Consider the following 71,641-nt stretch of genomic DNA (forward strand, 5'->3'; position numbering starts at 1 on the left):
AAATGAACAATGAATCATAGATATTTGTTTATTATTGTCATCGTTAGCCAGGATCGCTAGAGCACTAGCTACTTAAAAAGCTGCCCGTTTATACTTAAAAATGTTTATTGAAAACTTTGCTGTCTGTTGATACTTAGACTTGGCCTAATGCTCCAGTCCCCGCACACCCCTGGAGGTGGAGCCGTGGACTGTGGCTCAGAAGTTATTATGAGAGGGGCTCTAATGCATTAAAGTTTCAAACAATCAAATTATGAAGATCAATTAGATTAATCAATAAGCAGTGTCTGTCTAAAAATAATTGTCAGTGGTTTTATATTCCTAACAATTCGTGGTGGTCTTAGATTTCTTTTTTTTTTGTGATGGGGTCGACCAATATTTGGTTTTTCATGGCTGATGTCCTAGTTAATGAGCCTGATAACCAATATTTGCAACTGATATTCACTTACAATAAAAATGAAAATCTGTCAACATGTAGAATTGGGAATTTAACAAACTCCAACACAAAACTTTATTTAAATGTCTTAAGCAAATGTTTAATCAAAACTAAAAACTTGCATCATGTACTGCAAGATCCCAGCAACTTTTTTTTTATAAAGTCAAGTGAAAATTTAAATGTAAAATGAAGAAATAAAATTAGCTCCCTGAGGTTTTACAAAGTAAAAGTTTCTCCCATGCTGACAGTTTCTTGATTTATTTGATTGGCAATCATGAAAATAAAATGCAGGTACAGATTATCAGCCAAATATCAAGTATTGCTCAATAATCTGTTGATCCCTGATTAAAAGTGTAACAAACTATCCCTCAAGCTTCCCAGTTTCCACAAACAAGCTCTTGAATTCTGGAAGCTTGCTAACAAACATAACTTTTCCCCACATTCATGGATAATGTCGAACAATCAGCATGTATTATCTAGAAAGAAAGTCCAGATACCTACAAGAATGGATTGATAATTGTGTAAACTTTGCCTTAGATGTTCTCACTGACTGAGGCAACCTCTACAGATATGAAAACTTTGATCAAGATAAAGGTATAAAAACTTCGCGTAAATAATATAATGGTTTCATAAAGGGGATATCACTGTTTCTTATCAAAAGTTCATTGTTTTATGGCCCTTTGATTGACGAAATGTCCAAACTCTTTATTGGTGGGAAATAAATATCTTATTGTCTGATTGTGTAATAATTGTCATATCAGGAAAATACTGACTTCAGAACAGTTACTTTCCAAAATCAGCTCTCTTATGGAAATTAACTTCTCTGGAAATCTTCACAGAGAAAGTTTGGTGAGACACTTATAAATTCCTGATTCCAAACAAAATAAAATAAGTTAACTTAAAGATATCACATAGATATGACCCCTGTCATACATTATTACATAAATTTTAAAAAGATATTTCTCTAATTTGTTCTTTCTGTAAAGAAATTGAATCACTCGATCACTTATTCTATAAATGTTCTTATGCTCCACGAATCCAGGTTGACATTTCTCTTGATCTATACAAGTTATAATAGACTGACACCAATAATGGGAGACATGGACATGGTCTAATTTGTCAAATATCTGTTAACTGTTTGGATTTAAGGTACATCTGTGTTTTATTTTAAACTGTCTACAGTTAGTAGCCTTATAAGTTAAAAAAAACATTAACAACAAATATTTTTAAAAGTTCTGCATTGACTACACAAAGCTTATTCAAATGAAGGATATAGCCTTCATCATTGACTGTGTAAATCAGACCTTTATTTGTGACACTGAAGAAAACAGCATATGGTTTCCTATCATGCAGTTAGGGGTTAGAGACTGTACGCCTGGCTTTAAATTCTGTTGCCACTTTGATCTTTCATGATTATCATTGTCCATATCAGCCTGATGCAACCGCCTGTCATGCACTGTACAGTCAGTGATTGATTCTCCGCAGGCCTAGCTCATCTTCTAATGATCTCAGATGATGCAGTTTCCTGTTTACTTTGGCTGGCTTTTGCCTCATCATCCCAGTCATAAGACTTGTGGTGTTGATTCACATCAGGGACAACAACTGTTTCATAGTGGGGAATTCAAATTGCCAGTCTGCTGCCCAGCAGGGTATTTTAAAGCAGGCTAAATATAAGTCGTAAAGATATCAAACTTACCTCATCTGTTAAAATTTAATAACAACTGTACTGTTAATATTACAGGACTGCCAACATTGTGACCCTGGATAATGTTCAGTTGCTACATTACTGAAGTCATGCCAAATTTCAAAGCCTAGAGTATGCAGGCTGCATGTCAAACTTCTTTAAAACCTTTCAAAATGATTTTTTCCATCAACACAAAATGCCCAGATTTCTCTGTCCAAACAGTGCTCTCGGTACTCAGTTTATTGTCTATTGTTGGTTTACTTTTGCAGTTACTGACAGTTTGTATATCCGTGGTAATGTTTCCAACCTTCTGTCTTCCCTCATTAGCTTACCAGTCAGGTTTATGGAGTGGAGGGGCGCAAAGCTGCAGCGTTCCTGTGAACAGGATCTGGCTCCAGTGTCAGTCAGTTATTTAAAACCTTCTGTTTTCTCTCATCTGTAGCTTGGTCGATAGTCAATCCTGTGGTTGTGTTTGCTTGGATATGTAACAAAATCATGTGGTTTCATAACCAACACCTCATTATATTTTTTTGTAAAATTTTTTTTGTGTAAATTAGTTAATTTTCCTCAGTCCAGTATGCATTTAAAAGTTTTATTTCCCTTGTGCCATTAAGATGCTGTCTCTAAAAGAAGACCTAATCTACAATTTACATAATCTAGTCTATCACAAAATGGGCACACATCATAGCAGGCCTTAGCATCCTGCCAAATTAATCTAGACAGCAAGTGAGTATATAATTTTGTTTAGGAATGGAGCTCCATTCTTAAACATATCTGTAAATCTAGGTTTAGAGCAGCCAGACAGGTTTTGGTCACGAGAGATGATGCTTTACACACATTGCTGCTATTCCTCCTGATACAGGCAGTGAGTCCGTCATCCTGCAAGGGCGAAACTCAACCATAGGCTTAATTGTTGTAATGAAGAAGCCACTGCTGACTTGTAAGGACATCATGACCTTATTCTGATAACTACGGTTGGATAACTCTTACGCAAACTCTTCCTTAAAGACTAGGTGTGGTCAGACTAGTCTGTTTTTTAAGGTGCGTTACAGTAACAACAGTTTTCATTTGACAGAACTTGTTCAGATCTTGAGGGAGGCCAAAATGTTGTCTGAATAAATAATAAATGCATTTGGAGAGTGTGCAACACTTGTTTCCCACTTTCAAGAACTTATTCAGGAACATCATTTTTTCCTATGCTACAGCGTTCATGTCACCTCTCGTGTAGTTAATGCTATGTCCTCCCATTTAAGGAGCAGAGGAAAGGGTAAATGAGAGAAGGGGGAAATGAGATGGAAGATAAGTCTAAGATCATGTTTGCTCTCTTTTCTCTTTGAGCTGGAGGTTTGATTCTTATAAGTAATAACCATCTATTATTTAGCAGATGTGGCTGTGACTACTATTCAGTATAAATCCCCACAGAGATATTTATGGACAAACCTCAGGAAGTCAAGGGCTTGTGTGCAGGAGGGCACTTTGCTCTCTGGTGTGATGTTGGTGAACTTTGTTCTTAGTGCCAACACTGGATGTGTTAGAGACATATGACACATGACAAGATCTGCCTCTGCCAATCATCTGCAACTCATAATACCATGGATCATCTGTAAATCTTTTTTTCCTTTCATCCTAGCCATTTTGTTTTGGTATTTAGTTTTTTGAGTGAATACTTTGTCCTCAATGGTATGACTGAAAACTACAGTGCCACACTGTCAGCTTTGACCAGCAGTAAGAAAATCAAAAAGCACTCAGATTGTACCCATGCACCGTAAAAGCTGCACAGTGCCTAAGTTTGGATTTTTTAAAATGTTTTTCCAATATTATGACTTTCATCTGGATTTTTCTATTTATCCAAATAAAGCATGCTTTCTATTTTGTAAAGAAAATGTAAATCTCTAATTCTCACTGAATTGTGCAAAAAAAAAATGAGTTGGATTTATTGTCATTGAGATGTGTTTGTTTAAATATATTATGTTGCAGTAGAGCCACCTGCAGGCACAGTGGCACAAAATTGGTGCATTTAAGAATTATGGCATTTAATGTCAAGAGGGCAACATGAACAAGAATTTAGCAACCAGTTGTAAATGGTACAGAATTTAAAAACAAAATAAATGAAGAACTTTTTACTTCTTTTTCATATGACAGCTCTTCCATTCAATTTTTCCTTGGACTAAAGTTTATCTTTTCAGAAAGTATCCCTGAAATGTAGTTTTTGAGATATCTCTTTAACTGACAGAGAAACAGACAAACGTGGAAAAATACTCTCTTGGTGGAGGTAACAATGATGCCATTGTTTCTCCCTCTGTACAACTTGGGTGTAGCTGATTAGAAACACCAGTGTACTGTTATACTGCACTCCTCACTGCACACCATAGCTCCTCCTTTGTGTCACAAAGCACATCAGTCATAGTCAGAGTACCTTTCACAACACTGACTTCACAAGTGTTGGTGAACTTGAATGGCAGGTCTTACAGGGCAAGTTATCAAGTGTGTGAGTTATCTTTGATTTTACTTTAGTCTGCTGTATAAATGACCACATGGTGGCACTGTATCCACATTATAACCTTACAGGTTCCTCTCTGGCTCATGAGTTTGCCTTTTTAAATTTTACTGAGAAATTCAAAGTAGTTTTTAATGATAATATCAGACAGACGAGCAGTGCCCAAAACATAAACTTCTACTTAACTAGCACCCTTTCTCTCCCAGTGGAGCACAGGTCAATTCTTCTCCTGCACTCTCAATTTTGGGCCACTTCCTCCAGTTTCATTCACATGTACTTAATTTCATTTGCCTCTGTGTCTGTTGGCCTCCTCCAGAGTCTTAGATGGAAATTAAGTAAATGAAGGAAAAAAAGAAAAATATAATCAGAAACAAGTATGAGAACATTTTTTAATAGTGAAAAGTGATTCTTTTTTAGCTGCTAGAGGCATAGAAAGGTGACAAAAGTATGTAATTATATTAATACACTTTAGATGGTGTTAAAAAGGAAGTAACAGGCTTATCACTGCCTCACTTTAGTGCAGGTACTTTCCAACACTTGCTTTTTTCACTATCTGTATAAAGCTTTTCTATTATTAGACCTACTTTCCATTGGTAACTATTGTATTATGTTACTGAGACTATAAAAAGATTTTCTATGATAAAAATAGGCTCCTGTTCTCAGGTGCAAAAAGCACCACAGTACCAAATAGCTGTCTACTGTTTGTTACGGGCCCTATTTTAATATTCATATTGCACAAAAGGCCTGCAAATGCCACAAACATGTTGATGACATTTGATGTCGGCTAATAGGTAGTCAGAAGCTTTACTAACTGGTCTGTAAGAATATCGCCCTCTGAGATTTTTCTACAGTAGCCTATTGACCACTTTTCAGACTTGTCACTTTCAATTACATGCAAACAGCAAAATACAACTTATCAAATGAAAGGTGCTGGAGTAAATTAAGTACACTGGACTTTTTTCTCCAGATTTACACAGAACAAACATTAAAAAGTCATAGCAATTGTGAAGCTAAAGATAAAATACGGATAATGTTCACTATAAATAGCTTTGCATGTTCTCAGATAAAACATGTGGGTGAAAAGTCACAACGTACAGGCTGATCTTTGTTTGACTTCAGTTCTGACTCACAATGTCAATATAGTCCATGAGTTGTCACAAGAGAAGAATGACCAGTATTTGTCAATTCATAACTGCTTCTGTTGTACAAATACTAATAGCCCCTGAAATTGAGCTAAAATTGCGAGCTTCATTAATTGCAAGCTTTAATTATAAGCAGAGTCCCAAATCACTGTTCTAATCTTATTAAATGACATCTGTTTATTTTAATTTTGTTCCGTAACATACAGCATATATATGTGTGTCATGTCAGGACATTGCAGTCTTTCAAATTATACACTGATACTAAAACATAAAACACTGTCATTGACATGATTATCTGAGTTTTGTACCACAGGCAGGTTCAGAGATGTTTGCATAATACAGGAGCTCCATCTAGAGAGTAGAACATGTATTTGCTAGATCCTGTGTGCACAAAGCTGAAAACTCAGTTGGAATTGTATTATATTCAGAACCATTAAACAGAAATACAATTAATTTTGTCATGATGACATTTTTATTAAGACCTACAACTAGAAATACAGAACTATATCTTATGTGACAGGGCCGCAAGAAGGTCTCACATTTATTATAAGAGGACTTAATGTTTTGTTTTGTTTTTTCGCCTGTCAAGATATAATTCCGGTAGCTCGGTATTCATGATAGCGGTCCTTGACTTGTCCCACACATTAATCATTTTTAGATTAATTTATCTGATTAGGAACACATGAAAATAGTCCCAACAATCCAGACAGATGAGGAAGAGGTGTAAAAGTTTCTGTGTTAAACTGGTGCAAAAGATCAAATTTCATATTCAAATCAGAATCTTTTTTGCCAATAAAAAGGAGTCTTCCAGTAGAATTAATAGATGTTTGAGTTTTTAAATGCACTCACTTCTTTAACATTGTTGCCAACAGCAAATGATAATTAACAAAAGGAGCCTTATCAGGTCTCATAACACCCAAGATCATTGTTATTGGCAACTTGGGAGGATGGCTTCAATGACCTAGTTAGAATTGTTTATTAAAGTATGACCTAAATTTACATAAAAAATATGACAATTTGCACCCAGAATATCTGTTACAAAAGCTGTCATTAAAGAATAAGTCCAGCTAGAATATTGACTTCGATTTGTGTGCAATCACAATCAAAAATGCTGTATTGATATTGAAATTGAGTCAAGTTTAATGACATGATGACACATTTAATGAGTTTAATTTAATGACCCTTATTTTTCCACAAGGTGGAGGGGAGAAACTGTGAATTTAAGGGGGAAAGAACTGTGTAGCAAGCTTTGCTAAGTAAAAAAAAAACATTAAAAAAGACTAAGTAAGTAAGCATCCACAACAGGCTTATCGCAGATGTATCAATATTGAATTGTCAGCCAATACGTAAGAAGAATTTCTAGTTTGTCCATCATTAAGCGCAGACAAGTCAATTTTTCAAAATGAATGAATAGAGGAAAATAGAAAAACAAATTAAATAAATAAATGTGACATCACAAAAAAGCTTGTCTGTAAAAGTGAGTTTTTAAGAGGTGATTTAAAAGATGTCACTGATTCCAATAATAGGTATAGGGGGGACAAATGTACATGTCCATACAATGTACATTCCTGAAATCCACACCTGTGTTGTTTCCTTGTCATGCTGTGACATGCCAAAAAGTCTCCTGGGGGAAAAGACCCATAATTAACTCTAAAGCTGTGCCAAATGTCATGGTATGTGCTTAAAGCAAGCATAGGCTACTAGCCCTGTAATACATATTTCACAAAAAACCCAAAAAAAACCTTTTTTATCTACAATAAAACAAATAAATCACGTTTTGTTTTGGTTTTAGGTTCGCTATTATAGACTGCATGGGTACAGTGTGCAGTTCACTGTCAAATATCTGGCAGTGAGGTGAGAGGTTTGTAAACACAGCACATCCTGGACTGTACCAAAGCCCGAGGGCAGTGAGTTCAATTTAAACTCCCCGTCTCCATTTTGAATTTGCAAGATGAGAAACTGGTTTCTTTTTGCTTTCGGCGAGAATTGAGCTTAAAACTTTTGCGCGTATTGACTTTTTGACGACGGTTTAAAGACAAACATCTCTTTAATTATATAAAACACCCCCGCCCCACCCCTCCTCTATGCGGAAGTGAACCTACCCTCTGCGTTCAGCTCTGAATCAGCTGAGTTTGAGGATCCCGCCCCGCTGTGACTATCAGCCCTGCTGCTCTGAGGATGGTTTATGAAAAACTCATCCCCAAAACTGATTACAGGTTCACAACCTCGTTTCCTTTAGCTATGTTAGCGTGAAGGATGCACCACGAGGACCGGACTGTCGCTTCTTTGAGTCGGACCGCTTTGAACGGAGGGCTATTGTTTCGCAGTTGGTGAGTCATTGATGAACCTGACAGCTAGCTAATTTTGTTTACGGCGATGCTCTAACAGCATATGTTGTCTTGTCATAACTAGAGCACTCTTATTATTTCTACTGACTCTTAAAAATGAAACTCAGACGTCTAAACATTACGTTAACGTTTTAAACGGCTAGCTAGCTAACATTATGTATTTAAATTTTAACGAAAATAAGCTAACGTTAGCTGTACATTAACCTATTTAACACAATGTCAGTGCACTTGTTTCCTGCTCTTGAAGGCAGTGATATTATCATCCAGTCTGTGGTCGTGCAGTTACATAATAGCTGCAGCTCTGTTGATGCTTCAGTACATTCAAAGGCCAAAAGCTGCAGCAGCCAGCTGTCATTTGGCCACAGTTTGTGTTGTCTTCTCTCTTTTCCCCCATTCTTTATTAACACAACTGAGTGTAACAAAAAATAAACAGTATACAAGTTAACTTATCCTTAACAAAACAAAGACAAAACAAAACAAGGGGATATTATGGTGTATTTGTTAGGGACATACAGCATGGCAACTCTCACAAGTATCATGACATAAAAAAAACCCAGAGGATAGCTCTTAAAAACATTACTAAAACACTTATTTCCAAAATGTTCAGTATCCTTAAAAAAAACAAAAATTTTAGTTTCTTCATTGCTTACATTGATGTATGAAGTACTTTGTCAAAATCACTACCAAAAATATTACAAAAATTGCTTTGTCTCCTTTTGTTGGGCAAACACCACATTTTCTTAAAATAATGTAAAGTCTTTACAGATATGGTTCATGATAAATCTACAGATGTCCTTCCAAATTTCACAGTGTGAGAATAATGTCAAATTTGTGTTGTGTTCTCATCTGTAATCTCACAGTTTAACAGTCATCACATTAAAGCCTGGTGTGGTGGTGGTGTCAGTCAGGTGACACAGTCCAAAGCGGGGCTTGTTGTGTGCCACAGTGCCTGTGTCTCAGAGCACACACCCCTGTGCCCCTGTGACAACAGCCTGTAGAAATGCATGGTTTTATTGCACTTTTGCTGATACATGTAATGAGGAAGTGAGAGCGTACATTTAGTTCTGCTTGGCCTTCCTAATTTGATAATCTGTCAAGCTGTCACCTGTGGTTAAGCAGGTTCTCAGGTTCCTCATTTGCTTGAAGGTTGCACACAAATAAGTGGAGTCTTTGTAGGAAGAATTATGGTCAGTATATTAAAAAAAAAAAAAAAAAATATTACGTGAAAGGTTATTCCAGGATTACTCAAATTGCTTCTTGAGGGGAATGGCCACTTTTGCAAAATGACAGGAGGTCAGGGGTGAGACGCAGCACACAAGTCAGGTGTCAAAGGAGCATTTATAGGAATTGAAGATATTCAAAGCTTAGACCGGACCTCTGTCAGGGGAGTCTGTATGTCCTCTCCTGGCACTTTCTTTGATAATAAAGCTCTATCTTGATGCTTTTTATGCACTCTGGCACATTATTTATGTTGAAAGTACCCCAGAACTGCAAGTTTAGTATCACTGGGTTATTCTCTACATTTGCTCAACACAGTTATCAAACAGGATATTCAGCTGTTCTTGCCACCTAATGCTAAAACAAGTATGTTACAGGAAACAGTTGTGTACAGAGCCATGATCAGGTGGCCTTCATTCCCAGCACCTATTATTCAAGAGAACGTTGAGGATCATTTTAAAATGTTGTTAAAACAACATCGCCAAACATGTAAGGCACTATCGGTAAACTGTTTTCTTGAAATCAAATGCGTGGAAGCATAGTATGGATTGGATATGGTCAGTCAGACATGGATTTATGTTTATAAAGAATGGCTATTCGTTTGAATGAAGGTCAAAGTCAAGTCTATTGTGATTTAATTATAATTTCATATTTGGCTCAGTTTTGTTAAATGGATGACAGTTTTCTTTCTGCACTCAATGTTAAAATGACAAGAGTATCTGTTTTGTTTGTTGTGTTTATCTGTGGTATTGTTTTAAGTGTATATGAAGAATATATGTGTGGACACCAGGAAGAATAGCCAATGTTTCTGCTTCTGCTACTGGAAATCCCAATAAAGAAAGAAAGAAGTTATCAAGTGCTGAATAGCATCACCTCATCTAGGGGTATTTTGCTATGTAGTGTGACTTTGTTTTTACGTATTGTGTCTTTAACCGCTCCTACTTTTGATATGGAGACTGTCAGTGTGGAAAGGTTAATCCACAGTGAGGGCTGTCACCAGGATTTAGCTGCAGTCACGGGTACAGCATGTGGCTTTTACGGATTAGTGTTTTGATGTTTTTAGGCTGGTCTGGTCAGAAATGACTAACCACGTGGCAAATATGGTATTTACAATTTGATAAATTCAAAACACATGTTTGGAAAAAGTGACTTCTTTTTTTATGCATAATCAGTGAAAGGCAGTAATGAGTGCTTGATAAAAAGGACATGGTAAAAAAAAAGAACAGTGTGCAAAGTCTGGCATATTACTTAAAAGCCAGTGCTGTAGGGAAACATTTTTCATAAGGGTGCCTGATAAATATGATTGACTGAGCCTGAGTTTAGCTTACTGCAATCATAATGTTATTGTGTTTATGTTGGCCAATAAGTAACAGGAAATTGCACTGTATGAATCCCAAAATGAGTACTGCTAAACGAAAAATATAGTAGTAGGAATTGGTAATAGTCTATTTTAATGACCAAAAATCTACTTAATGTGGGCTTGTCCATACCGCAAACTTGTATTGTTTATTACAGTTTAGTACAGTGTACTATGTTTAGAATATTGAGATTTTTATTATGTAATTATTTTAATATATAATTAAGTATTTTTTCAGATTTTTCTCTATCTCTTATTTGTTGTTGTTACTGATTTACTTTTCAGTCAGTTCATTGTATAGAATGTGTTATAATGTTTATTTGCCATGTAATATTTGGCCAAAGTTAATCCATCAGCTGCAAAATGTCCTATCAGAATATGGCATTATATCAGTGGCATGTTGTCGATATATTGTAATCTGATCAGTAAGATTCCTTTTGATATTGGCCTGAAAAAAATCTGTACTGGACTATATGACTGAGAGGGTCTTCAGAAGGACTTTGGGAATCCCTGTTTACCTGCTGACAGTGTTTAAGGCTAAGCAAGGAGAGGAGAAGAGGTATACTCCTGAGTCTTCATCCCTCTGCATCACTTGGATATTTAATTTCTTTATCCAATTATCTCTTCAGTTTTCTCAGTCAAGTGTGCCGAGTCTTCTGCTGCTTTCAGTATGCAGCTAAAATACCGCAAATTGCTTGATGAATTAAATTAAAAAAATGAAAGACAATTATTGCCAACGTCCTTTTACTGAACATATTTAACATTTAACTGAACACAAATGGCACCAATAAAAAGGGGTTTTCAACTGACACTCCTTCAGCTAACTCAAAAATCCCTGATGGCAATTTCACAGTCTTTCACAATGTGTTTATTGTGCAAGTTGACACTGCGATAACAATAAAAAACAACAATGCATTGTGCAGCCCTACAAAGAACCCACATTATGAATGCATTTGTAAACTTAAGCCAACAAACGTTGGGCATTTGTATTTCATAAATGACTCAAAAGATTGATCAGTTATCAAATTTCCAGTGATTATTTTTCTATCAATCAGCTGATCGTTTCACCGCTGATACACAGTCACCCTAAGCAGCGCGTGTTGTCGTGTTTGTCCACGATGGTAAAGCTCCTCTCAGCTCAGGCAGTGAGTCCAGATGTCTGTGCTCCTCTAATCCTGCCTTCCCAATCCCCCACACATCTCTCTGTTTAGCTTTTTTCAAATACACTACATGCACACACGCTCACGCCACCGTCTTTGCCATGTGCTCAAAAGCAAGAAAGCTACTCTTTCTAGATTACACAGCAGCCCCGATCCGAGTTTGATGCCCATTTGATCTTGAATATCTGCCCATACTGAGTCCTGAATACATTTCTTTACCTGGATAATACATCTGCACAGTGCATACTTCAAGTACCTTAAAGTTATTAAAATGAATCCAGTGTATATGCTTGACAATTTGATAGCTCTGCAGTGCAATACAAGAAAAATGTCTGAATCCAAACAGTTTCTTAAGTCTTTTTTTTAATTTTATTTACACAAAATAACAAAGTAAGCAAACTAAGAATATGTTTATAACACCTGTGTGATGGCAGAATACTGTTTCCATCTGATCAGAACCCCCCTATTACACAGTATGTTTAGCTGTTTGGTATTTTGTTTCTAAGTTTAATGTGTTGTTTTCCTAAAATCATACTCTTTTGCTGTTACAATTCATCCTCAAGACCTTTTATAAAGATGCACAAATCAATTTTTTCTATTAGATGCTAAATGACTTGTAGTGACGAGCCCAGGGAGAATTATCACCCAACCTGCAATTTTATGTTCAGTCTCACCGCTATATAATCAACCTCCCAGCCACAGCACACAGCCGTGTTCCCTGAAAAGACTTTACTGGCCTGCACCAAACTGCGGACAAAAGATGCTAGCGAATGTAGTGGCGCATTCAACTCCTAAAGAGCCAGACTTTTCCTTCAGGAGCTGGTGAAGACCAAAACAGAGCTGAACAGAGAGTTAATATTGAATTTCTATTCATCAGGTGGCCAGAGACACAGTTTGAATGTTTATCTGCATCTGCTGGATGTGTGCTATGACAACACTATATGTCATGAGGTTACGTGTCAGAATTGCCCCATGTTTCCCCCAGGAGGCCTAAGAACCCTATTAATGCTGCTTTACCTGTCACTGTGTAGACAAGAGAGAAACAAGCGATTTCCTGTGCCTGTTTGCACGCAGCTTGTTTTTCTCTGGAGGTGCATGCATGGTCTCACAGTTTGTGTCAGCAGGACTCCTCCTTCCTCAGACTAAGAAACAGAATGAACCAGTCATGAATAAGGACATTTGTCTCCACAGCCTCATCATGTATATGATATCAGCGAACAGAGCTTAATTGGCTAATTTAATTTGCTATAATCAAGCCTCAGAAGCAGAAGGGCATCCAGAAGGTTGCAGACAGACAGATGCTATCACAGAGTTGATTGACCTTACCTCTTGATTGTCTCGCCTCTTTCCAGAAATATTGTGCTGAATATGCTGCGATCAGACTGATGCATCATGGATCCCGAGGAGTTAGAACTGCAGAATGACTACCGTTACCGTAACTATGCGTCGGTCATTGAGAAGGCGCTGCGAAACTTTGAGTCCTCAAGTGAGTGGGCAGATCTCATATCCTCCCTGGGCAAGCTCAATAAGGTACGTTATCATGCACAGTGTGGACTCGATGAGTAGAAATAGTGTTAAAGCTAAGATCTTCATCTGGATGTCACAATAGTGTTTGCAGTTTTGCACTGTTGATGTTTTGCAGGTGTCATCTTGATAGCTGCTTTGTGTGTTTCAGCTCTCTGTTCTTAAGAAATAGTTCTCGTTTCTTCTTGAACTCTCCTTGTTATACACCCTAGTTGCTTTAGACTCCCAGCTGTTTGTTTTAGGGAATAAATGTGCCACTTTTCTTTCCCCTTACGGAACATGTGTTTACTTTGGAGTGCCTTTATGTGTTTATTCAAAAACATTAGTCCTTAAAGTACACTGATCTACAGGAAACCCCTATATGGCCAATACTAAACCCAGAAACCCAGAAATGTTGTTTCCTGTAAACATTTATGATGGAAGGCCTAGTGGATGAAATAAATTTTGGTTGCTGTGAGTTGCATGTTGGGCAATTTGCATATTTGGCAAAACAAACTAATTTGTTAATTACCAAAAAGCAAAACAATAATTTTGCTTCTGATTAACTTAGAAAGTTGACCTAAGAGACTAAGTCCATGTTTGTGATGTCCAGAAATTTACCTGTTACCATAGTGTAGTCATGCAGTGTTTCCTTATTAGCACAATCTGCATAAATTGTGTGAAAAATGGGTCAAAATTGGAAAAAAGTCGGACTTTTAGTTGACTTAGAGAGTAGTGTAGCAGTACACAAAGAAGCAGTAATGCAAAAGACAGAACGGCCACATGAGACTGGAAGTTTGTATATGAAGCAAAATTACAGCTATTTCTGTTTTTGGTATTTGTCTTTTTAAGCTCATTACGCAAATTGCCCAACATGCAACTCTTGGCAACAAACTTTTATTTCATCCAACAGGCCTATTGATGATATTTCAATCCTAAAAGTTCATAGGAAACAACATTCTGGGTCCAAGAAATTTCAACTTGACTACACAGAGAAAGCCAGAGAAAGACACTTTTCTTCTCTTCCAGTGTGCATGTGTCTGTTCCTTTGTCTTCCTGGATGGTTGTACCAAAGTCTAACTTAATATGTAAACTTTTAGGTTCATTGCCAACACATTTATTTCTGTGTCTCTTTCTTTCAGGCATTGCAGAGTAACCTTCGCTACTCCCTCCTGCCTAAAAGGCTGATAATAGGGAAGCGTCTCGCCCAGTGCCTGCACCCAGCACTGCCAAGCGGAGTACACCTCAAGGCTCTGGAGACCTATGAGATCATTTTTAAAATCATTGGAACAAAATGGCTGGCCAAGGATCTGTTCATTTACAGGTGAAGAGGCATAAATCCTTTATTACATCAGTGAGAGAGCCGGCCTCATTATGTGTGCAGCTATGTAATGTGTGTGTTTGTGGTTTCAGCTCAGGATTGTTCCCGCTGTTGGGCCATGCAGCCATGGCAGTGAAGCCTATGCTGCTGACACTGTATGAGCGTTACTATCTCCCGCTGCAGAGGGCTTTGCTGCCCAGTCTGCAGGCCTTCATAACAGGATTACTGCCAGGTCTGGAGGAGGGACTGGAAGTGTACGACAGGTACATAGCACATACTGTTTTTGTCAGAAGAAAATATCACAAACTAGTATTCTATATTTAGCTAATATTGTCAACAAATCCCAGGAAAAGACCAAACCCAACAATGAATTTATCCCGCTGATACGTTTTGTCTGTGTGTTCAAAGTTGGATATAGCTAGCTTATTTCTCTGTGGCACAGAGCGACATTGTTGTCCTAAAACAATTAAAACCTGGTCAAATAGCCACACTGATGGACTGGGTGACATGTTCCTTCATTATGTTAAAAATGGGCTCTTAAGTTTATTTTGAGTCAATCCCACAGAAAACACCCTGCTGCCTTAAATACTCGGATGTTGCAGAATGTTTATTTCAGGGTTCCTGTGGATCCTTAAATAGTCTTACAAAGCATTGAATTAATTAATATAAAATTTAGGCCTCAATTGATTAAATTAAAAGTCTTAATAATGCTAAAACATGGGAAGAAGGATTTTATGAATAGGATTTTTTGACATTGCATTGTAAAATGTAAAAATAATTGAAAAAAAAACTATTTAAAAAAACAATAAGTTTCCTAATGCCTCTTGCATTTTCATCACACATATTCTACGTAGTATAGTAGCACCAACAACATTAGTATTTTGTTTCTGGTTGTGATGCTCAGAGCAGAGGATCCACTGTCTCTTATCTAGCTGTCACTGTATCCTGGACAACAGGGGAAGTTTAAATTCAACAAAATTGGCTATTTAACCGAGACTTGTCTGGTGTCTTTTATGCAAAAATGAAATAAGAATAAGAAATAAATCAAGCTCAGCACAATGGGAATTAAGGCAGTGGAATCCCACATGTAGAGTGAGAAACACTTTTGGTATGAAAACTTACCAACAAGTGGCCAATATTTCCCAGTTGTGTTCCACCCTCAACTCTGCCACAGGACAAAAAAGTTGTGATTTATGTTAAACTAAATATTTGGGGAAAATCATACCTTACCCTGAATAATGAAGGTCTGTTCATGTTTTGTTACCCCTCAGTTTTGGTTATTCTAAAATTGATCTTAAAGTCATTATGAATGGCATTTAAAAAAGTCTTAAAAAGTCTTAGATATAATTTGCCTTTAGCTGTAAGAGCCCCGTATTAATCAGCAAGTGAAAACAGTCTTACAATATGCAGTTTACTCCTGTCCCAGTGACCTTTGCTAAAAACTGCAGTGCCCAGTTGTTTTTAAACTACTTTTTGTTATTCTGAAAGTTAGTGATGCATTACAGAAGGAACAGATGGGCTTGGGGCTGAGAGCCGCAGACCGGGCAGGGAAGTGAGAAAGTAAAGAGAGATGGACAGTCTTGGTTTTCTCGTGGGATTTGTTGGCAGCCTTTTTCGTGACAGTATAATACTTTGCCAACAGTACAGCGGCTACAGAGTGATTCAGCTAGTGTGGGTACCCTGGAACATTGGGGTTTATTTTTAGTTGATCTGGCAATCTTTACTGTTAATGTTACACTAAACATACACAGTGGTGGATGTAGACAGGAGGCGAGTTTGTATTTACAACTTTCTACAGAAGTACCCGAGCACCAAATATGCTGACACAGACTTGCTCTAGGTGCTTTTCAGGGTAATTTTGGGTGAGTCAGTCGACCTGTTAGTGTTGTATACTGCCTAAACAGTACTGCAATACAGACACGAGAGGATTTTGATCAGAATTGATTGGTGTGACATCACTAACCACAAGGTCAGCCTGCCTATCAGAAATATAGATTTATTAGTGGGTGTACTGCTGAATGAGTTGTTATCATTTTGTCCTCTCTCTGTGTCCAGGACTGATGCGTTGCTGCTCAAGTTGTCCCTGTTGGTGGGTCAGCAGGTGTTCTATGGTGCGCTGTGGGGTAGTATGCTGGTCACCCCCATGGTGCGACTGCCCGCTTCGGTCTTTATTGTCACTCATTTTGACTGCATGGCTTCTGTGCGCCAGCAATCATACATGCTGGGCTACGACCACAGACAGGTGGTGAGTGTTATTGCACTTATGGATTACCAAGCACATTTAATAATTCTGGGGTTATTTTTGAATTGTGGACATATTTTAGTCATGTTTCACTTCAGTACCACAGTCTGCTTCGTCATCAACTTTTATCATCTAAACGTCTGTTGACTTCTGTCTGTCTTCAGATAAAGTCAGTGTGTCTGTCTCTGCAAGATACAAACGTCCTGGTGCAAAGGAACATGCTGGAAATCCTGCTCTTCTTTTTCCCCTTTGCTATATGCATGGTAAGTGCACACACACTCACACACTACAGGTTTATTTTTTCATTCAGTTCACAAAAGCGCGCACATGCAGATTATCAAAAGACTAGGTGCTGGACAAGAGATGATCCAAGAAAAGAAAAAAACAAAGCCTGCACACTTGATTATGCTGCCATGAATATTAAATATAACCTTGGTGTTAATTATATCAAAAATTCATGGGAGCATAATCTAGTGTGCTAGTGTTTTTTTTTTCATTAAACCCATATTTAACCAGGTAACTCCTGTTGAGATCATCAATCTGTTTTTCAAGGGAGACCTGAAAAGACTAGTAAAGAGTTTTTTTTCCATTTCTACTCCTTAAATCACTCTGCAAACATAATTAGATTCAGTTTATTTAGGGAGAAAACAGGAATGATCCTTTAGTTACAATTATATGCAAACATATGTTGCTGCTGCTTGAAAATACTGTGTATTAGTTTCATAAATTGTTTCCAGTACTACCTCTTTACGCTCTTCCTTTCTTTTCTGTCCTGTCATTATGCTCATTATTCTTTCCTGTTGTTCCTCAGACCAACTGTTACTGTGTTGTGTTGGTTTAGGACCCAGAGCAGGCCGGTATCTCTATGACTGGTAAAGATATGGTGACCGTGGTGTCCGCAGCCTCACTAACTCTACTCCGCAGAGACATGTCCCTCAACAGACGCCTTTACGCCTGGCTCCTAGGTGATAATCATTGTAATATCCTTTAGTAATGAGTCAACACTAACTTTCCCAGTTTATAATGTTTGCTTGTATGTATGTATTTTTTCAGGGACTGATAAAAAAGGATTCATGGTGGCACCACACCCCACCCTCTCCACGACTATGGAGGAACACACGTCGTTCTACTTCAACACCTACTCCAAAGATTTCCTTGTGCAGGTAACTCACTCATGTGTTGGCACACAAAAAATAGACATTTGCATATTTAATGTAATGTTATTTGTCAATGTTTTTAAAGCAAAAGTTGGAGATTTTGGGAAATATGCTTGTTTGCTTCCTTGCTGAAAGTTAGAGGCCGAGATCGATACCACTCTCGTGCTTGTGTATGAAGATACAGTAATTAAAGCTACAGTGATTACAGTGATTAAGGAAAAAAAATCCACCTACGAGTACCTCTAAAGCTCATTAACGAAGACGTGATATACCATTTGTTTAACCCATAAAAAAAGCAGAAATGTAAAAATAACAAGTTGTGGTTTCACAGGGGGTTTAAAATATTTAAAAAATATTTATTTATTGATACATATCCATTCTGAATATTTAAGATTGTTTCAATACTCATTTTCTGCATTATAAATACACTGGTACCAGCCGCGCTTTCTCACTCTGATACTAACCAAAAAAGGAAAAATCATCGTTGTCATGTTATAGCCTTGTTATTTTTATCTTTGAATAAAAATTCTAACTTGTAGTACGCCCTCAATGTCAATTTTCCCCATGGAATGAAAAATTGTGTCTAATATCAGTTTATTATAAACTTTTGTGACAAGTATCGTGACAAGAGGTAGTCCTGCAACTAACTTCTGTCTAACTCTCTTCAAACAAGCATATTTCCCAAAATATCTAGCTAAACTAAACTAACAAAATGTCTTAACAAGCTATTTCTGTAAAAATTTTAAATGAAAGTGTACATTTCAGAGAGGAGAGTAAATTAGAGGAAGTGCAACTCACTTGTCACATGTTGGTCAGGTGTCTGTTTGAACAGTGTACAAATGTATGTTTGTCACTTGTTTGTCTTATTCTTGTCTGTTTGTTTCTGTGACCTCAGGCTCTAATTAACATCCTCAAACAAAAGGATATGGAGAGCGACCCAGAGAATGTGACTGGGCACCTCAGGCCCTTTCGCATCATCATAAGTCTGCTTGATAAACCGGAGATAGGTAGGCAGCACTGAGCAGTACATAACCACACATCAAAAAGATCAGGTCAGGGTTAATTTGGTTGCAGCTGGCTATGCAAACACATTTATCATTTAAAAAAAAACAAAAAAAAACATGATCACAAAATGCAACAATCTGGACAGATAACAGGGAAAATGGTACAAATTTTATGTAGAAGACTGCAGGAAACAGCTGAATGTTAAATACATAGAGTGCATAGGTGAGGAGATCACATGCAATTCAGGCTACTTATTTCTGTGCAAACAAAAAAGTCTTTTTATCTCTTGCCATCTGAGCAGGAAGTCTCAAAAGCAGTGGTTACACTTGTCTTTTCAATGCAACTTTTGTCATCCAATTATGCCAGGATGCATGAATTGTCAAGTCTGTGCATTCCAAGATCAGATCTTACTCTTATTGGAATCTGATCATATGGACATCATGCCAAAGTGGTATAGCTAGAATTGAGTTCAGATTTCAGTGAGGTTTAAACAGGATGTGGGCACGATTTGGGCATGTTAATTAAATGTGACTTTCTCATGCTGTGAGCGAGACCAAAGTGAAGACCAAGGCTGGAGCAGAGGTGCATTAAGAGTCTGTGGTCTGCGACTCTTAATCTAACATTTTACTGCTGCTGTGTCGGTTTGGACTCTTCCTCCCTTCGGTATTAGTATATTTGTTACTAATTTGGTTGTGAACACATTTCACAGAAGTCATTATTCATTTATTTTGTTATTAAAAGCTTTTATTGTGAAGCAGCAAAATAAGGAGATGATAAGTTTTCATTTGCAATAATTTAACATGACTCCTCTACAGCTAAAAGCAAACTTTAAACAGTAAAATAATGCCGCTATCTGAAAGTGCAAACAAGGGCAACCATTTACTTATCAGTTTTGCACTCATGACAACAAACCACAATAACCACAAAAACCACAATCACTGTGCGTTCAGGCTGGTCTCACTGAAGCACCGTGTGCAGACACAGATGAGCTCTGATCTGGCGTATCTGATTACAAAAGTCGCACTGAAAAAAGAAGTGTAACCACAGCTAAAGCCAACATTGTAGCACACACATTAAAAGAGTTAGTTTTTCTCAAAATATAGAAATGGTTTTGGACCGTTTTACATTTGGGTGTAAGCTCAGCTTGTTGTCAAACATGATACTCAACTTCATTCCCTCCCTTTCAGTTTGGCGTTGTGTGCCGACTTCTCATGTTCATTATCACGTCCTAGGGTTTAGATCAATCAATTCAGGACCTCCTCCACCATGGCGAAGTTGCCAACTAGTGGCTTATGACCTAGTTCCTCTCCTTCCAGGAGGCTTAGTACAGAATCATCATCAAATTTAATAATATGTCTGTTCTAGTATTTACTTTTGACTGCTGTTGAGCTCTCATACATTGTGACCGGTCTATGAAAAAGTCTAAAATCCATCCAGTGATATTAATGTCAAGACTGAGATTGAAAAGGAGTGTTTCTGCAAGCAGATGGGGCTGAATACCAAATTTCTTGATCCACCACTCTTGCTTAATGTCTCAGCTTTAATTCTCAGCATGTTTCACTGTGATAATGACAATGTTTCTGTGCAGGTCCAGTGGTCTTGAGCAGTGTGTTGCTCGAGGTGGTTCGAGCCTTCCACCGCTACTGTCATGAGATGGTGGGGAAGGAAACCAGCTCAGGGCTCTCAGGCAACCAGCTGGCCAGGTGACAGCGACAGATGCTCAGATATTCATTTTTGAATACAATTGTGCCTGAAAATGGCTGACAGGGAATAAAAATAACACTTTTCTTATTTTTCTTAAAACAGCAAGATAAAGGAGAATAAGAATGCATCGGAAATCATAAAGACGGTGAATATGCTCGTGAGCTCCATGAACAGTGAATACCTGTGGGAGTATATGACCCGGCGCTTCTGCACTTCTCTCAGGTATTGCAGCCTTATTTATAAATGGGAATTATACATGTAAAATTTTTTAAAAAGAGCAGTATTTTGTGCTAAAAAATGTAAGATTACAGGGGAAATTTACATTAACATAGTTTGCAGTAAAGCTTGCTTACAACAATAACATTAAAGAAAAACAGTGGGTGAATTAAATTATTTGGCTCTGTGCAAATGAACTATGCCACAACTATGTTCAACACGAGTGAACTTTCCCTGTTTAACCTAAATAATCAACTGACAAGGATCACTGTTTTATTTCTTCACAGTAACAAAGATGACCCACCTATGCCTCCTCAGCAGGATCTCAATCACCCACCTCCGTCTGTCACAGAAATGTCCAATCTCATCATTTTCCTGCTCGATGTTCTTCCTCTGGTAAACAACTCACACACTTTCTCACTATTGAGTCTCCCCTTTGAGGAACAAAACTGATGCTAATATTTCTTAAAAATCTAGATTTGCCTTAAATCTTTGGTTAAATGTTGACTTTTTGGCAAAATTCAGCAAATACTACAATTTTAAACAAATTAAAAAACAAATTGGGGTTTGTTTTTTTTGTCAAAAACAGTAAGCTTTATTTTATTGACCTTTTTTTGCATCCCTCCAGTACTCCGTTAAAGTTCAAACAAATATTGACTATTACTCAGCGCTAGTTGAGTCTGAGTCACACACACACCTAAAGAAATTTGTATACACAAATTGTGTTTTGCATATTTATTTTTTTCTCCCTCAGGAGCTTCATGCTGACATCCAGTCCCAGTTCCTTCCTGAGATGCTTGGCACCATGCTGCGGACGCTGCACGGCCAAATGGAGTTTGTAAGCCTGGAGGATGTCACACAGAGTCTACGCGCCTGCTTCAAGGTCCTGAGTAAGATCCAGATGCCTGTGGCTTATATGGACGGAGAGGCGGAGGCACAGACAGACGAGATGGAGTTACTGTCACCTGAGGAAGAGAGCAAAAAGACTCAGGTTAGACATTTTATAGTCTATGCCAATGTGCTTTACTTTTAAGTTTGATGTTTGACTGTTCCTTATCATATAAATTACTCTCCAGGATATAGAGGGGGATAAAGATGGCAGTGTTGGTCAGGTTAATGGTCACCTTGGAGATGAAGAGCCAAACAGAGATGGAGGAGACGAGGCAGAGCCTGCAGATGGTGTTTACCCAACGCTCAGGTCTGAAGACAGCGGATTGGGCATCAGCGCCTCACCATCAGAGCAGCAGCTCCCACCAGGGATGGGGATGGGTGAGGAGGGAGACGGAGTTTGCAATGAAGGTGAAGGTGTGTGGAGGAGGGGTGGCACTGTAGACACCATGACCCAGTGTCTGCAGGACATATTGGCCTTCATAGCTACAAGGTAACTCACTAAATCATTATCAAAGTAGCAAAGCAATAACCTACATGGATCTCCTTCATTATGTGTGATTTCCAAATATTTTAACTCCTACCATGTTTCAGATACCTGCTGGTGCAGGTGGAGGATGTCGGGGGACCAGAGGAAGAACCCCGGCCTGTCCTAACTGCTGTTCCTGTGGATCAGAAGACATTGTTGCCTGGCATAGGTGGACGTGAAATTAAAGACAAACTGTCTGAACTGTTCACTCCACACAAGCTTAAAGCTGAGCCAACACCTGACACCCCGCCCTTAGCAGCCCCAGTGGAGAAGAAAAAGGAGCGTGGGCATGTAGGGGGTCTGGACTGGGCTGCTGGCTATATGCCCCGCAGCAAGGCTGAGATCTCCGAGGCCTGTCGACAGGCCTTCACCGCCACTTGCCACCTGCTGCTAGAATGCACCACCTTCCCTGTCTACCTGAGCGAAGAGGAGACTCTGGTTCTCCACACAGAAATGTTTGACACCACAGGTCAGCACATAGATGCTATTTTTGCAGCTGAGTTAAAACCGTTTGCTCTCTGGCTTGCTGTACATAAAGGGAGGCATGCATCTGTATTAATGGGGAGGTCTAGCAGCAGTCTAACAGCACCATAAATTATACTAATAACAGAAAGAAACAAAACGATCCATTTAATATCAGTATTTTAGCTTACTGATTTTTGATTCAGCTCTGAATATAAAGATGCTGACATGTTAATGGTGGAGTGATATTTTTCGTGTACGCTGTCATGGAGATTTGATATGTCTAGTTTACCATTCAGATTGCCGGTCGGAACTACTTGTTGTATACTTTAAGTTAATCAGAGGTAATTTTTGTTTTCCACAGGTGGTGATGTCGACAGCCTGCCAGCATGGTTGAGGTCCTTGATGACGCTGTGCTGCCTGTCCAGGGACTACAACATCCAGCACACTGCAGTGGCGTCCCTGTTGGAACTCATCAACCACTCCCAGTCCTTAGCACTGGTCATCCAGGACAAGCATAGACGCTACCAGACGTCTGACTCCAACCCTCTGAGTGGGCGGCTGCAGATGGTCACTTTGCCGCCCATCTCCCCTGCTTTGCTCTGTGCCATAGAAGAGAACACAGATTTCTATCAGGTTAGCTTATTAAGGGTAAAATGTTTGTGTAACTCAATGCTGCAGTGTAAATGCAGTATTCAAGATGGTGTTTTTTGTTGCTGTGATGCAGAGGGTGTCCCAGGTACTGTGGAACCAGCTGGACACAGAGCGCAGAGAGCAGCATATTTCCTGTGTGGAACTCTTTTACAGGCTTCACTGTTTGGCTCCATCAGCGTCCATCTGTGAAGACATCATCTGCCAGGCGCTTTTGCACAAAGACAAGGTGTGTATGCCTGCACACACGCTGAACTACAATTTGTTCATTCATTTTAATGTTCTCCCAGCATCTTCTACATGTGTCAGTTTAACTGGGACACATAAACTGAGCTACAAGGAAATGTGATGAGTTGTTTTTGTCTGCCCCAGTCTGTTAGGCTGGAAGCACTGCACCGCTTTTCAGTCCTGTGGCACCTGACCCGGGAGATCCAGAACACCAGGACCATGTCTCTCAACCGCTCCTTTGACCGGTAAGTATATGCATAGTAGTTGATAAGTGGTGAAAAATGGAGGGTGATGTCTTTATTAATGTATATCACTGTGTCTCAGGCCTAGACCACATGTACACAGGTATTTTTAAAAACTGGATTTTCCCCTTCTTGGTTCTCAGAAAATTTCCCATCCACACACACACTGTTATAAATATATCTTTGTCCAAATAAAAAAAACATAGATGCCAATATAACCATAACCCTAAAGCACAAAGAAGAAAATGTTAGTCAGTCAAAGCCTAAAAAAAAGGCTATTTCCAGAAGTGTACCTGAAGCAGTGACCTCCTAGCACATTTTGACGTCTCTGTTCATCAGTGCAGTGGAAGAGTAACTGTACATTTATGTGTAACGATGTAAAAAGTCCTGTTAGCAAGGTTAGAAGCAGCACTATTTCCGCCCCATCCCGCATTGCATGAACTGTCGCCTCATTTTTGATGCCCCATTGAGGAGATAAAGGTGCACTCTCTGACATTACAAGTCCAAATCTTAGATGGAGTTTTCATGCAGTTTGCCTGTATAGAAAAGGCCAAAATGCATAGAAAAAGCTAATTTTTCAAATATGTGTGAATAAGGCCTTGGTGTGTACATGTGCCAGTGCTCCTCTGATTTACCTGCTACACAAGGAGGCATTAGTGTCAGAGCTGCAAAGTGGGAAGTAGTGCAACAAATTGGGAAAAATTAAACTTGATGCAAATGTCCTTTAATATACTGACTGGTATTTCAGATGGAGGGATTGTACTTCACAGCAAATATACAGCAATTTAAAATGGCCCAAATGCTAACTCTGAGTATGTAAAATCTGAAGGAAGGTATCATGAGTTACATGATAAGTAATGTGTTTAAAAACTGCAGATTAAGTAAGATGTAACACATAGCCTGATTCTTCGTATCCATAAATCCAACTGAGAAACACTGACCAGTTTTGAACTACTTTGATTAAGGTGTGATTTTCCTTTGATTTCAGGTTCCTTTATTTACTTAATCTGACTGTTGGAGTGTGTGTCTCTCTCTCAGGTCTCTGTGTGTTGTGGTGGACACTCTGAGCTGCACTGATGGCTCAATAAGTGCAGCAGCTCAGTGCTGGCTGGTCAGGGCTCTTTCTCTCGGTGACGTGATTCGGATCCTGGAGCCTGTTCTGTTGTTGCTGCTTCACCCCTCCACTCAGCGCTGCTCCATTCAGAGCATCAAACAAAATCTCACCGCTGGTAAGTGCATCTTCCACAGCACATGTCATATAGTGAATAAAATTCCATGTCAGTGACTTAATAGGTTTGGCTGTATGTGTGTTTTGTTTTGTCTCGTAAAGGCAACCTGAAAGGTCTGAGCAACCGAAGTCGAAGCTCCACCAAAACTTCTGGGACATCTGCGAATGCCATGGCAACAGAGGTCACCACCTTAAATCTCATGAACGTTGTTGACCGGGAATCCCTGTGGGCAGAGTTAGACAGTGTCCCAGAGTCGGGGAAACTACCGGACCCTTTAGTGGTATCTAGGAGTGAGAGTGAAGAGACAGTCGAGGAGGAGCAAAGAGAGGAGGAAGAGGATGAAGCAGAGAGTGAACACACTGAGTCAGCTGACACTAGCGGTGCTCAGGTTTCCACTGAGAACTCCAGCTCCGGCTCTGTCCCCTCCAACAGCGTCGACGAAGGAGGCATGGTCAATGGTCTGCGGAGGACAGAGTCTGAGCACACACAGGCGTCTGATTCACTGTCAAGTGAGGATGAGGAGGATCTGGAGCTGGAGGCCATGGCCAGGTCTCGCCTTTTAAAACAGGAGCGTGAGAAGAGAGAGGCCATCGACTCTCTGTTTCGCCACGTGCTTCTGCATCCTGTGGCGGGAGGCTGGCGCCATCTGCTCCAAGGCTTGGCACTGCTAGACAGCCTGCTCAGGAGCAGCGCTGAGTGCCCTCTGGTGGACGCTCTCTCCTACACCTCTCTGGACACAAGCTCTGCTGCACATTTAAATCTCGTCTCCAACCTTCTGCAGCGCCACCAACAGGCTCAGGATGGTCACGGCTTCTATGGCTGCTTGCTTTCCCCGTCCTCCACCCCCTCTGTGCCGCCATCCCTGCTCATTGAACTGCTGGTGTCTTTGTGCCTGCGATTCCTGCGCTCCCATTACCCCTCCTATCTGAGCCTGGGTCCTCTTGACCTACAGGGAAACAGGGAGGTGCAGGTGAAGAGTGTGGAGGTGCTGACCCGGATGGTGAACCAGCTTGGCTGCAAGGTACGGGGACAAGAGAGCAATGGGGCCAGTCTGGAGCCCATCCGCAGACTCCTTTCAGAATGTAAAGTGCAGCAGTACGCCCTGCTAACACTTTCTGCATCCATGTATGTGAGCCAGAGGGGGACAGATAAAGGGTCACCCAAGGGTCTGGAGCTGCTGGATGAGCAGGGAGGCCTGTCAGAGGAAAGTCTGGTGAATCTTGGAGCAGGAAGCGGACAGGAGCAGTACCCCTTACAAATGGAATTACTGAAACTCCTCCAGGCTCTCATAATCCTGGAGTACCATGTGTGGCCCGGGGGGATAGTCTCAACAGCTGGGTCAGGTGGAGCATCTGCCCAACCCATGGAGCCTCGGGAATCACCAACAGCTACTACCCCGCTTGCTCGAGAGTGGCAAACTGCAGTCCTTTTTCAGCAGTCCATCAAGGCAGCGCAGTATGTCCAAAGTCACCCCATCACAGCCCAAGGGATGTTTGTTTCTGCTGCAGCCAGGGCTCTGCAGCCACAGTACGGCTATGGCATGCACCCCCACTGGGTGTCACTGCTGTGCACCTGTCTGCCATATTTGGGTCGCTCATTAGGCATCATTGTGACTCCGCTCATTGGCCAGATCTGCAGGAACTTGGACGAGCTGGTCAAGCTCTGCGAGCATGATGGAGGAAAGACAAATCAGAGGTAGACTGAGCACCACTGAAAACACAGACACATGCTGACGTAGTTTTGTCTACTGTAAAGATTGGACAGCATTATTTTATTTAACCAGATACCAAGCAATTGAAATAAAATCTCTTTTTATCAATTATGACCTAGCCAAGAAGCCTTTAAAGTTGAAAAAACTGTTATCCACATATCAAAAAAAAAAGAATGTACACAAATAATTAAAAACACCCACAGACAAAAGGTATAAATTAATGCTATAATTATTGTGCTTTGTAGCAAGAACAGTTTGTGGTTAGGACCTCTGTTAACTTTTGTTTCAAGCTCGGTTAGTAAGATGATGGAGTCTAGATTGAGTCTATCCTGCATGTCATTCCAAGACCAAGATCCATGATACAGTAGACTTCTTTTCCCAGCGTCAGGCCTCATGGGTGGCACCTTTGGACAAGGACAGTTATTGGGTATAAGATTGAAGGTGTTTTGGAAGAATAGAAACTTAAAGCATATGTACATGGGTATAAAGGCCTAGACTATAGACTATATATGTGCAGTGATGAATTCTGTTGGCTGAGTTTGTCATATGTCTTAAGATTTTTCATTTTATTTTATCTGATTTTTTTTTTTTTTAGATTAGATTAATTCAAACATGCAAAATAAATAAAACATATAAGTGAGAAAACAAAACCAGAATGCACAGTAGACATTTTCAGCAACTAGCATAAGTCATTCATGTCCAACAAAAAGTAAGAAGAAGTGAGTACTTATCAAAGCTTAACCCTTTTTTATATTTTGATGGTGTTCACCATGCACATCTTGATCAAATCAAACAAAAATTAAACGTTCAAGATAAAACAAGAACAGTTCAATCTGATAAAAACACACACATACCCTAAGTGTGCCAAAATGTTGGGAAAAGCAAATCTGTGAGGGTTACCACCACAGTCTGTGACAAGAAAGGCCTGACAACAGAAGTTTGGGAGAAGAGAGAGAGAAACATGACATGTTTGTTATTTTAAATGTTAAGGGGTGACATTCAGGTCTCTCTCTTAACATGTAAGATTTTATGTCAACCAATAGTCAAACTCACAAAATAGCCATGACCCATATCAAAAGTAAATAGCCGTGGAAGAAAATTTTCCACTTCACAAGCACAATCAAACAGTACAAAGACAAACTGCTTAGTTTGCCAGTATTATTAATAATTTAAGAAGATTATAAGTGTAAGTGTGCTTGTGTATATTGTGGTAAATGTGACATCACCAGCAGCAGCCATCAATTGCCAAGAACCCCAAATTCTGTCCTTTAAATTGTAGCTGCACATATTTTTTGGCTTTGCGACAAAGCTAATTTGATAGATTAAAAAAAATACAGTGAGGACACTTTTGTGCTTTAAGTGTTGTTGTATTTTGATGTATGTTTCTGTCTTCTGATCAGCCTGAGTGGTAGGAGGGAAAACATTGCGCCTGATTACCCTCTGACTCTGCTAGAAGGCCTGACCACCATCACACACTATTGTCTGCTGGACAATAAGAGGGTGAGGAATGAGGCACACACACATAAACATAAACACACAGATGTGTCATATGTAAGAGAATGTCATCACCCTTCTTCTTCCTCTTTCTCTCTCTGTCAGTCCTTTGTTGCTTGTGATCCTGTGGATGTCCGTAACGCACGCAGCGCTGTGATCGAGGCACTCCCGCACATGCTCAGTAGCATGACATTGTTATGGAGGGTGGTCATGAGAGAAGAATACCAGAGACGTGTATCTGACACAGCACAGAGCAGCAGACACACCTCTACCTCTGTGTACTTCAAAAGCACAAAGGTGTGTGTTACAGACGTGCATATTTTCTGCATTTTGTTTATGCCAGCACAAATGTATGTACTAATAGTTCAGTTTTATTTATGTATGTTTGGTGCATTTTTAGATTTTACGGCAGCGGATACTGGAGTTTCTGGTCCCACTAACTGGGCAATATGGGATTCAGCTCATGGCTTCACTGGGAGCAGTGTGGAGCAGCAGAAAGAGTAAAAGGAGACATAAAAACCAAGTAAGACCTGCAGTTTTTAAAAAAAAAACCCCAGAAAGGACACAGTCACATCTATCTGGCTGAAAGGCTTTTGAGCACTTTTTGACATCATTATATTCCCGTCTTCTTTAGGTTTTACCTGTAGCCAGTGAGTCTCGTCTCACCATCGTGGCTCTGGTGAAGTCGCTGCACACCTTGCACACAGATACCATCCTACAGCTGGTCAAGGAGGTGGTGAAAAAACCACATCAGATCAAAGGAGAACAGGTATGAAGACATACATGCACAGCTGCTCAAAACTTGTACTCTTGAAGCAGGGTTCCCATGGTCATGCAATTCCTGGTTAATAAATTTAAAAAAATATTTTCCAGGCCTGGAAATTGTTTGGAACAAACTGAATATTTTAAAAAAAGTTTTGAATGTACATTGTTTCGGCTATTGTTGAAAATATTTTCGATATGCTACTCATTTAAAATCTAGTGCTGCACTGCATGACAGTTATATTGTCGCTAGTATTACGTGATACACTTCAGCATATGCAGCTAGGTGGTGGCAGGCATGGCTAACGTACAAGTAAAGTTAGCAAGCACCAGCACATTTCTTTATCCCAAATACCTGGGAAGTGCATGTTTAATAATTGATGGTTTCCGAACGACAAATATTTCACATGGCTAATGAAAGACGCACGTCCTTAGCCTCGCTGAGCAGAATAGTGGCCAAATGTGTGTGTACCTCTACACACTTGTGGATTTGGGTTAAAATATTGTAGAAAAGTTGTTGAAAAGTTTTGAAAATTAACAAGTAAAACTGCGTGGGAATCCTGTGGAAGTTTCTAAAGACAGTTTTACTCAGTTGTTGTAACATTTTCTACTTTTTTTCACTGTCAGAAGTCAACTCTGGTAGATATCCCCATGTTACAGTTCAGCTACGCCTATATACAGAGGTAAGTAGGAAATACACCATAGGTTTAATATTACAAACAACTAATAAAAAAAAAGATAATATTAAAAAAAAATTCTATAATTCTATAAATGCTCACTTTTATAACAATTTCTGTTTCCGTTTGCAGCATTTCAGCTCAGACTCTGCAGGAAAATGTGGCTCCTCTCCTCAGTTTGTTACGGGAGTCTGTTCAGCTCAACCTGGCTCCACCTGGACACTTTTTGTTGCTGGGGTCAGTTTTCACACATTCAGCGCTTCTTCCATACTCTGATTCGCTGTAGTAGTACTTCCGATTACAGAATAGTCTTACATAGACACTATTAGGGCATACACACCAGAACAGCTCAGCAGACAGGTCAGACAAACAACACCAGTGGTCATATTTCATTTTGTGACTTTAGCAATAATTGGGCTGCTGGTTAGTAATGTTTGCTGGTTTCATTAAGAAAATATGACTCTCATAAATGGTTTCTGTCTTGCAGAATACTCAACGACTTTGTCAACAGGCTCCCCAACCTGGACAATAAGAAGGACACTAGAGATCTGCAGGTATGACATATTGCTGTAGCTTTGATAGAGGTAGTGAATAAGTACATGTGAGGTACTGTGGCAATAATTATGGTGACATCATCGTGCAGGAGGTGACTCAGCGGATCTTGGAGGCAGTGGGTGGGATCGCGGGGTCCTCTCTTGAGCAAACCAGTTGGCTCAGCCGCAGCCTGGAGGTCAAAGTTCAGCCACAGGTGTGCGCTGAAGCAGAGGAACCTGATGACGCAGACGTGGACGGTGACCATTATGGTAAGTTATGACAAATACACACATGCATGACCTCATCTGCAATTCCTATCCACTGTCTGAGAGAATAAACCCGGGGGTTCAATAAAGCTCTCAGTCAGATTGTAAGTACAGCTTACAAATCAGTACTGTTGCCATGGAAACTGGTCTTAGTATTCTTTGGATGGCCACAACTTTCTCTTTTACTTGGTCTTAAAATTTGACCTGAGAGTTGAGACCTGCCCCCATGATCCATGGAAACCCAGAGGCCCAGCTGTCGCAGTAGCTCCATACACCAACTGGAAGTAGCATTGCAGCTTTAAAGGGATACTTTGCCAAATTTCAACCAGCTTTGTGTCATAACAATGTGGGTAATATGTGTTAATGAACCACGATCAATTTCCCTCCAAATTGTCATTGTAGCACCAATATCAACAGTATTTGCATCTTTCTGCTGCATCGCCATCCCCGTATTATGAAAAGACCATCTTTAAGCTCTAATATTTGTAATATGCCGAGTGTTTCAGATGTGAGTTTATTGTCATACCGTATATGAATGGGTAATGAATCAAAGGAGAAATCTGAATAACGATGTGGAGAAACATAGGAAATGGACATTATACCGTCCTATTTTGCCCTGTGATATGTGCAAAAAATGCAGAGCTTGATTTGGGTAAGATGAAAAGACCTGATTGACTTCATTCAGTTTAATTCAGTTCATTTTTGGGGTTCGGATGGCAGGAACTTCCATCTTCTCAAGAGTTAGTTTAGCTTAGTTATGAGCAATGACTAAAGTGACATTTTTCATAAAGATCTATGGGAACAGTACAGGCTAGAACACATGACTTGTACAGTGAGAGGGTCAAGATGGGCCCGTTATGCTGTCTGGGGCATTTTTGGCATAGTTTGGGGCTAATTGTCTGCTTACAGGAAAGGGTAACTTTAAATCAGTACAAAATTATTATGACTCATCCCCTCTATTCTTTGATACATTTCTATCCTACTTATCACCTTTTTCTACTTATGCACGTTTCTCCCTTCTGTTATTATAACAAGCTTGTTCAACAGTCATCAGTGAACTCACTGCTCCTCATGTCCTGATCTCTTTTTCAGAGTCAGTGGCTCAAGCCAGCACCATGGTTTCGTCTTCAGCTCCCTCAGTTTACAGCGTGCAAGCTCTTGTACTCCTGGCTGAGGTGAGGTTTTATTTATCGAAAGAGAGTAAATGGACGAATCTTTGTGTGCTTGTCTTGTTTAACACATTTTCTCACTCTGCAGGTCTTGGCACCTCTTCTGGACATGGTTTACCGCAGTGATGAGAAGGAGAAAGCCGTTCCTCTCATTTCTCGGCTCATGTACTATGTTTTCCCCTACCTGAAGAACCACAGGTAACTTTTGTTGCAGGACTATTTTGAATCTAACAGCTTTTTGGTCTCAATAGGCTACCTCTAACTTGAGCTTTCTCTCCTGTAGTGCCTACAACATGCCCAGCTTTGAGGCAGGTGCTCAGCTGCTGAGCAGTCTAAGTGGGTATGCCTATACCAAAAGGGCCTGGAGAAAAGAGGTCTTTGAGCTCTTTATGGACCCTCTCTTCTTCACCATGGATGCCTCCTGTGCTCACAGGTTAGTATATTTATTTAGCTATTTTCAGTGAAAATGAAGTGCAAAAATTACCATATGACTCCTATCACAATTGCAGTATTTGCCACAATTATTGCAATTTCATTTTTTTTGCATATTGTGCAGCCCTAATGCATGCTTTTCTGACTCAGCAGTTTGAGAATGTTCTGGTTTATCACGGGTTTTGATACATTTCTGTGATGCTTTTTCTCATCTTTGTCGCTTTGCATTGAGGCAATTAAGTTGTGAGAGATGTGACAAGCTCACAGCTCTGGCTGGAAAAGCACCAGTGTTCATACCATGTCTAAAATTAAATTAAAATGTATCCAGCTGCATCTCTATGAAGACATATTTTGTCATATTTAATTGTCTAAGGACTCCCTTTGTTCTCTACAGTTGGAAATCCATTATCGACCACCTGCTGACTCACGAGAAGACCATGTTTAAAGACATCATGAGTGAGTACAGCCTCTAACAAATGTTTGTGGTGCTGTAAAGATACAGTAATAATCTAAAGATGAGAGCTTATCTGTGAAAAATAGGGTTAATTGGTTACTTTGAACGTCTAGATAATAAAATGGATATAATGAAGAAGTATTGCTTAAGAGATGTCAGGAAACATGTACATAATGGTGGGGAGAGCTAATGGAGGTTGTAAAAAATATCATTTTATAAATAACAGAAGAGATAAACCTCCAAGTATTCACAGATGGACAGGTACAGTTCAGACAAGAAGCCAAATAAAAATAGTTTTCAAACCAGCACAGACAAAATGTCACCTTTGAAATAGGGGTCGACAGATTATCGGCCTAGCCAATTATTCGGGCCAATATTTGGCATTTTTCAGATTATCTGTATCGGCATTTTATTTTAATGATTGCCGATAAAATTAGATAATTAAAAGTGCAAAGAAAGTGTCAGCAAGGGATGAACTTTAACTTTAACCATAGGGAGCTATTTTTATTTTTATTTATTTATTTTTTAATTTAAATTTTCACTTAACTTAATTTAAATAAAAGTTGCTCGGAACTTGCAGTATATGATGTTTAACGCTTCAGTTGTGATTAACAATTTGCTAAAGGCATTTAAATACAATTTTGTGTTAGAGTTTGTTTTATTACAACTTCTACATTTTAACAGAAGGATCTTCATTTTTTATTGTAAATGCATATTGTTTCCAAATATCAGCAGTTGGTCTCATTAACTACTAATAATTTGTATTAGCCTTGAAAAACCAAAATCGGTGGACCCCTACTTAGAAATTGTGGTGTCAGACTACAGTCATTTTGATTACATGTATCTGCTGTTAACCTGTATGTGTTTGTGCTGTAGGCATGCAGAGTGGCTCCCTGAAACTGTTTACCAACGTAGACCAAAAACCCATGCTGCTGAAGCGCCAGGCATTCGCCATGTTCAGCGGAGAACTCGACCAGTATCATCTGTATCTGCCCCTCATCCAAGGTGGGTTGCTGTTACTGGACGTTCGTATTGATTTTTATGTAATGATGTTTCTCTTAGTGGTAGAAACGCAAACTTCACTTCCTCTCCTTTCAGAGCGTCTCACTGAGGCTTTGCGGATGAACCCTAGCCCTGGTGTTTTAGCCCAAATGTTCCTGATGTTTCGTGTTCTCCTGTTGCGGATTTCGTCCCAGCACCTCACATCTCTTTGGCCAATTATGGTCACAGAACTGGTGAGATCCCATTCTCCGAGAGCCTGGCTTTATACAGTACTAAATAAGGGTTTATTTTAATTAACGTTACGGTAACTTCTTTTTTTCCCCCCCAGATTCGCATATTTGCACGTCTAGAGAAAGCTCTGCAGGCAGATAAAGACGTCTCAAAGTGAGTTAAGTATTTTATTCACAGATTTGTATTTCAGTGACGCTCTGTAGACACTCTCACTAAAAATCTTGTGTATCACCCAGGCTGGCTAAAGTGGTGCGGGGAGCCCTTGAGAAAAATGGACCAGTGAATTTCTCTCAGGCAGAGTTGGACATGTACCTGTCAGCCTGCAAGTTTCTGGACACCTCCCTGGCGTTTCCACCAGAGAGGATACCACTCTTTCAGATGTAAGAAAGACATGCTAACATATGTCTTTGTGTACATTGTGGTGCTGCATGAATTAGTGTGTCTGGGTATTGTTTTCTGTCTGTTGACACTCTGTCCTTTGCACAGGTATCGTTGGGCGTTTGTCCCGGAGGTTGATGTGAGCCGCTACAATGGCCCAGAGACCGCGCTGATAGAAGGCGAGCAGGACTGCATACCGCATGTTGTCAGAGTACTGGAAGGGATTCAGCTGCGATACGGGGTAAAATAAATTTCAAACTTATTTCTCATGTTCATTTTTATGAGTATTTAAACACAGCCTCTCCCTTTTTTTGATAATTGGATGTGAGATAAGTGCAATAATAAAATATGAGGTTTCCATTTATAGACTATAGAGGACTCAGCATAAGTTTTTTCCACAAATATATTTATTTATTTTATTTAACCTTTATATATCCAGAAAAAGACTCTTGAGATTAAAAAGGCGCCACATAAGTTACAGAGAGTATAGAATAAAAAGTACAAAATCAAAACGAACAATATAAAATACAAAAAGAACACAAAATCAGGTAACTATAAGGATGTACAAAAAAGTATGTTATAATATGCTATACGTCAAATAAAAAACTGAAAAATACTAGCTAAACTAATCTCACTCTTGTTATTCCAGGCACTGAATGGGCTGAGTGAGGAATCCTCCACAGAGCATTTGGAGTTCCCCCTCCTCACTCAGCGCTCTCTGTCCTCCATCACCCAGCTGCTGCCTTTCCTTCGTACCCTTTGCTGCTCCTTCCAGAGCCCTCCCCCCTACAGCCAGCCCATGCCCCACTTCCCAGTAGCCGACTACCCAGCAGCCAGCGCGGACTCAGTTCTTAAGAAGCTGGAGTGCATCACAGAAGAAGAGTTCCTGGACTCCATGGAGGGTTAGAGCTCAAGCATGAAGCGTTCATGAACGAAGTCCTCTTTAAGCCCTTTGACCTGCAGCCATACCAGTGGAATACCTAAAACAGGTACAAGTGGTGATAATGTTATATTTGGAAATGGGAAAAAAAAGGAAATGGAATTCTGTTTTTTTAAATGTTTTAACTTGTCTGAGCTCCACATGAATACATGTACCTCTGAGGTTCTCTCACAGTGAATCTGTACTGAAAAAGCAGAGGGACTTTGTTGTAGCTGTGGGTATATGTAGCTTTATGATTATCTGAAGAAAAAAACATGGTGGAAGTGTGAATCACGATATACTGCAGAATGCTTCTTTCTCTCTCAAGGACGAGAATCATCTCAGCTGCAAAATATGAACACATTGAGATTGTGTCAGTGTCTGATCTCTCTAATTTACATGGTTTTAGACTAAAAAATGTCACCACAAAAAGAAGTTATGTAAACCAGCTTCAAATTACAGCCTATTGTTTTTATTAGGCGTGCACCTTATAATAACAATAATTCTGGTAATATTTTTTAGTTTGACACCAAAAAACAGATTCGCTGTGAAGAACCTTATCAAGTATTGTTAATATGTTCTTTTGACTTTTTCATAACCTCTGGTTAACCACACGTTCTGGTGCGTGCTTACATCTGTCTGACTCTGTGAATGTAAAGACTCCAGTATATGGATGCTGTTGGTACTCTTCTCTTTTGTTGTTATCGAAAACATCATTATGGGACCTCACAAACTTTTGGACTCATGTTAAGAGTTGTCTGAGTAAGTTACTGAATGTGATTATGTGTACACCAGGTAAACCCTTTGAAATGTTATTGGGTGTACCCCGCTAAAATATGTGCTTGCCATTTTTTGGTGTTGAAGGGAAATCCGCCTTTCTTTGTAGTTGTTCGTTGATAGTTTTTACAAATGCCTGTTGTCTTGTTTTTCCACAATGCTGAATGCTTATGTAATTTATTTTGGATGTTCAAAGGACCATGTCAAGTTCTGAATTAACAGAAGGAAGACTCATTGAATTAAATATTAAGTTTAAACTGTGTATTTTCACTTTTATTTGTGTTGGAGAGAAATTGCTGAGTCTGAGTGTGTCTGTGTGATTAGGTAAATGAGAGGCAAATAGTAACATGAGCACATAGCACTACTAAATGTAGTTACCATTTTACCATTTCCCATGTGCATGTGTATGAAACACAAGTATTGTATTCCTTGCACATCATTCACACAATATTCAACACTGCACACAATCACTTCTTATAGGCCTTGTATTACTACTGTATTATTGAAATAGCAATTGTAATATATAACTAGAGGAAAACGGAGCACAGACTGAAGTAAATTAAGCAGATAAAAATAAGTTTTTAAAAAAAATTTTGGTGCATATTTTATTATATATATATATATACACACACACAGACACACACACACACACACACACACACACACACACAAGACACACACACACACACACATATATATATACATATATATATATATACATATCCAACAGTAAGTTAAAGAAGCTCAGACTTTTTTTTATATAACCACTGAATGTACTTTTTACAGTACAGTCAGTATATAATAATGAAATAAAGTAAAATAAAATAGACAAGTATGAACACACAGACGAGTTTACTTGATAAGTTATATAATAAAGCTGTATGATTTGCAAAAATTAAAAGTTTTGGTAATTTTTATTGAATATTTTTAAGTTAGATTTTGTTTTAAGATATTTATGTAGATCTGATTCTTTTGTGTTGTGTATGAGGGCAATTCTTTTAATTTTGTGTTTATTTTATGAACGAAAAATGTAGCTGAAATAATCAAAAAATTAAATATGATGTTGACTTTGTAATAATCTCCCTGAAGTAGTGCACTAGAGTAAATTTAAAGGGCTCTGTCCCGAACAAACAAACAAATGAGCAGTGGCGTCATATCCGGCTCCTCCCACCGCCATCCGTATTTACGGAAAGATGGCGGCGCAAACGGACCGCGGCGTCCCTCTGAGTACGGTGAGAGCAATAATACCATTTATTTTTAATTTTAGCTCTAATATTATGACTTCAACTGTGAAACAGCGAATAATGCACTGTTTCTAATGCCGTGTCATATATATACGGACTCTTCGGAGCTATGTGGTCACATTTATCTGAAACGGCTAGGAAGTAAACGTTAGTAATACCCGTTGGTGTCTTTTTATTGCTCGTAGTAACGCTGCTTTCACACCAAGTTCACCTCAAGTTATGAGATTTTAATGAGGTTAAGGTAAACTTTTGGTTCACTAGTTAACTACTTATACATCTTCTGTCATTCCACTTAAACGTAATCAAACAGGTAATAAGTTAGTATACAATAAATGATGGTGTTAACCTTTACTATTCATTCATCCACAAACGTCAACACCAACTGAAAATATGGGCCATCATTTAAACAGGCTGCTTTTAATATTCCGTGTAAAAAACAAAATATACACTGTCTGTGTAGACCACGTAAGACATGGGCTGGTATATCTGACTGTGAATCTTTATTTGCATGACCCCTCTCATTTTCCCTCTTCCTACATTTCCCATCTCCCTCTGCACCAGTGTTTACCATTTAAAACCTCAGCAAATATTGGTGTGATTTCTTTCGAGAACACGGCGAGAAAGTAAAGTGAGCATCTTCACGAGACATGGCCTGAAAAATTAGCAAAATAAATGGAAAAATGTTACGAAAATGGAAATGTTACGAAAAAACATTTGAAAATAAATAACAAAAGGTAAAGAATTGTCAATTTGTTTCGCTGCATTTCCAGTTTCAGTTTCAGTTTCAGTGAACTGAAACTCAGTGGAGGCGCATATTGAAATGTCTGGACCCGCGCAAACACGAGTCGGGCTATGAAAAAGATTTTTTTTTCATTTGAAATCACAACAATGAATAAGAAACACAGAAATAGCAGATTTTTCTAATTAATCATAAACATTTTAGAAAATTCATTCTCTGTTTAAGAAAAGCTGAAACATCCATTCATTCATTCATTCATTATCATTAAGCACTTATCCTGGTACAAAGCTACAGTGTTTAGCAGTGTCACTTCACAACAAAAGTGTTTCTTGTTTGAAACAGTTAAAAAATATCTTATTTGCATACAAGCACATATCTTATGCCATATCTTTTTTTAATTGCAAATCATGAAACCTGTGTGTAACACACTCATCATTTTAGCCCGAGCCCTGAACATAATTGCCCCAGGTTTTAACAACAGCATAAACTTTTAATATGGCGGGGGCTGCTGGTCGGCAACATTCAGTATTTGTGCTATTCATCAGAACAAAATGAGTGCCTAATATGATCCGTAAAATCATTTCTGAGTTTATTCGGTTGACTGCATTAATTAGAGCTCCCAAACTGTGTGAATCATTGCCTGTTGAGATCAGACTCGCTACTTTTTGCTGCCTTGTTTTTAATTTGTTGCTTGTTTGTAACCTTGCTAAGAAAACTGCTATATAAATAAAGTTTATTATTAAGGCAAAGCATTATTATTATTATTATTATTATTATTATTATTATTATTATCATTATTATCATTATCATTATCATTATTATTATTATTATTATAACAACAAAAATATTCAATAAGACCACATTGATGTGACCATTGTGTAATTTGGTTCACTTGCAGCTTTGTCCCAAGTTCCTCCATACAAATTCCACCAGTCACACCTGGCCCTTCAGCGCCATAGCTGAGCTCATAGGTGAGTCATCATCACATGATTGTATTTGCAAATCAAACAGGCTGTCTTACATAAGTTTCTGTGTGCTAGTGATATCCCCAGATTACTTGCATGTCTGAGCTTTTTTGATGACATAATGATGATCCTATTGAGTACTGTATGTCCCATTTTTAATTTTTTTTTTTATTAATCTAGCATTGTTTACTTTGTGCACCAAAATGCAATTTGGATTAATGTTTCCATCATCAGGACAGATTTCCACCAAAATAAAATGTATTTAAGTTTTACATATCTCCTTTTCAGAAATCCATAACACCATTCACCAATTATAGTAACTGGCAGCCAACCTTTGTATTCAACGATACTCTGCAACAGTCTTCATTCCTTTGTGTATTAGAATGACAAAGTGCGTTCTTATTTCTAGTGTAGTGTTGAGTAAAACTTGCGATGAACTTGTGCCCTGTGAGTGATCAATGCACCGAGTCTGGATGGCGACAGAGACAAAGATGATAAAGCTTTTTTAGTTCAGTGCTCTGTTCAGGGCTTGGGAGCAGCAGGGCTAACATCAGCATACTTGCCATCTTGCTAGTTTCATGTTGTGTGCATCCAAAAAATGCGTATATGTTCGCCTGTTTTTCAGACGGTTGGGGTCGACACCTCTCCATTAATGATTCATTTTTATTAATGATGTACCACTTGCAAAAGCCACATTGCTTTACAATACACATAACATAACACATGTAGAAAACTGCATATTTCAAATTTAAATCCAATCAGAACTAAATCCAAAGCAAAAAGGCTGCCCTAAATGTTGCTCATTTGTTATAGTCTTATCAGTTATTAATGTATGTTTAAGCAACGTCTCCCGCTGGTATGTGAAAGCTTTTTAAATAAGGATGTGCTCAGGTGGAGAATGAGGAAGCTGTTATGTTCAAAGAGCATAACAGCTCTTTGAACATAACATAACCCCCCATGTACCCTTGTCACATTCATCACATTTAGCCCATAACTGGTCCTTCAAAAACTTCAGCATCCCTGCAATGTGAGTACTTTAAATGCTGGAAACTGAGATTTTGTTAGGTGCCTCTAAAAATGTTTTCTTTTCACAGACAATGCCTATGATCCAGATGTCAATGCCAAACAGTTCTGGATCGATAACACTGTGGTCGAAGGACAAGAATGCCTCAGCTTTATGGATAATGGAAATGGACTGGACAATGACACAATGCATAAGATGCTCAGGTACGACACTGCTAATTGTGTTTTTGTTTTTTTTTGGGGGGGGGGGTATTAAAAAAATTCTAATGCCACACATATAGTGGCATATATCATAATGACTACTTCCTAATACTTGTTCACCCTGAACACAAAGCACATTTCCACTTGACGTTACTCATGCAAATGCAGCTGCTGGAGCTGGCAAATATTCGCCCCTAACAGCTTTGCTAACTAACTGAAGAAGCCAGATAATCTCCCATAGATCCCAACACTTGCAGGCTTTCACAAGTCACGACAAAGTGTTTTTCGATTTTCTCGCGCAAGTTGAATAATTTCAACTCACATTAATCGAGCAGATTTCACTTGTTTGCATCATTCACGTCTATATGTGTCTTTACATTGACTTTGTGTGTAATATATGCTCTTGCTTATTGTTCAGTGTGAACACATCATGAAACATCTCAAAACACATGTTGTACATGATGTCACATTTACGTATAAACAATGATGTGATTCATACACTCACTGTAGACTATGTGCATTTTCCCCTCTAGCTTTGGCTACAGCGATAAGATTCCTATAAAGGGTGTCAAGCCAATTGGTATGTATGGCAACGGCTTCAAGTCCGGATCCATGCGTCTCGGCAAAGACGCCATCGTGTTTTCCAGGTCAAAAAAAGCGTCATGTGTTGGAATGCTCTCTCAGACCTACCTGGAAAAGATTGGTGCTAACCAAATAAGTGTACCAATCGTCTGCTTTGAACAGAATGAAACAAACAAATATATCCTTTATCTGCTGTGTTAACACAGGAAATGTAAATATCCTCTTGATCTTTGCTGGTTGGGTGGTGTGGATTGGCTCTTGTTTCAGGTCAGGTGGGTACAGGTATTAGAAAACCCTGACTAGCACATCACTACCAGACACTCATATTTCTGTTTGTCCTAAATTTTCATGATAAGTTTTCCTTAACCTTGGCTTTACTAAGTGTAAGAGAGGAGCACAAAGCCAGTCTACAGGACATCCTCCGCTATTCTCCTTTTAAGACACAGGAACGGCTGCTCCGTGAGGTCAATATCCTCACTTCCAGCTCTACAGGGAATACTGGCACACGGATCATCATCTGGAATCTCCGCAGGTCTGTCTTGCACCTTAAAGTGCCCCATATTTGTCCAATGATCAGATCATAACAAAACTGCTAACCATCCCATTTTCACCACAAATCATATCTTTTCTACAGCAATCTGACAAAAACAAAAGAGGTAATAAATAGTAAACAGCTACATGTTTGTATCTTAATGTAAGTTTTTTTTTTGTTGAGCAACTGTTTGTCCCTTTTGGCTTTAAAAACCCAGCAAACAGCTGGAGGGTTGTTAACCCTCATTATCAATACCCAGTAACACTATAGTGATGTGTGTGATTGGCTGTTTGTTACAGCCAATCACATGTTTGATTCCATGTGTTTATTTCCTAATGATTCAAATCAAGATTCGCCCATGTTAGTCTCAGGGATACCACGTAAAGCAAAAACATTTCCCTATACAACATGTTTATGTTTTCAACAGCACATCTACAGGGAAAGAGTTTGACTTTATGAAGGACCGTTACGACATCCGAATTCCAGCCGATGTCTATGAGACGATGAGTGACACCTCTCAACAACCAGACAGGATTATGTCAACATTCCTGAGAGTTCTTACTCCCTGCGGGTAAGGAGCAGTGATGTGCATGTCTTCAGACAGTTCATAATGTATATTATATTATTTTATATAATATAAAATATTTTTTTAAGAATTATGCACACAGTCACAAATTCTATTAAGTTATGGATGCAAGCATCAAAAGTCAAGCCCAATCATAATCATGACAAACGTCAAAACTTGAAGCATGCAGGTCACAAACTCTAATAAGTGACTTTTTAGTGAAATAGGAGACATCTAACTCTTTTTTTAAACAGTATTTGCACATTCATAGATTTTGGATTTTTCAAGTTGTAATTTAACTGTTTTGCTAAAAACCATATGAGGCACAATTATTACTCCATGCTGATTGTTCCCTGTTTCTGTATCTCAGATCATGACCGGCAGAGTTCTGTATAACTAAATTATAGGCTAATCAAAGGTATTTTGTAGGTTTCTTTTTTCATTTAGTTTTATTAGTGAAGCTGAATCACCTGTTTTTAGTGAAGTCCGTGCAATTGTAGGCACTTTGCGTTTGTGTTCAAGCAAAAGAATCCATAGAACAATGAAACTTCTTATATTGACTCTGATTGAGATCACTCTTGTAAATCATTCAAACTTGTGTTTTTAATGGTTGTAGGCGTATTGCAGTATTCTCTACCTGAAGCCTCGGATGCAGATAATCATACGAGGTCAAAAGGTGAAATCTCAGCTAATCGCTAAGAGTTTGGCCTCGGTCAGAAAGGACCACTACAGGCCCAATTTCCTGGTATCCTTTCAACACAAGTTCATTTTTTAAATCCTTTTTTCCTCTTTGGTTTGTATTGATAAATGAATTCATTTCAAAAAGTATGTATACCTCTTCTCTTGAGTTTTCCTTAAATGTTATTTTAGCCCAACCGCATTCCTATCACTTTTGGTTATAACACCAAAAGTAAAGACCAGTATGGTATAATGATGTATCACAAGAATCGTCTCATCAAGGCCTATGAACGTGTGGGCTGCCAGCTCAAGGTGAGTTTGTGGTGTTTTGGCGAGTGTGTTTGTTTATTACACATAAAAATTTCTTAATGTCATCATCAAGTGTTCATGTTTCTAAACCGTTGCCTTTTGCAGGCCAACAACAAAGGTGTTGGGGTCATTGGGGTCATCGAGTGTGACTTTCTGGATCCGACTCACAACAAACAGAGTTTTAATGAGACAGATAAGTACAGGTAACAGCACCAATGCCTCATGCAGTTTTGATCACGTTGGTCAATTTACTTAGAAACTTGTTTATATTTTCAACGTAGACCCTATTTTACTATGTTTTGTGTCTTAAGTGACTAATGGTGATGGGAGTTGTTGGAACTGCAGATGGCAGCGCTGAAACAGGCTGCAATGTAACCACTCAAGGCAATTATGCACTGTCAATGTAAGGCCACTAGAAGTGCTTGTTTTTGCCACGAACAGAGTCAGATTGTTATTTTAAATGTCAACAACATTGCGAAGAATCATTCAGAACAAGACTTCTCCTTTAGGGAGACTCAACTTCAAAAAGACTTGATTGAGCAAAAGATAACTTTTTTTGTTTTCATTTTTCTGTAGGGGACCCTTTTGGTAATGTTGTCAGAGACTTTTAATAACAATCTAAGCCTGTCAGTGGCAAAAACAGTGCTTTAAATGAATTTATATGCACAGTGCAAATTTGTATTGTGGCCGCTGATTGTAGCACTTTTGCTCAACACTGGAACAATTTTTTTTTTAACTCACACAAAAATATTTACGTAGTTTTAATCATATTACTGTATTTAGCAAAAAATACAGAGGTCTGAAGTTCATAATTTCTTGTTACAGGAAAACTATAAACAGTCTGGGGATCAAACTTGAAGAGTACTGGAATGAAATCCGCTTCAGCAGAAAAAAAGATGATCCGACCAGCACCACACCAGTAGAAGATACCATGTTAGTACATTTTGCATCGACTGATGTCATGTATTCTACACAGATATTTGCTGAACCACCACATTCACTCCCAACATGCTCTGATTCTTGTCTTTGTCTCTCCTCAGGAAGCGACCAGATCAGAACTGGGTGCAGTGTGATGATTGTTTGCGCTGGCGCAAACTCCCTGATGGGATCGACTGCAGCAAGCTGCCAGATAAATGGTTCTGCTGTATGAACCCTGATCCTCAGTACAGGTAACTAGAAAATAATCGAAAAACCTTTTGCAATTAACATAATTTGACATTAAAAAGTAAACCAGTTAGAAATGAGGGGGAATCTCGTTTTTTTCTTCACAAATCTGTGTTTGTTAAAAGGCAAAACTTCACTCTTCAAGTATTTCTGTATCTACAATTAAATTTGTTATTATTGATTATTCTGTAATCATCATCTAAAAATAAAAATGGCATTTTTTTTTTTAAAAAAACCCATCAAAACACACAAAGTGTTAGAGGTTTTCACAAACATTAAAAATGTTAAAATACGTTTTCAGATTGTCACCAAAAACCAGTAAACATAAACAGATATATCTCTCCTTGAATAAAAAGTATTACACATACATGTGAGTCCAACAGTTGAGAACTTGACCTACAGATTGTCACTCTGCAGATTCAACGAAAAACAAAAAAAGTGTTTGCTAAAACCATAAAATGATAACAAAATGAAAATAAAACTTTATTTTTTTTTAAAATCACCTCATGATTTGTAACTAGATATTTGAGCCTAAGTACATACAGTGTACATTTAAGGATAGGTCAAGCTACTGAGTATCTGCTCTTTGCTTAAGTGAGTGCGGGATTTAAGGTCATCTGAAAGGTATCTTGGGTAAGGCCTTGAGAACAGACAGATAACCTCTGCAGGGCTTCACAGCAGTTAGTTCTACACAGTCTTCAACAGAAATGCTCACACAAGTTTTGCCACATTTTACTGTTTTTTGATAACTGAAAGCAGCCCAAAGGGACGGATTTATGATATCATGGCTTTTGGTAGAAAATGTTCTACAGTGTTCCAGCTGTATACAGAGCTTGAAGTACAGAGTCAGTGGATTATTTCAGTCTCTTTTTAAATTGCCCTCCCAGGAGCTGCCAGGTAGAAGAGGAGCCTGTGGACTCTGATGATGATCAACCGTCATACCGCAAGACCTATAAACAACAGTGAGTCCCAGTTCAGTTAAAAACACAGACACAACTTTTGCCCAAAAAATATAGCTTAATATTTAGACAATAAGAATTGCACATCTTTTCATTAAGCTGCCAAAATCTCATCAATAACTGATTTTTTTTTCAGAGAGAAAAAAGATAAAATGAAACTAGAGAGAGAAAGGCAAAAGGTAAGGACACATCGTATGCTGTAAATCATCTGCAATTTTTTCTGCTTCTCCCTCCACGTGGAACTTGTGCAGAGTTTAGATTTAATAGTTTCATTTTTGTGAACATATTGGTGTCTGATTCTGTAAAGATTGACACGTAATAATAGCAGAGGTGTGGATTTGAGTCAATGTCAAACATTTGATGACTTAAGACAAAATGAATAAAAAAATGTTTTTGAAGAGCTGCAACTCTGGAAAACCAATGACTTGTGGCTTCTCTTGCATGTGAACCTTTTGACTTTAAAATACTTAATAGCAAATTTAGGAAGCGAAAGTTCTGGAAATTGTTTTCCTGAACAAGATGAGTTAAATACAACAAGACAGGACAGAGACAATCAAAACCTATGCCATTGTAGTTCTGTTTAATAGTGCTAAATCCCAGCAGCTGTCAACCAGGGGTCCTTGAGGGCGATCCAGGAGCCCCAAAAATAAGGAATAGTCAATTTTCACTGTTTAATTCACTATAGAAGTGAACCCATATTAGTGTGTCGTAAGAGTGACTATTCTGATCATGGTTTCACTTCCTCCACCGTTATCCCCTCTACTGTAGGCCACGACTATATAATTGTAACCTTAAACAACAACCAAAATCGTTTCAGATGGAGGTTTCTGAAGGATATCTTGTTAAATGGCGGTCTTAAACCTAAAGTGTGTGGGATCCTTGACACATAAAAAAAGGTTGAGAACCACTGCTATATGCCATTAAAAGTGCAGCGTCAGCACAATTTTTTGTATCATTCAGTTGAGTCACACTTGTTTCAACAAAAAAAAATCAGGATGTTTCTGATTTATTTTATTATTACTCTGCTGTTAAATGGTATCACTTTCAGTGAAGAGCGCAATAAATTGTTTAGAACTCGAAAGTTTTTGATTTGGCACTTGTCTGCGATGGCTTGAGACGTACTTCTGGCAGGAACAACAATGACTTGGTCCCACCTGTGATTAATAGCACTTTTGGGGATTGTTTTTTCCAGGCTGAGGAGGATCGAAAGCAGCAGGAAATTGAGCGTTTGGCTAATCTCGCCAGGCAGAAAGAGGCTCAGAGACAGCAGCAGGTTGGGAGCGATAACTAAAGTTGATTCCATTTACTTATATAATGAAGGTCTACTAGATACATTTCAAAAGGTAGACATGGTTTAAGAATATCAGTAATTACAAAAAGACATTCATATGTTTTCTTTTGTTGTTGTTGTTGTTGTTGTTGACAGATTGTCCAGTCCCCCTCCACCCCCACTACCCCAAGGAGCAGGTTTCATACTCTGTCACCACGTGGGGGAGCTGTTAGAGCTGAATCCTCTCCACTGAGGTCCTCCACCATTTCACAAGCTGGTACAAAAAAAAATCACCCTTTGTGTGCATATCTGTGAGAGAGAAGAAAGTGTGTGTGTGTGTGTGTGTGTGTGTGTGTGTGTGTGTGTGTATATAAATGGAAAAAAAGTTTGACATATGAAAAATGTCTGTTTTCTTTCCGTTTAGCTTGCAGCCCCTCCAGTAACAGTGGTCTTCCAGTTATTACCAGTGTGTGCTCGCTATCAGCCGGCCCCATGAGGTGTGCTATTGCATCATTAGTAAGCTTAAAATACATCCATCTGATGTTGTTTAAGAGGCACATTAATTATGCTTTATGTGCACTGCAGGGGGAAAAGAACACAGCCTATTTCTCCACAAATAACACCCAAAAGACCTAAAGTGAACGGCTTCCTACGGGGAAACTCGGATGCATCAGTGAGCACACCGAGCTCCCCATCAGTGCTCATAGATATTGATAATGATGACGATACAGATGATGACATTGTCATCTTGGAGACCGCCAGTACCCCCAAGCCAAAAAAGCCAGGCTTTGATCTGACTAAAGTGAAAACAGAACAAAATGATACAAATGTCGGCATGCTGTTGGAGTGCACAGATGATGCTGCCGTGGATGACGCCTCGGACACTCACGTTGCAGGAGCGGGCTCTGCGGGGTCGGCAGCTGCAGGGTCAACAGCCGCAGGAACCAGTCCCTCCCCGGTACCCCCTCCAGAAGTGGCCAGCATCACGACACAGACAGAGGTACCCAAAGTGAAGAAGGAAACAGAGGACCAAAATCAAACTGAAGGGGAGGAGAGAGCAAAGCAGAGTACATCAAAGGAGAGTGCCACAGTACAGCGTTCAGATGTCGCCGTCGACGACAATGAGCAAAGAGTAATTAAGGAAGAGAGCAGTAGATACGTTAGCAGTGAGAAACGTGGAACGTTGCAGAATGGGGTGACAGATCATCAGGATAATGACGAAGATGCTGGACCTTCCGGTGCAAACGCTGGCGACTCTCCGCCTCACTTCCCCAGTCTGACCGAGGCACAGGAACAGCAAGACCGCCTCCTAGCACTCATGCAGGCTGCAGCTGAGGAGAGAGACTCCTTCAAAGAGCAGGTCCAGACTCTCACCCGCCAGCTGCGGGAGATGCAGAGTAAACTGCAGGAGCTGTCTCAGGTCAATGTAAAGAAGGAGTGCTCACACCAGGCCAGCCAGACAGATGACACAGAGGGCGGGAAGGACTACAAAAGTCTGTTTGAGAAGGCCAAACAGAAAGTCGATGAACTGATTAAAGACAAAGAGAATTTACTGGCAGCTGCTGAGACCAAACCCAGTACTGCACAAAGTGAGGAAAAGAACAGTGATGAGATTGCACTGCATGTTGACCGTCTCATGCGGGAGCTTGATCAGAGGAACCAGGAGAGGGATGAACTGCGCTCACAGGTCAGTGTTCCAGCTGTGTGCAGAGCTTAAAGTACAATACTGGTGATATTTTTTATTTAACTTGCACCGATTCCACCAAAATTAGCATGGATTCGCAGTAGACCAGAGACATTTACACAGCTCTGCATTTGACAAGTTTGCCTTTTTTTTTCTGTGCTGTGTCAAGTTCAATATCATGACCAAAAACAGGATCAATAAACAGAAGAAAGTGTGGAGGCTTGTGAAACTGTTACATTGGTTACTTATTTTTTTATATGTTATTTATTCAATCTCTCTCTTAAACTCAGTGCCAACTAATTTGAAACGATGTTACAGACAGAGACGGACAGGAGTTGTTTCGCTGCACCATCGCATCGTGCCGGAAAGAGGCAAAAGTTGGCGTGTCTATCCTTGGTGTCGTGTTTTCCTCACCGCTGAGAGCTGATAAATGCCAGTGATTAATCGCTGCAACTCTAAACCTTTCCAACTAAAGACAAAAGCTAGATGTTAGTGGGGTTTTTGTCCAGTGGGGAAGGGGCTATATTGTCACCAAATCCCAAAATAAACCAAAACCAACAATCTCTACTACTTTCCAACTAACCCGGTAACCCAGTTTTCTTACTTAATATGTAAATTCTGGAAATAGGTCACAGGTATATACTTTCCATTTTTAAAAGGGCTTACTAATTTTTCCTGGAATTGTGTCCTTAAACAACTGAGCACTGACGTTTTTTTTAAAGTCAAACAGGAGTAGAGTATGCATTTCTTATAAAAAAATTTCAGCTGCAGCTCGATTAAGTTTTTACGGTTGGAGGATGGTGTATGTGGGACTGACTCAAAATAAACTCCTTCGCTTATGTTTACTGTGTGAAAGAAGATGTCGCCCATTTCAACGAAGTGGCACACTGATGTGTTTTGATAGTTTTTGGGCAACAAGAGTGTCTATGGCACAGATCAACACTACACTATTTGTTAGCCTGTGATTATTTTAATTTAGGATTGCACCTTTTTTTTATGGCTGTTGACCTGCTTACCCTCCCTCCTTTATCCATTTTCTTTCCTCCTGGGGTTCACTGTACGCTCCGCCACCAGTTGGACAGTGTGGAGGAGGAAAGGGCGAATCTGGCATTCCAGTGTGAGGAGCTCAGGCTGAGCCTGGAGCAGCAGAGGGAAAACACACAAGAGCGAAGCACAACTCCACAACCAGCGACCGATTCCACTGCACAAACAGATCCAGAGGAGGCCGCAGCGACAGGGAACTCTGGCACAGATTCAAACTCGGATACATCCAGAAGGTTGGATCCCTTTCTTGTTGCATAAATTATCTATGGTTCCCACAGTCATGAAAAAGCTGGAAAAAACACAGAATTTCACAGTCACGTTTTTCAGGCCTGGAAAAGTAATGGGATAAGAAAAAATAGTTAAAAGTTTTAGAAAAGTCATTGAATTTTGAACCATCTGAAACCCGAGCAAGCTGATTTATTTGCTTTCATAAATGGGAAGAAGGCAATGAGCAGCTTGGTAAAAGACATTACCCAAAAATTTGCAACAATTTAAAATGTATGAGAAAATTAATTGATATAAGCCAAAAAAAAGGGAAGTAAAAACAATAACAAGAAAAATTACCTTAAAAAAAGCTTGAAGCTTGAAGTAATAATTCTGTAACATAGTTTTAGATATATAATTATGATCATTTTAATGTTTTCTAAACAATTTTCCTTAGCTTTTTTTTTTTTTAAATAAAATTTCCTAAATCTATTAAATTCTTACAATTTGCAGGACATATCTTGCCACGTTTTTCCTTGGAAACACCTCTGAAAGGTTACTGAACGCAGCACAAGAAAATCAATCTCAGTCCAGGTTTTAAAGGATTAAGAATTACTGAAGGTTTTGGAAAAGTCATGGAATTTTAGTTTGGTGCAGTGAAATTGTTACAGTAATATTCCCTGGATTATCTTCCATATAGAGTAACAGAATGGAAAAATGTATTTTCTGAAGCTGCCAATGTAACGTAGCTCTGATGTTCGTTGATGTATGACGTCTTGTTTACCATCATGCAGATTTGTATTATTTTCTCCCTGCATCCCATCTCTTCCTTCATGTATGCCAGCTACATGAAATTATGTTTGAATCCGATATGTTTGAAAATGCTGGGCAAAAAAAGGATTATTATGGCTCCTGGAAAAGTTTTGAAATTTTGTCCATGAAAAATCAGTCACACTCACAGTTAGACTTTTTGAGACTGGGAGACTCCTCAAATTGGATATCAGTGCAGTCAAAATCAGGACAGTACTCTGACTCTTACTTTTTTTTTTAGTAACTTAATTGCCACAAGTAGTTGTAGTAGTGCTGTCCAAATTTTATCCACTATACGCTCTGTTTCTCCCCTCAGTTTGATCGAGCTGAGGCACAACGTCGGCCGCCTTCTCATCACCTACTTGCCTGCTCTGGACCTGGACCAAGTGAATTATGAGTGTAACGTTATCGATGAAATCCTAGAGCAGGTTCTCTCCAATGTGGAATCCGGCGAAACGGTGATGCTGGGGGACAGAGGAATAAATGAATGAAATCATCGGATCTTGGAATTAAGTTGAAAAAGGGATAGTTGTACGCACATCGTGCAGGTGCAAAGCTCTCAAAAAACTTGCATGAAGAAAAAAAGGTAACGCCTACACACTTAGTCTATGCCACACAAGTTCATTCAAGACAACGTTTCGACCCCTCTCAGATCTCCGGATCCCACCTGGATCTCGAAACATTGTCTTGAGTGAGCTTGCGTGGCATGAAGTAAGTGTGCAGGCGTTCATTTTTTTTTTCATCTTGGAATTAGGTGCCACAGTCCATCCATATTTAATCAAAAGAGATCCTTATGAGCGCAAAGAAATTATTTATTTAAAGGTTTGATGTTTTTTTTATTGAGATAAAATAAATACAATACAGTATGAGCTGCTTTGCTTTATGTCTTAATCTTATTAAATATAAATGCAATATAAATAATACAATCACATGTACATTGATGAATATTATTAGCCATTTCCTTAGGATTGAAAGTGTAACATAAGCCAGCTCTCTCAAAGACCTGTATGTGATTTTGTTCCTGTTTTACAATGACCACTGACTGTTTTCTCTTTGGTTTGACTTGAATGACATTTTGTATGTTTTCTGTCAAATATATTTTTATATTTCCTGTCTTTGCTCTATAGTGAAATCCTTTATGACACATTGTCATTGGTGTCCTGTGAACTCTTTTGATAAAGCAAACATTGTAGAGGATAGGGCTGCCACCACTTCTTGCAGTGTGTTTCTGGGTGGCACAGACTGAAAGAGTTATCAAAAATTTGCCTTAGTTGAATTTCTTTAACAGGTTAAGTTTGCTTAAGCAATTTTTATTAGGCAGCCTTGATAAACGTCCAAATCTGCATGTTTTACTTGCAGGCTTCTTAATCTGTGCACTAAAAAAATCTGACAAGAATCTAGGAAACATATTACCTTGGAAAAATTTAATAAGTAGAATTGCAAATCTTAATTTGTTTACTTCAAATTTTGCCTATACTTAATTTTTTATGAAGTTTTGCAACCTAAAAATGAAAAGTTTAATCAATCTTTCTTAGTTTTAGCAACTTCAGTAAGAGAGTGTCTGCATTGAAAAGTTGTAAAATGTCTTAAATTCAATTTTATGTATATATTAGGCCTCAAAAGTGACTAAATAGTTTTAAATTTGAATCGGTGAGGTGTCACAAACAAATTTATTCATCTTTTCATTTCTTTTTGTCAAAATGGGTCAAGCTCTCCTGCGTGAAAGTCTTTATTTCTGATGTTACAAATCTTAAAACCTACCACTGAACCTAATATTTAACTTTATATTTGCACCTACATGTCGGCAAAAATGTTCATTAACCCAACTCACTGCAGTAACCATATTCCTACACAACTTTTAACATTTCACTGAAGTGTCTGTGAGTTGTCTTGGCTAATAAATAAATGGCCTGAACTTACAGGGTAACTCAGTATCCAGTGTATCCTATATGAATTTCTTTAAATACCAGTTTTTACTGCAATCAGATTTCAAGAGACAAAATAAATAATCCCGGGCTGATGTGAATGAAAACATCTCCATCAAATTTTATAGAAAACTAAAGAGCTAAAATAATTTTATAACCATTTGAAAAATGACGTGGAAATGTCCCATCAGTTTTACACCTAAAACTAAGTGCACATTACAGGCGGATCTGTGAAAGCAAATGTGTGTTATGTAACATTTTTGATTGTGAGATGAAATGTAGGAATAGGTTTATTTGAGATATTTACAGCTATGTAACCCTTAACTAAAATTTTAAGATACATTTGTATGCCCCCCCCCAAAAAAAGCTTTCCAAACGGCAGTATAAAGTTGTTAAAACATAGAGTCTTAACTTACATCAGTATGGATAAGAAACACTTTAAAAAAAAAAAAAAAATAAATAAATATATATATATATATATATATATATATATATATATATATATATATAACAGTTCCAACAATCAACCGAACAGTTTCCTTTTTGTTATTATTGACAAACTCATCATGTTCAACACATCAGGCAAATAATAACCACAAATGTTAAATAAACAAATATAAATGACATACGTATATGTAGAGAGTATAAATGACCGTATTTATAGATAATGGCATAAAAATCAACAAATAAAAGATAAACAATATCACACTACAAAAGGGGAAAATCTAGGTTATACTCAGGCAGATGATCCAGGCCAAACATTTTCTTTTTCTTTTTTTTTTAAGATATTTTGGGAGGCTTTTATTGCCTTTACAAACATTTTATTTTGTCTGTCTGTATGTTGCGTATAGTCATTAACCAAAATTGTGGCCGGCTGCTAAGAATTATTGTTCAAATAAATGAATAAGGAAAAAATGACATTCTGCACAAAGCATGGTATGTTATAATAATTTTAAATAATCATAATATCAATACATAAATCAACAATATATTTGCTTGATTTGTTTGTGTCCTGAAAGTGTAATTTTTCCTATTATTCTGGTAACACATGAACGTATCGTGAGTTTAACCCTCCTCTTCCGCGTTTTTGTCCAATCACTGCAGCCTACTCGACCGGAAGTTTTGAACGAATCATACGCGGGAAATCATTAGTCGCTTCAGCAGGACAACGGGAGGTAAAACACTGTACTTACTTCAAAAACATATTCACTTCAAAGAGTAAACATATAACTCATCTATACTGGGAACGCAGACGCGTGTAGCTAAAAGTAACGTGAGTACATATGCAGTGCGTTTTGTCGTTTGTCCGTAAAATTAGCGACAAATCATCCCAATAAACCCGCTAAATATACAGCTAACGGCGTTAGCAAGTTGTAGCATTCGCTTCCAATGACTTTATGCTTAAATTAGCTTTTTTTATAACTTAAGTTTGTTCTGTTCAACTGTCACAAAAGCTTCGCATTGTCCAGCATGTGGAGATAACAGTTTGTGTTCACTGCTTTGTAAATATAAACCCTTTTGAAACTGTCAGAAGTATCACATTTACATGTTTTTTTTTTCCCCTCCGGAGGTCGGTGTTGGATAAATAAAAAATGAAGGTGGTAACGTGTGAGATTGCATGGCACAACAAGGAGCCAGTCTACAGTCTGGACTTCCAGCACAGCTCAGATGGACGCATTCATCGGCTGGCCACAGCTGGAGTGGACACCACAGTCAGGGTGAGTGCAGACAGAGAGGGGACACATCTGGATAACTCAGCGGCTGAGCAGCAGTTTAGTAACAAAACACACTTCTCTGACCAAGAACTGACTTGATTTAGATTTATTATGAACATGTAAACGAGGAAATTGAGAAATGATTATACAAACAACAGACAGACAACAAAAGTAATATTTACAGACAATGAAAAGCAACAGAAATGGTTAAAAGCATGATGAATACATATTTTAAAAAGGAGTGAGAAGACGCACACATTTATTTAATCCCACACCTTCTCCTTAAGTCATTGAATTTTAATTAACCAGCTTCATTATTAATTTAAACTGATACTAACTAAACATATAGATATACACCTATACACCCCAAATCATATATTTACAAATTTTCGTTATTATTTGCAGAAAAAAGAGGTAGATAATCTAGGACAAAATAAATATTAAGTAATCAAATAAGTAAACAGTAAACAGCTGATGATCGTCAACCCCCCTCTCGTGAAAATCGTGTCTGTATACGTTGTTTTAAACAGGGTTATGTTTGGACATTGTTTTACTTCACCTTTGTGCACGAATTTAAGCAGCTGTAAGGTGGAATAACTTTAGCATAATTGATGCAGTAATTACCGTAATACTCTGTGCAATATTCTTAAAGTGTCCAAAATTATTTCTACCAACACCACTCTTGAATGTATGTTTAACATATGTTGCACATATTGTATATATTTCTCATTCTTATTTTTATTTATGTACATATTGTGTTGTACATTGTAGCATAATGCACATAATTTTATATTTCAAATTTTTACACAATAGTTTTATACATTGTAATGTAACATAAGTTTATTGCAGGGGTTTTTACATACTCAGCATATTGTCCATATTTTGTTTTTGTAAATATTTTACATACTGGTGTGAAATTATTCAATGTAACTTTTTTTTTTTTTTTTAAATATTTTAAGTCGTGTTATTTTTGTTTGTTTAGATAATTTGTACATTTTTATTCTGATACAAATATGCTTTAAATTTATTTGCATTAGTGTTTTCTGACAGAATATGATAATCATACCTTTTCATATTGTCAAACTCATTAGGATGTTATTTTGGCTTTTTCCAGAACCATTAATGGGTGAATGTGTCACACTCAGCATTTACCAAACAGTACTTTTTTTCAGTAATCAGATTTTTGCACCAAACATACATTAATGGGAAATTGATTCATGTTTGGAAAAAGGATGAAAAAAACTGAAAAAATGTGCAAAACATAGATGTCTGCAAAATCTTACTATGAGTAAGAAAAGTAAAAAAAAAAGGTTATATTTACCTGCAGCTTTGGTAAACTGTATATTGGTTCTTTAACATGTTTTTTCCATGATTTTGACGCAGCTGTGGCGGGTAGACACAGACTCAGACGGGAAGGCGGTGGTGGAGTTTCTGTCTAATCTGGCGAGACATACTAAAGCTGTAAACGTAGTGCGCTTTAGCCCCAGTGGAGAACTGCTTGCCTCAGGAGGAGATGGTATGTCACACATAAAACACAGATGTTCGATGAAATATGGGCAGTGTGACATTTGTCAGTGGCAATGTCATTTTCAAAACAGAACAGGTATTTTGGAAAAATATGTCTTCACGCAGTGGTATGGGTTTTATTTTGTGCAGATGCAGCGATTCTGCTTTGGAAGCTCAATGACTCTAAGGAGCCGGAGCAGGCGCCCGTTTTCCAGGAGGACGAAGACGCTCAGCTCAATAAGGAGAGCTGGTCTGTGGTCAAGACTTTAAGGTACACAGCTCCGGTTCACAGCTGTGGCAGGTTCAGTCCCATCAAGTGACAGTGTTTTAATGACGGTTTGGACAGTGGTGCTCCGACTGAGAAAAGCACTGCATCAGGAATCAAACAGGGTCCCTCTGCAGTATGGAAAACTAACACATTTGATTCCAGTAGTTTGCAGGTCTGAATCAGTAAGGAAAATTATTTATGTATTTCAAACTACTATATTCTTTATGCTTCAATATAAATGAAGCATTGTGGGGCTTCAGAGATGCACCTGCCTACAAATCATAGTCCAGGTGTAAGGAGACATGATTTTTTGGTACAGGCCCCCAGCAAACATCATTTTTGTTCTTTGCATATTGTGCAGCCCTAAGAAAGTGTGTAATTCTGCTTTCACCTTGCATCGACAGACCTTTTAGATAGTACAAAGATTTTTGTATAAATCTGGTTTTATCTTCTCACTGGTGTTTGTCTCACTCACTGAGCAAAAATGTTTTGTGCAGCACTTCAAATCGCTGAGGACAGACAAGCGAGACAGTCAACATTTCAGAATGACAACAGAAACACGCCATTGCTATTTAGTCAGTTCATTAAAATAAATGAATCAGTTAGTCCTGAATATGGAGATCTACTTGTTATAATAATTGTGCAATTTGCTATCTGATGTGTAGCAATAGTGTGGTCATAAAAATACATTTCTTGTGATTTCATTTGTCTTTAGGGGACACATAGAGGACGTTTATGACATCTGCTGGACACGAGATGGAAACTTTATGGTGTCTGGGTCTGTGGACAACACCGCCATTATGTGGGACGTCAACAAAGGTTTGCTTAGACCCGCAGATATCTGTGTATTTCATAAAGCTTCATCTGTTATATTTGTATTTCAGTAATGCAAATTCACAGCACAGCGTGAAAGTGTGAGTTTATTATGTTATGAATTTGCATTTATTTTGCTGGTTGCAACTGCTCTTGTGTTTAGGGCAGAAGCTGTGTATCTTGAACGACCATAAGAGCTACGTGCAGGGGGTGACCTGGGACCCTCTGGGGCAGTATGTGGCCACTCTGAGCTGTGACAGGTGGGAAAACAGAGATTCAGGTCGCTCGTCACTCATGGCCCTGTATACGGCTCTGATCATCTTCACATGGATGTTTCTGCTGTTGCTGAGCTACTCGCTGACAGTGGAGCTCCAGCAGTGTCGTGCTTAATATGTTTGTGTTTCCCTCCCCCCTCAGAGTGATGCGTGTGTACAGCACTCACACCAAGAAGAAAGCTTTCTGTATCAGTAAAATGAGCTCTGGGCCGCTTGCAGAGGGAGAGGTCTGTACAAATGTTGCTCTCATGATACTCCTCTGGGTCACTGTGACTAAAGTCTTCAATTTCACATTTTGTTTATTTCAGTTATGAATTTTGTCAGAATTAGCTATTTCCACTAAACCTCCCTTTTTTTCCATGAGATTTTTCTACACAAAGTTAACTATCTGTTTTTGTCACATAAGCTTGTGTTTTGGCCACCTGTTGACTAAAATCTTTAATGTTTAATGTTTTTTTTTTTTAAATTTAATGCTTTAATGTTTGTTCAAATGTTTGTTTTTTATGTACTCTGTAATATCTTCAAAATCTTCTGCTCTGCTGCAAAGTGAGTGAAGTAGGTTTCAAGGTTATCTTTGCAAGCACAACCATCGAAAAAACAATACATACAATATGCAAAACATTTATACAGACATACAACACAATACAGCCAAATCATGACGTGTTATTCATTTAAAACACCAATGGCAGCAGTGAGAAATTCATTTTTAAATGAATTTCTGCACCTGCGGCCAGACGGAAGCCGCTTAAAGGCCTCTTCTTTAAAACCCACAGCTTGTAGATTTGGGGAAGTTCAGTAGGCATGTTACACATACACTCTGAGTGCTGCATTTCTCTTCATCTTTGCAGGTCAAGCAGTACAGGATGTTCCACGATGACAGCATGAGGTCGTTTTTCCGCCGTCTGTCATTCACACCGGATGGGTCTTTCTTGCTCGCTCCAGGTGCCTACATGATACACTTAAAATGCAGCTTTTATCTGGTATTTCTCCAGTGAACTTATGTGTTTAATATCTTAGTTAATGGGATACTTCACCCAAAAAAATGACCATTTGGACATCGGTTACTCACACAGTGTCACGCTGAATTTGTTAAGAAAATTTAGTTTTTCTCAGATGCCTCCACGGTGAACGAAGAATCCGAAACGTAGCAAATTCTTGACGAATTGGTGGAAAAGGGGACCGCGTTTCACAATGACGAATGAGACTTTGATTATACTGCACAAGGTGTGTGAGAGTTTGTCAGCCAACGTTTTGATATCGTCGAGCTGCTTTCGACCAGTTCATCAAGAATTTTCTCAGTTTTGGATTCTGCGTTCACCGTGGAGACGTGCAAGAAAAACAACATTTTCTTAACAAGATCAATGTAATACTGTGTGAGTAATAGATTTAAAAATGATTTTGTCTGTGAAGTTTTCCTTTACGATAGATTGCATAAACTAATATACGTCCTCTGTTGTCACCTTTTTTAACCTCAGCCGGATGTGTGGAGATTGATGAAAATATCATAAATACCACCTATATCTTCTCAAGGAAGGGCCTCAAGAGGTAACTTTTGTGACATTTCGGTTTTTCAGCGTCACTGTTGGCTGTATTGATGCTGGTAGTTGATGTACAGATCTGTGTGTGTGTGTGTGTGTGTGTGTGTGTTTCAGGCCTATCGCCCACCTGCCGTGTCCAACTAAAGCTACACTGGCTGTGCGCTGCTGCCCCGTCTACTTTGAACTGAGAACCAAGAAAGCAGAAGGCAAGGACGTACACCCCGTTAGTCAACAGTCAGGGATGATTGTATTGTCTTCACTCTTCACGTGTTCTTCATCCTTCCTCTGTTTTCCCTCCACAGATGGTTCTGTTCAGGCTCTTCCCAACATATTCCAGCTGCCGTACCGCATGGTGTTTGCTGTGGCATCTGAGGACTCCATCTTCCTGTATGACACGCAGCAGACGCTTCCTTTCGGCCTGGTGTCCAACATCCACTACCACACACTCAGCGATCTCACATGGTAAACTAGGACTGTCTTCTTTTGTAGCGTGTGTGCAGTAAATTAGATCACACTGATGCAACGCAATGGGGAATTTATGTTCTGTCCCTGATGACATTATGGAGCTTTATTATGCGTCGACATGTGACTTTTTTCATTTTTTTTATTTTTCTCAAGAAAGAAAAAAGGGCTGGAAGGCATGTTTTCCTTTTTTATGTTTTGGTGATTTCTTTTCTACTTAAAAAAAAAATTAATTTTTTTTTCTTTTATAGAAAAAAATATTTTAAAAATATTTAATATTTCTTTTGCGATTTCTTTTGAGTGTTTCTTTTAGGAGAGACTAAGCTAAAACGAGTGCTGATAACTTTGGTATATACACTTCGCCACTAAAAACAATTTTCGTGACAGCTGACATAAAGGATTGGACTAATATAGCTCAATATAGCCAAACTATTAAAAAAAATACCTTTATTGGCTCTGAATCATTGAGATCGAATCGGGACATTGAAGAATCTCTTCACGTCAATAAATGTTTGAATGTTTAATCGACTGTTCCTCAACACAGGAGCCTCATTAACGGTCTCTGTGTTTCAGTCATATTTTAGTCTTTCAGACACCGGATTGTTTTTGTGTTATATCCTCTTTAGGTCCCGTGACGGTTCCTTCCTGGCTGTGTCCTCCACAGACGGCTACTGCTCCTTCCTCTCCTTCTCCCCTGGGGAGCTGGGCACTCCGCTGAAGGAGCCCCCCGCCCTTGAAATCTTTGCCCCAAGCAGTGGTGCTGAGAAAAAAGGCAAGAAGTCAACAGCGGCCAAAACCTCATCTCCTGTCACGCAGCCGCAGAGCTCAGCCCCGACTCCCACATCACAAACTAGCCAGGGCAAAGACGCCCCCTCAGTCACGCCTCCAGAGGAGAAGAAGAGCACCCCGAACGCCAAGTCGAAACCTCAGCCCCGTAGGATCACCCTCAACACCCTGGAGGGCTGGGGGAAACCCTCTACCCCTAAAACCACAGCTCCTTCTGCACCTCAGACCCCAACACCTGCAAGCACAAGCACACCCTCTACTCCCCAACCTCGCATCACCCCCCTCACCCCAACGAGCCCCTCCACCGCCCAGCCACGCATCACCCCCCTCACTCCCTCCACCCCCAAAACACTCAGCAGTGCTAATAATGCTGGTTCCACCACTCCTAAAGGTACAGCCACCCCAAAGGGACCCACACCAAGGTAAATACGCTTTTCTACGAGTTTCTGTGTGTCATTGTGTTTATTATTAAACCACTGAAAGTGTGAACCTTTATATACACACAGCAATACAGCTTTGATTGTTGGCAGGCAGGCTTTACAGTGTGTGTGTGTGTGTGTGTGTGTGTGTGTGTGTGAGAGAGAGAGATAGTTTTCTATTCTTAACACATGCACAGAAATTACAGCGAAGCAGCTGAAAACCTTAGGCTTCAAACTCCCTCCAGCAATGCTCATTAATTATTTATAATTTAAAAAAAGAAACTAAGTAAAAGCAAAACCTGAATCTAAGACATAAAATAGTGCGAGTTAAAATATAGTGCTAAAATATAAACATAAATAAAATATAAACAAGAGGCCATCTTGCAAAGGGATCACACAAGGCACAATACAGCAAACCTCTGCAAATGTGGGCCAGGGGCGTAAAGTGTGTGTGTGTGTGTGTGTGTGTGTGGGGGGGGGGGGGGGTAAACCTCTTCCCTCCTACCTCGCTTCTTCCGGCCCCTCTTATTCGGACCACACCCATCTTTGAACTCTGCCTTCATTTTGATCTTTACTACACACCAGTAGAGTATTGTGACAGCATGTTGTGCTGTTGCGGCTGCAAATAAAGTAATATGAATTTGTACAGACAGTTTTTCGTATATACATTCATTACATACATGCACAGCCTTTGTAAAAGAGAAGGTAGAGCGACAAGTGACGAGCTCACATGTTCACATGATTATTACTTTATTGATTGATTAATCGTTATATCTCTAATGTTTTAGGAAATACTGAGAAATAAACACAATTACAAATATAATATAATAAACACTCAGGTGACATCTTCAAACTGCTTGTTCTTTTCAAAATATATAAAATATATTACACTGATATAAAAGTGAGAAAAGCTGCAAATGTTCACATTTGAGAAGCAGGAAACATATAATTTAAAATTTACAGATCATCACACTCATTACTAATTTTCTTCTTGTGGATATATCGTGTAAGCACTGGTGCGTATTATTCTCTCTTTGTGTGTAGTGTTTGGATGTGTTTGTCAGTATTCGGTAACACTTGTAAATAACTGTCCACACTAACAAAATCACTCATGTTATTTGTGTTATTTAACGGAGACATGTTTTCTGTGTTTTGAACATTATAGTTTACGATTCACATAATTAATATCAAGTAAAACTTTAACTTTAAAAAAAACAGGCTTACAAATTGCTTTACAGTTCCAAAAAACGTTGATGAAAAGCATCTGAATAAATATTTAAATCAGAGAAAACTCCCCCAAAAATGTAAAAGAATAATAACACTAACTTTAAATTCAGTCCTAAATATGACAGGAAGTCCAGTGAGCCTGTCATTGGGATGTTATGTGAAGTTTTAATTTGTCATTGTGCAGCAGAATTAACCTAATTTAACATCTGTACAGGCAAGATCTTCCTAAACCTTTTTTTATCCACTGAGTGTTTTTAAAACTGTTAAAATGTGCCTGATGTGGTTTAAAGTATGCAGGTGTTGCGTCATACAGGAGTGTGTATTGTAATTTATAAAAAATACTTGATTTATTTAAACGTGTTGTGACTGAAGTCTGACTGAGGAAGAAACAACACACCGCTTACTGCATCCGCCTCCCTCCCCCCTAATGATTAAGTAACTAAGCTGATTATCTCTAAAGATTTACGGATGAGTAAGAAAGCACGGTGTCCTTTAAAGTGTCCCTTTTCAATACATTTTTTAAAAATGCAGAAAAATGTATAAATAGCTGCGACGGGGTTGTGGCGTTTTCTTCTGTTTACATACGCTCAGCTCTAGCAGTGAGAAACAAAGCCCTGTCTGGTATGAGGGATCCGTTGGACCCCCCACTGACAATAAAATAATAATCACTCTGACAGACAGCGGGCAGACAATGGCAGGTCTGCACATGCTTTTGTATTTATCTTGTATCTGTAACTTGGAGCGTTTGCCTTGACTAGTTTTACTAGTTGGCAGCGACCGGACGACAAAAGAGATGATAAACGAAGAGGACGGGTGATTAACTTTGTTCACAGTAGAGAGCACAGTTCATTTTTGTGTTTTGTGCCTGCGTGTTTACTGTTTTTACCCTTCTTATTTCTTCTGTGTGTTGACAGGAGAGTGTCTCTGACTCCTGTTGCATCCCGATCTCCGGCTGTCAGTTCACTTTTCCGCACTCCCTCCTCCACTGAGAAGGCCAAACATGGTCAGTGAGGGCAACTGCTTTGGCTGTTTTCCAGCAACAGAAGACAATATTCTTTTATCATATACTTCAATATTGTGACGACATTATAGGGTTGAGTACTGGTGCTTTCACAAAATATTAACACAATGAGATTTTTTTTAAAATAATCATCAATAAAGTGGATGTGATTTATAAAGGCAAATAATAGAGCAGCTAGAATCCACTTTAATGTAATGAAGCCCTTGAAACCAAGAAAAGAAGACACGGCATTAAGATATCCAGAAGCTAAGACGATGTCTAGTCTCATATCAAGATATCGGTATAATATCAATATATTTCCAGGGTGTGTGCAAGTCCTTTAAAAAGTCCTAAAATGTCTTAAATTGGATTTTATAAATACCAAGTCTTAAAAGTCATAAAATTGGCTTATTTTAAGTTTGTGAGGTCTCAAACATTTTACTTAATTTTACTTATCTTAAAATATACTTAAAATATAATCTGAAACTGAACATGTCAAAAACAACAAAAAAACAACAAAAACCAGCACTTTCAGTGGAAGTAAACTGACACTGCAAACATGCTGCAAGTGTTTCCACTGCAGCCTGGTCTGCAGCTGCTGGCTGCAAATTTGTTGTTCCCATTAATCATTTAGATGCAAAAATTTCCCAAACTAACCCTTAAACTTTTCAGCGTATTTCAGCGTACATGTGGTCTGCTACAACTAAATCTTGACTGAAGTCTATCTAAGTGTTACATTCGTGTTTTTGCATCACATGGAAAAAAAAGACAATCACATGTAACCCGTGTGTCACTGATCCCTTCACTTGTATTTCTCCAGAACGTCCGTCTCCTCCCACTGATCCAGTGTGCCAGCCTCCAGAGTCCAAACGGCCCAAGACCAGTGAGCCCCAGTCAAAGACCAGCGCTCAGAGTTAGTGTCCACTGGGAACAGTGTGGTGGTATAAAATCAGAAAAAATACAAACTGCAGAGCAAAAAGCAACGAGGCTCCCCGAGGATGAGACACCACAGTGCGACGGCATCATCTGTGGGTTCACACAGTCTGTGCTTGACATGACGAGATGAAGCTTTAACCTCATAATGTAGTCATTATAAAACAAACTGCATTGCAGTAAGTGTCCCTCGAATTAATACTTATTTTAGTCGTGTGTGTGTTTTTGTATCCTGCAGTTAACAGGTAATTGTATTATATTTGATTTTTTTTCTATATTCTGAAGCGCTGCTGTTAAAAGGAAAGTTTTGTCTCACTTTTTAATCAGAACATTTGATTATGAAACTAAATATGAATTCAAAACCTGAAAAAGAAGAAAGAAAAAATATAAGTACCTCCGAGGTTTAGTGCCTTGTGAATATACGATCTGGGTCTTAATTTGCTGCAGTCTGCGGGCCAGCAGCTAGAGTTTAAAGCTCATAATTGTGAACTGTTTCTATTCATTGTCTAATAAAGGATGTTTCATGTACACTGCATTTTAAGTGTTTTCAGTAAATATCTGTGGGATGATTCATGCTTTAATCGTGAGCAGCTGATGGTTATATAAGCTCTTATTTTCTGTTACAAAAGTCATCAGCTCTTTGTAATAAACCTGAACTAATTTGAAGAAACACACCTCATGAGACATCTTTACAATAGTATTTAGGACACGAAACTGTACAATTAATGCTGCAAAGTTTGCTGAGGATTTACATCCCTGATGTGCGTGGTTGTTTGTGTTGTATTTAGGACTGCAGCCATAGTTTTAAAAACATCTGTTCAAAAGATTGTGACTACACACCAAAAAGATTTTTTTTTTTACTGTGTTGGATTTTTGTTTTTAATTATTCAGTTCACTGTCATATTTTCATAGATTTTAGTCCATCACATGAAGGTCTAAATATCAGGAGAAAACTGGTGAAGAAATAATGATTCAGGTATTTCTTCATTGTCCCCAAATCAAATTTAAACATACTGAGTCTGAAAGAAAGACAACTGGCAAATTACCTGACACGTATGGTTTTAATTTTTTAATATAAGTTATTCTGAGGTAAATAAAACCCCTAAATTCCCCCCAAAAATACAAAGGATGTGACGTTCGGGTCCACAGTGGTAACCCAGAGTGTATCACAGTATTTTATTATTACTTTGACCATAGACTATATAATTTTTTTAAAAAAAGAACAAATCTTGATACATAATCTATAACTTTGAGTCAGTTTTGAGTTTTAATGTGCAAACCTTCAAATGCAATGAGCCAAACAGATGTGATAAATTCTTACAACAAAATGCTGGAAAACAAAAGGATCAGCTTGATGTCAGTTTAGCGCTGTATATCATGTGCATTATGTTTTGATGATATATGCCACCTGGAACAACAGTTTAGCTTTGATGCTACAGTAAATTTTCAGGTGACTGGAATATTTTCTGCAGTTTGAAGACTTGAATTAAAAACAAACTACGTGGTTAGTCCTGGACAGAAACACTAAACTGATGCAGTGAAATACCATCAGTCATTATTTTGTGTTGGATTTACGGTAGTGAGAATTCCCTGGACAGTAAAAAATAATCAATTGAGATTTTATCAAAAAATCAACGTGTGACCGTAAGTTTTTCAACTCGTTTTCAACTCTTAACTTTATAAGGAGAATTTGCATTTTGCTTAAGAAATGTATTTTAGTAATAAACACTTGTGCTGTTTTTTTGCCGTATTGTCCCAGTGGCCTACTTACATTTGGTGTACAAACTTTTTCATTTACAAACAGAAATTCTGCGAGTCACCTCATACGTTTGTATTTTTCCTCCTGGATCTGAAAGCTCTGCTTAAGTCACTTAGCTTAATTTTCTTGAACACAACCCCCCCCCAAAAAATAAACAAGCATTTGGAAAATTATTATACTGAATATTCTGAATATTAATACTCTTATATTTATGTGCTTGCTCCCCTGTATATCCTTCTTTTTATGTTTTGTTTTATTTTTGTTAAATTTTTAGTTATTTACTTAATGCACCTTTGCATTACCTTTCATTTATGTTTGCATCTTTCAGATTTATTTTTTATGTTTTTTTTTGTTTTACCTGTTCTGTACCTGTTCCTGATGTTTTTTATATGTTCAATTTGTCAAAAAAAGATAAAGTACAGTCGCTGAGTGAAAACCAAGGCCACTTGGCAGCCCTAATAAACTCGTCTCTGATTCTTATTTACTTAAGATATAAAAGATAACCATTTATTAGTCCCACAATGGGTAAATTTGCATTGTTACAGCAGCAAGGTGTGTACAAGATAAGCAAGCAAAAAGAAAAAAAACAAAAAAAAAAAAAAAAAAAGGTGCAAACTAAACAGTTAAAATATTTACATCAATTGCACATGGTAGATAATTTCCCGTGTGAAAAAAATGCATTTTAGTATAAATAATAACCCTTTGAAAAAATACGACCATGATTCAAATGTAAATAATGTGCAAAAACTGAGTCAAAGCAACTGTAAAGGGAACATTGTTTTCAATCTGTGACATTGAGATGATGGTGAGAGCTATTAAAATCTGAAATCATCTGATGGTTTTTGTTTTATCTAAATAACATCAGGTCATTTTCAAAGGATAAAAACAGCACAACCTTCATTTAATAGTATCAGTGTGCCAGAGGAGAGTAACACACTGAGTGCATCATGTTTAACTTGACTGAGCAGCAAAGTGAAGCAAATACTACACACTGGCATCGTGTGCGAACAACCTACCTTGCTGCTAGAGGAAGAAAACTACATTGAGTGACAGCTCCGTCAGCCAATCAGAGCTCGTCTGGCAGAAGTTCTTTAAAGCTTCTGCTAATGGCCTTTGTGTGAAGGCGGGGATGACTCGGCTCGGTTAGGCTGCTGATTAGCAACAAACAGAAGGTTACGAGTTTAAAAAATTGGACAATTTGACCGCCAGACTGGGTTTGCGGATATAAGAGCGGTATGAACTATGTCGGGTGTGTGACCGGGGCTTGTTGGGCCGCTTTCGTGGACACCCGGCGGTGATTTTTGCAACATTTGTGGCCGCTCGCGGAGACAACCTCGCTTTTAGGTCGTTGAAGTGGCGATGCTGAGCTGATAGCTGCGTCATCATGTTGCTTCCGACTCGAGTTGGCGAAAAGAAATCTCAAGTTAACGCCGGAGGTGAGGCTGCCCGCCGTCATCCAGCCCCGGAGGCCACCCCCGACGCCTGAGGTGGATGGGAGACGGGCTGCGGGTGAGCGGTCGGCGGTGAAGCCCGTTTACGTGGTCGCTGTGTAACTGGTGACTTTACATCACTTGGCTCGGCGGCGTTGGCGCGATACTCTCCTGGGCTGCATTTATTTTCCGCACTGGACTGTCAAACATTTCTGTTGATGCTGATACTAAAGCCCCTCAAACAGAAAGTGTTGATATTTTAGGGATGTTAGTCATAACTGAAGAAGTGATGACACTGACAGCTCTGGTGCAAAGATCCAGTGAAATGACTCCCATCTGGTGGTGACTTTTCTTCTCGAGGAAAAACAAGCTTTTGTAAAGCCACAATAAGCGACGCGACGGCTCGTTTTTAACTATTTTGTAGCAGTCAGACTGTTAGCGAGGTGTCAGAGAGTGTTTTGTTGTCGGATCTGCTGTCACCGCATCCACGTGGACTTTGCTTCACGTTAAAGTTTGGCTCGAAACAGGACTTCAAAGACGAAGCAGCTGTGGTTCCTCTCATCAAGTTTTAACACAAAAATAAAACAGGTGAAAATGGCCAGCACGCACACTAACAATCATTACGCAGAGACGTTTTCGTCCAAGCCGTGGTCGGATGGAGACGGAGCCGGGGAGACGGAGTCAGCCGGGAAAGGGCGTGGGCTTCCCGCACGGTGCTCGCCCAACTTTGAGATGATAGACGGGCTGCTGTACCGCAAAAAGCTGGAAAAGGGCTTTATCAACTACCGGGAGGTTTTGGATGAGGAGCGGAGACATGAGGCCATCTCCACCTTTCACCGGCGGCGGCTTGGCCCGCACCATCACTCCCTGGAGGAGACCTACAAATGCGTGGCTGAAAACTACTGGTGGGAAGGTATGAAGTGCCTGTCCTAAATCTGCACCTGACATCAGGCATCATTTTGCCTTTTATGAATGTAGGATTTACTCTGGTGCAAAGTCTCTAGACTTTATTTGTTTTAACACAAATACAACATATTCAGTTAAAAGTCGTTGATTTCATTAATTATTGAGGGCTGCAGCCACGGTCAGAGGATTATGACTGTAAACCAAAATGATTTTTTTTTAAGTTTAATTATTTGTATTTAATAGTTCAGTTAACTGTTATTGCTTACAATTTTGTACATTTTAATTCATTACATTTCAATAGAAAACCAGAAAAATACTTATTGTAACTTTTTTTCTTAACCTATATTTACATTACATATGACAGTGTTTGTTTCCTGACTCTGGAACTTCTTAGGGACTGTTCTTTATTTATCAGAGGAGGTGGGTGGCTGCGGTGTGACTTTTTTGTTCTTGTTTTTACCTTCCCTGAAGCTACAGATATTTTTCCCTGAGCCTCCATGAGTGAAACTCGCAAATTTCATCATCTTCTTGTTTTTGTGTTGCGCCCCAGATGGCTTTTGCCTTTTAATTTCTTTCACTCTTACACCAGTGCCACACTGCATGCGTGACCAGTGTGTGCTGGCTACCTCGCTGAACTGCTGCGGCTGGCACACTTCACACAGACAGCGTTGTTGCTGCAGAGCTGCCTGCTGCTATATCTACTGTATTTCCACAATTAAAAAACAATATTCCACTTCTTTTCATTTCTGGAGCCATGTAAGATGCTGCATTGTAAACAACACGGTCATGCAAAAATTGCTCAATAAAAAGCCGTGTTTTAACAACTTAGGGGATTCTTGCGACAGAAATCTTGTCAAGGTTTTTAATATGAAATAGAAACAAGAAAAAAGAAATTGCATTTCGTCATGTCTGTGACAGATATAGACGTTGAAACTGCAGTGAAAGGTGGTGTAATATAAATATAGTTATTAAAAGAATGTATTTACTGTCTGTTTTTGCTGAAACTGTGCACGTGACGTGGAAACAATAGGCGAGACCCCTTTTCTCTAGATGGCTACGCCTTAGCAGCGTTATTCACACGCACTGACCAAAAGTCATAACCTCCCTGTCACAATTACTTGGTTAAAAGATTGACACAGTCAGGATGTGGGAGAAGATTTCACAGAACTTTGGACCCCTTTCTCTGCTATATTAACTCTCTAATTTCAATACACATCATGTGTACTTTCTTCACAGGGATGTACTTCCAGATCAGAGATTTTGTCCTGGGCTGTCCAGAGTGTCAGAGCCAGCGCACCAAGAAAACGGAGGTATGTCATAATGTCTTGACGTCGTTTCATTCACGCTTTCATCAAACTTTCAGCTCCTCTTCAGTTTTATCAGTGCTTCATTTCTCTGCATCTCACACATTTTAATCCACACGTTCTCGCTCTCATTCTCACTTAATCCTGCTCTCACACTTGGATGTCTTCTGCAAGTGCTTTCTCACCCATTGTATTCCTGTAATGATGCCTCTCCGTCTGCTTCTGTCTCGCTGTCTTTTGCCTCTCAGGAGCTGGGTGGCAGAGGATGTGTCACAAAGACGATGGTGTCACACAGCGCTGACATGCTGAGCAAGCTGAGGAGTCAGCGGGAGGCGGGTCTCTTCTGTGACATTACACTGAGGACGAACGGGAGATCCTACTCTGCTCACAGAGCTGTCCTGGCGGCCGTCAGCGACCACTTCCAGGAAATCTTCACAGAAATGGACTCGAGCATGAAAGCAGACATAGATCTCACAGGTACGACACGAGGCCAAACTAACACTAGAAAACATTACGTCTTGAGCTCTGTTTAAGAGTTGGGGCTGAATCTGGATGTAACGACCTGACTGACTTTGTCTCCAGATGTCCCCAAAATGATGTTTGCCCATTAAATGGTTCCTCTTTAACTTCTAAGTCAATATTTCCAATCTTGTCACCAGCTAAATGTTCATCAAAGAATCTCAGAATACTAAACTGTTATCTGTTCATCTCCAGAACATTTAAATATTATTTTTTTTCTGTAAAATGTCATGAAATCATAAGAAAGACCCATTATAATTTCCCAGACCCCAAGGTGTCATTTTCAAATTGCTTATTTTGTCTCACTAACGGTCCAAAATAGAGATATTTATAATAGAGCAGTGCCCTGATATTTGAAGATTCGAATCTTCATTCGGAGACTCCTCAGTCAAGACGAGCAGGCGTTTTTTGGGAGGAGGGGGTGGTGTCATTCAGCGTGCAGTGTACTTGTGGGGATACTTGTGGGTCCCTAGAAGTAGTTGCAAAGTCAGCAGTCCTTGCTTTCACCCTGCTTTCTGGGGTAAAATCTTTACACTACGCCAAGTCGTCCCATCTGCTGGGTGAAGGTGTCTGTGAGGGGTACGGGCAGCTCCGGACCCACGGTGGGTCTTAGTGCGACAGGGGCAACTGCGCGGTCAGGCTGCAAGAGAACGTTATGTTCTGCATTCTGCATAGAAGTGGTGAATTTACAGCTCACTGCAACTAGCGGTAGGCAAATTGATACCAAAATATTGATGCTACATTTTCGATTTGAACATCAATTCTAATGTCAATAGACGGATAAGCATATAATTGCCTCTCTCCCGCAGTGTACCCATTTATATTTCAGTCGTAAAACTGTCTGTGGAAACAACATATTTCTGTGTTGAACTCATCTAGTGTGTGTACTCTTTGCTTTTCCACTGCTCTTGTTTTAGCGCACACAACACAGCACACTGCAGTGTTGATCTTGACCAGTATAATCCAACAAGCAATTGCAGTGATGGCTAAACGAAAGAGGAAAAAACAAACGTTAAAAAGAGATCTTGAAGCCGCAACAGTAAAGATGGGAAAAAGGGAAATGTCTCAGCATCCGTACCCCAGAAACAGAGCTGGAGTCCTTTCAGAGAAGCACAGGCAAGGAGTGCCCAGGTATATTATTGTAAAGCCAAAATCTTAGTCAAATTATTTCTTCAGCATTGATTAATGAAGCATTTTCAAACTGTAGTTGGCCATCATTAGCTGTCATTTTAGTTTACTCAAAAGGAAGACTCTTTACACACACTTCCATTAAGAAAATGGTTTCTAGTCGTAATTATAGTGAGAAATCATTTGTTTAACCAAAACTAACCCTTCTGTTCTCATTCCTTTTAAGGGTCATTCTGACCGATAATAATAATAACTCTGAAACTGTGAAACCGCGATAGTTTCTGAGACTTTTGTCGTACCATCAAAATCTCATACCGCCGCAACCCTACACACAATAGTGATTATTCAACAATCGTTTGTAGGGAAACTGAGAGCTAAAGATGATACTCTGTTCATTCCTTTGAAACAGGTCTTTCGCATTAATTTATCATGACTTGATTTAACTATATATTTGGAGTCGGAGGATCCAAACCCTGCATTGGGACACTGCCATAGTCTTCTCATTTCCGTATGTCTTTGATGTGTGCCGTCAGACAGGAGCAGAAGTGGCCCTGATTAAAGCAGTTGTTATATCGTCTCCACGGTCATGTTTACACTTTGCTCCCGCTCTGCCTGCCGTCTCTGATCCTCTGTTTACACAGTCACTTTCATCTCCCTCTGATTGACCAGGGCTCAGCATATCTAATTAAAGGCTCCTTTTCTTTCCTCACAGGTTTTAGTGAGGACAGCCTTCTGTCCCTGCTGGATTTCTCCTACTCGTCCACTCTGAGTGTTCGCCAGGAGGACCTACCTGAAGTCATCGCCATGGCCCGCCACCTGGGAATGTGGCCTGCGGTGGAAGCCTGCTCCGCTCTCATGAAAGAGCAGGAGCAGCAGCTCCGTCCCGGCAAGGGCTTTCCCTCCGCCTGCGCCGGTGCATGTCACGAGCGTCACCACCAGCAGAGGGAAGGCAAAAGGAAAAGGGTGGACAGTATGAACGACAGCTTCAGTCTAATGCTGGATGCATCAGATGAGTCTTTAGAAGGAAGTCCAAGACACAATTTGCGCAGGACACCGAAATCCCAAGGCCATAATGGTCTCCCTCTGAGCCCGACACATAGGATGAAGCTCATGGACTTCAAATCTCCCTCTTCCAAGAAAGCTACTACACCTCGACACGCCATGGGCTCTCCGCAGTCACAGAGTTACTTGCGCATATCCCCATCAAACACCCGTCTTCTCCGCTCTACTCCTGGGGCCGCCAAGAAGGTTCAGAGATTGCTACCCATGCCAGAGAGCCCTCGACGAAACCGAAAACCTCACTCCATCACACAGCTGTCCCACAGCAACAGATCGAGGGTTACAAAGATGGCAGTGTGCAGCCCTGTGAGGGTAAAGCAGGAGGTGGAGGAGGTTGGAGAAGATGAACAGGATTATGCAAGAGCGCAGGAGAAGTACAAGCTGATGAATGTTCTTGGGCTACAGAGGACCGCCCTCCTGCCTAGACCGGAAGATCTGATTGGCTGGAGACAGAAGAAGCGACTGAGGAAGCTGAAGGCCAACAACTACTCACTGACAAAGCGCCGAAAACCACGCTCCACCTCCCCAGGACTAACATACGGGGCTGTGACACTGTCACTTCCCCTCTGTAACCCCGTCAACAGTCACCTCCTCAACAAGTCAGTGAAAAGCAAGCCTGTGGGTCCAATCAGCACGGAGCAGATGACGGCAAAGAGGCCAAAGAGCGTCCCGAG

The 71,641-nt window shown here is 39.2% G+C and overlaps 4 protein-coding genes across 6 annotated transcripts in view; all 4 read left to right on the forward strand.

Annotated features, from left to right (window-relative positions):
* The first annotated feature begins 7,907 nt into the window (after positions 1–7,907).
* Positions 7,908–36,284, forward strand: dop1b (DOP1 leucine zipper like protein B). The gene is made up of 38 exons (XM_042494013.1): positions 7,908–8,086; positions 13,192–13,369; positions 14,485–14,666; positions 14,756–14,926; positions 16,719–16,908; positions 17,070–17,168; positions 17,747–17,870; positions 17,959–18,068; positions 18,958–19,069; positions 20,656–20,770; positions 20,874–20,993; positions 21,275–21,383; positions 21,742–21,978; positions 22,064–22,368; positions 22,470–22,873; positions 23,231–23,502; positions 23,594–23,746; positions 23,890–23,990; positions 25,026–25,216; positions 25,318–26,911; positions 28,328–28,427; positions 28,527–28,718; positions 28,822–28,944; positions 29,056–29,190; positions 29,811–29,866; positions 29,993–30,097; positions 30,348–30,414; positions 30,504–30,663; positions 31,753–31,835; positions 31,918–32,027; positions 32,113–32,262; positions 32,656–32,717; positions 33,592–33,720; positions 33,814–33,950; positions 34,046–34,101; positions 34,185–34,328; positions 34,435–34,567; positions 34,976–36,284. The coding sequence occupies exons 2-38, from the start codon at positions 13,232–13,234 to the stop codon at positions 35,231–35,233; spliced, it is 6,927 nt and encodes a 2,308-aa protein (XP_042349947.1). The 5' UTR covers positions 7,908–8,086; positions 13,192–13,231; the 3' UTR covers positions 35,234–36,284.
* A 926-nt stretch (positions 36,285–37,210) lies between these two features.
* On the forward strand, positions 37,211–51,108 carry morc3a (MORC family CW-type zinc finger 3a). Its single transcript, XM_042495040.1, is given in 20 exon segments — positions 37,211–37,254; positions 38,904–38,976; positions 40,065–40,197; positions 40,728–40,954; positions 41,155–41,308; positions 41,736–41,839; positions 41,842–41,879; positions 42,490–42,618; positions 42,744–42,863; positions 42,966–43,063; positions 43,686–43,793; positions 43,901–44,029; positions 44,912–44,986; positions 45,120–45,162; positions 46,176–46,256; positions 46,410–46,530; positions 46,678–46,750; positions 46,839–47,940; positions 49,012–49,214; positions 50,312–51,108. Coding segments are annotated over 20 exon segments (3,225 nt in total). The 5' UTR covers positions 37,211–37,215; the 3' UTR covers positions 50,487–51,108.
* A 1,938-nt stretch (positions 51,109–53,046) lies between these two features.
* chaf1b (chromatin assembly factor 1, subunit B) lies at positions 53,047–62,896 on the forward strand. 2 transcript variants are annotated; one of them, XM_042494802.1, is made up of 14 exons: positions 53,047–53,095; positions 53,491–53,638; positions 55,019–55,151; positions 55,292–55,412; positions 56,125–56,228; positions 56,386–56,482; positions 56,640–56,724; positions 57,346–57,439; positions 57,973–58,042; positions 58,150–58,241; positions 58,338–58,497; positions 59,124–59,705; positions 61,844–61,932; positions 62,750–62,896. In XM_042494802.1, exons 2-14 carry the CDS (start codon positions 53,513–53,515, stop codon positions 62,845–62,847), a joined length of 1,851 nt encoding a protein of 616 aa, XP_042350736.1. In that variant the 5' UTR covers positions 53,047–53,095; positions 53,491–53,512; the 3' UTR covers positions 62,848–62,896. The 2 variants fall into 2 exon arrangements, with proteins under 2 accessions (XP_042350736.1, XP_042350735.1); XM_042494801.1 differs by lacking the exon at positions 53,047–53,095 and adding an exon at positions 53,126–53,193.
* Positions 62,897–65,741: 2,845 nt separating this feature from the next.
* Positions 65,742–71,641, forward strand: part of si:dkey-229b18.3 — an 11,104-nt gene continuing 5,204 nt past the window's right edge. For both annotated transcript variants that reach the window (XM_042494806.1, XM_042494807.1), the window contains exons 1-4: positions 65,742–66,964; positions 68,194–68,267; positions 68,510–68,738; positions 70,621–71,641. The exon at positions 70,621–71,641 is cut by the window's right edge and continues 949 nt beyond it. In XM_042494806.1, the coding sequence (XP_042350740.1) occupies positions 66,646–66,964; positions 68,194–68,267; positions 68,510–68,738; positions 70,621–71,641 (1,643 nt within the window). In that variant the 5' untranslated portion in view covers positions 65,742–66,645. The remainder of the gene's footprint in view (positions 66,965–68,193; positions 68,268–68,509; positions 68,739–70,620) is intronic.

This window comes from Plectropomus leopardus, chromosome 10, assembly GCF_008729295.1.
Source record: "Plectropomus leopardus isolate mb chromosome 10, YSFRI_Pleo_2.0, whole genome shotgun sequence".
Lineage (NCBI taxonomy): Eukaryota > Metazoa > Chordata > Actinopteri > Perciformes > Serranidae > Plectropomus > Plectropomus leopardus.

Coding starts and splice junctions, on each gene's coding strand:
- dop1b (XM_042494013.1), top strand. CDS start 13,232: ATGGATCCCGAGGAGTTAGAACTGCAGAATGACTACCGTTACCGTAAC. Junction 21,384..21,741: donor TGCTCGATGTTCTTCCTCTG/GTAAACAACTCA, acceptor TTTCTCCCTCAG/GAGCTTCATGCTGACATCCA. Junction 22,874..23,230: donor AGAAATGTTTGACACCACAG/GTCAGCACATAG, acceptor TGTTTTCCACAG/GTGGTGATGTCGACAGCCTG.
- chaf1b (XM_042494802.1), top strand. CDS start 53,513: ATGAAGGTGGTAACGTGTGAGATTGCATGGCACAACAAGGAGCCAGTC. Junction 55,413..56,124: donor TCTGTGGTCAAGACTTTAAG/GTACACAGCTCC, acceptor ATTTGTCTTTAG/GGGACACATAGAGGACGTTT. Junction 56,229..56,385: donor TATGTGGGACGTCAACAAAG/GTTTGCTTAGAC, acceptor TCTTGTGTTTAG/GGCAGAAGCTGTGTATCTTG.